The 72089-nt window shown below is 37.8% G+C and overlaps 2 protein-coding genes and 1 non-coding gene across 3 annotated transcripts in view; all 3 read right to left on the reverse strand.

Annotated features, from left to right (window-relative positions):
• Nucleotides 1-33500: 33500 nt before the first annotated feature.
• Nucleotides 33501-36810, reverse strand: LOC118480390. The gene is made up of 2 exons (XM_035975192.1): nt 36561-36810; nt 33501-35119 (listed from the first exon to the last, which is right to left on the reverse strand). The coding sequence occupies exon 2, from the start codon at nt 34949-34951 to the stop codon at nt 34007-34009; it is 945 nt and encodes a 314-aa protein (XP_035831085.1). The 5' UTR covers nt 34952-35119; nt 36561-36810; the 3' UTR covers nt 33501-34006.
• Nucleotides 36811-65629: 28819 nt separating this feature from the next.
• On the reverse strand, nt 65630-65736 carry LOC118480768. The gene has a single exon (XR_004863745.1). It is a non-coding gene; the product is annotated as a small nucleolar RNA R71 (small nucleolar RNA).
• Nucleotides 65737-70904: 5168 nt separating this feature from the next.
• LOC110868304 (E3 ubiquitin-protein ligase WAV3) overlaps nt 70905-72089 on the reverse strand; it is a 3627-nt gene continuing 2442 nt past the window's right edge. The window contains exon 2 of the mRNA XM_022117438.2: nt 70905-72089. This exon is cut by the window's right edge and continues 1022 nt beyond it. Coding sequence (XP_021973130.1) covers nt 71207-72089 — 883 coding nt within the window. The 3' untranslated portion in view covers nt 70905-71206.

The raw sequence follows: 72089 nt of genomic DNA on the forward strand, positions 1-72089 counted from the left end.
GAAATTAGGTCCATTATGTGACTGAAAGTACTTCCAGCATTTTAGCAAATCTCAAGGTCGAGATTTCTTTTAAGGGGGTGAGGATGTAACACCTCGTAAAATCACGTCCAATGATGTATTGACACGTGTAATAAACCCTAATAAAGACAAACATTGAATTTAAGGGACTAATTTTTTCGAAAAATCAAAAACTTTGATAATGAAAGGACTGGAAGTGATAGCATACCTAAAATAAGTTTCTAAATAATCTCTTACGATGTTTATATTCACAAATGAGCCACTTGATGATTAAGTGTAGCTGTTTATAATTAATTGAAAGTTTGCGCGATGAAGGGTTAAAAGCATCAACATGTTAATTCTTACCTCTGAGTGACTTTTTAACAAACCGGGAGCCTCATGATATTTGATTATACTCTCGGAAATGCCAAGTAATGGCCGTCTAAGGTTTTTATGCCTATAAGTAAAGTTACACGCAACTTTACAAGTTAAAGGGGCTAAAAGTGTCAATATGTTTAATTACACCTCTGAATGACCTTTTAGCGAACCCGAAGCATCGTGATGTTTAATAATACTTTCAAGAGTGCCTAATATGTATTAGATGAGGCTTCAATGCTGTTAAATGATGAGATGCGCAAGTTTGCGCAATAGAGGGGCCTAAAGCGTCAACTTTTGAATCTATGCCTTTCGGTGACCATTTAAGTGAACGGGAGCATAGTAATATTTAAACATATGCATGGGAATGCCTAATATGCGCCATGGAAGGCTTGGATGTCATCAAACGACATTCCACGCTACTTTGCGCAATTAAAGGACTAATTGCGTCAAACTGCAAAAGTAGGTCGATTTGTATGGTAACGGACCTTCCGGAATATGACCATAAGTTAAACATACCCTATTTATTTTTTATATAGCTTAGATATAGGCTTAGAGGTGTTTGGTGCGCAAAAATAAACTTTTAAGTCATGCAGGGACTAAAAGTGTCAAAAAGTGCACAAGTTTGCATTATCGCGCATATCTTGCATTCTGAATATCCCCGGACACCCAAAAATTTACGTAAGCACTAAGATATTTTATTTTAGTGTTTGGATTGATAAAATTCCATTCGTCGCGTAGTTTGGATCGTTTTTCGAGTCCGTTTGTGTTTCGTCGTAATTAGACGAACAACGTGACCGTACGGCCAAACGAACCGACATCCGACATGTTTTTGAGCATGTTTCATGTCCCCTATATTTAGGCATCATGTTAGCGCCTTGAAATGAGGTTAACAGGCGTTAGATGTGTCAGAAACACATTATTATGCAAGCAGGGACCAAAACTGCACTTTTGAAAGATTGTTTGAGCTGTGCAGGCCGTAGGCTACGCCCCCTGCAGCGTAGCCTACGCCCAGGTCTGGGCAGATTCATATTTTCAGCATTTTTGTCATTTTTCAAGGGCTTTTAAGTAAAATTCTCAATACCATGAGCTGGTTTTCAACACCCATTGTATTTAGAAACCTTGGGCACACATGGAGGGCCAAGATTGAAGCACGGGTTACGAGAAACGATCCTAACGGTTCTTGAAATCCTATATAAACCCACTTGATCTTGGCTTTCATTCACACCTCATTCCATTTCTGCTTGTTCTTTAATTCTTGGAGGATCTTGAGCTTCTTGAGAACCTCCTTCTGTCTTTTGGACCATTTGTAAGTGTTCCTTCATGCTTAGTTTAATTATTTAGCGTTTTAAGCCGAAAAGTCAAGCGTTTGCAATAAACGCTTTGACTTTTAAACGGTTAAGCCATTGTTCGCATCGAACGTGGCTACGTGACCGTAATTAGGTAGGTGTTTAACCCTCAAAAGGACACCTCCTAATTACCACGTTTACTTAGTTTAATTGTCGGGTCAAATAAAAGTCAAACGTGTTAATTTTAAATAAAATGCATAACTATTAATATAAAAGTCATAAAATCAGTTTTATCACTTTAATAACTTGGTAAATATTAGTTGAACATGCCTAAGCATGATTCAACCCGACAATTCTTAGTATAGGCTCGGTTCGGAACCGAAAGTTGCAAAAGTTGACTTTTGCTTTGACTTTTAGTTCTGCCCGATTTAGCTTAGTTTAGTTATGCCTTAGGATTCCATTAGGACCATATTATAAGTTAGTATAACCCTCCAAGGCTATACAACTTGGTTCCATAGAAATCCTAGTTCATGCATGTTTCCGTTAAATGCCTAAATGTTGACCGTTATGCCTTTTGACCCTAAAACGAGAAATTTGAAAATGTGAGAGGACAATAATCTTTATTACTGATTTATAAACTTATCCCTAAAATGTGACATTAGTTGGAGGTCTAGATTAGAAGTTATGCTCATTAGCGTAAATAAAAAGCTTTTATTAATTAAACGGCATAATTAGCGTATATCTTATCTAAACCCAATTTTTGATACCAAACTTTTTACCTACTGATATAAAATAATATTTTGGGATTTTTAGAGATTTTTATTTATTTTTAGGCTGAGCATAACATAGGGTTCTAAGCTTAAATCGGTAGTTGTCGGTTTTGCCCTTTTGGGCTATAAAATGAGTTTTACAAATCCTTTTGATGCCAAACCTTTTCCTACTGATCTTATATGATAAATAAAATATTTTGAGCCTTTTGGAATAATAAAAACATCAGCTTTCCTTTGAAAACCGGGAAATGGCTCCAAATCGCCTTTTTAAGCGTTTTTAACGCATAATATGTATCAAAACTATTTTAAACATATAAGGGTTAACCTACTGATATATTCAGTAAATTTTTATATTTTAACAGTAAGAAAAAGTTTTAAACTCAGGTTTTCAGTTTTGACCTTTTAAGCCTATGTGAAATCACCAAAATGCCCCTACGGTGCATAGTATGGTTGTAATTAATAAATTTCACATATATATGATACCCTACTGTTATAACTTATTAATTTAAGTATATTTACTGATTACCTTAGACCCGAAACTTAGAATTATATTTAAACCCTTTTTTAACCTTTAAAAAGACCAAAATACCCCTACGAGGCATAAATTGGTCTTAAACTCGTTTTGGGCATAATGGAAGGTATCCTACTGATATCACAACATATTTAAAGCATATTAACTTAAGAAACCTGTTCATGACTCTTTTGGTTACCCGTTACGCACTTTTCGCGTTCGGATCGGCTTATGTAACTAGTTTGCATAAATTAGCCGAAACGGGTCAAACCTTATCATTTTTACCTCAAAATCCAGAATGTGTTTAGTTTACCCTTACTATACAAGTATGCAAGCTTGTCGGGTCTAAACCACATTCTAATCCGGTCTTCGCATAATCATGCGTATTGAACCGTATCCTCCTTTGAAAACTAACCGGTCTATGCTTAGGCTTAATTAAAGACCCGTAAGGAATCTAATAGGTTATTAAAAACCTTCGTTCTAGATTTAGGAGCCCAATAAAAGCTATCTGTACTTGCTTGGTGGTATACGGCTGGGATAAATTGTATAAATTTGCTCAGGTAAATACTTTTAACTTATTTTCCCTTATACGGGCTTGGGGTACGGTATATAAAAATACCGCTTAGTCGGGCATTTGACCTTAATCGATTGGTGGTTAAGTATTATCAAGATGACCCATTTAAAAATTTGTTTTGTTTGTTTTACGCCTTTGGGAGTTTAATGACCATGTCCCGGATATCCTTGGCAACATTCATGAAATGGCCAAAACCTAAGCACGGGGTGTAGGCGTACACCTGACAGCTGCATATGTAAAAACTAGTATCCCACTTAAAGGAATAACCTCGTGGGCATTATACCTGTGGTGTGTCTATTAGTCTTTAACCCGGCATGAACCGGGCAACTGAACGCATAACAAACATGTAATTCTTTTACAAGTATTATATACAAATAATTATCCCAAGTTATAAAATCTTTTGTGCCGTTTGCACTCAAATCAATTTTATTAAACATTTTCAAAATGAGTCAGTTAAATTGTATTTACCAGTGAAAACTGACGTATTTTCCAAAAAGGCTAAGTGCAGGTACTAATCGGAATAGGCTGGCTACTCCTAGCATCAAAAAAGAGTCTCGCAAGCTTAAGATGCCTAAAGTCTGTTGAACAATGTTTCATTTATCTTTGATCCGCCTGTGGATCCTTTACTTTCCGCTGTAATACTTTGATATTACTTTATATCGGTTTGTAATATATTTATCTTTTGCTTCCGCTGTGCATTTAAATTGTGTTGTTTGACTATGATGATATCAACTACGTCACGATACTCCCCACCGGGCCCACCGGTAATACGTGGAAATATCGGGGTGTGACATCCCCTGTCACTCAAAAGTTGAGACTCAGTCCGGAATTCATTCCTATTTTGTACGGTCTCGTTTCTCTCAAGAAATACCGCACTTACACAAAAATCCTATGTTTCTTCGTTTCTTAGAATTATCACTTGAAAAGCCGATTTTTTACCGTTTTAACGCATAGTTTTGTGTTAAATGTTACTATAACCATCCCAACTCGAAACAACTTGATATTTTAACTCAATACATGTTATTTACCGATTAAAATATTGGTTATAATCAGATTAGTGCAGTTTTTGTGTAAGTCACATAAATCATGCGATTTCACGTATTTTACAACTTTTAATACACCAAGTACAACATGCAAAGCTAGCAAACATTATGACAAAGTTATATGCCACTAAATACTTTAAAATAACTTTATTTTAGTGTTTATAATTTGCTCATAACTTATTTTTACTAAATCATACACAAAACACATTATTTCACCTATTTTCCAAGTTTCTAAGCCTTATGTATAACATGCAAAGCTAGTAAACCTTATGACAAAGTTTTATATCATCAAATACTTCAAAATAATCATATTTTAATGTTTATAATCTGATCAAATATCATTTTTATCAAATCATGTTCAACTCATCATCTCATGCTTTCATATCATCATGCATGTTCATATATGTGCATCTAATGTACTCATACAATATTAACATCATTACCTATGACCTAATTTATATTCATCATGCATTTAACTCATATTCAAACATTCAAGAACATTCTAATCTTCTTAAGTTCATTACCAAATCATCACTTTTCATATAAACTCATTTCAAATCAAAAAGCTTTCATATGACACCTTTTAAACATGCATGCATTCATCGTTTTGATTTTTATCAATCAAGGACATCAAGAAAAATAAAAAACTCAAACTCCATACATATACATACATACACATACGGCCACACATATACATACAGTTTATCCTCTTTATTTTTCCTTAAAAACCCATTTGTTTTAGTTTTCAAGTTTATGTTAAATTCCAAGTTCAAGAGAAACTTTACATCATCTCTATCATCACTAAAGATCAAGTATGTATTTTTAACATAAATCTTATACCTTTCAAGTTCTTGAATGATTTTTAGTAAAGTTTGATGATTTGGGGCTTGATTGTTTGCTTGAAACACCTTGAAATCACCTCTAATCCTTCATACAAGTTTGAAAACACTTTGAAATGTCTTCAAATCTTCAAGAAAGATTTAAAAATTTGATTTGTGTGTGTATGTAGAGGTGTTCAGCCATAGCTTTTAGAGAGAGAAGGAGAAGATTGTTTTTGAATTGAGTTATGGGAATATGGAAGATATTGGATGGTTTTGGGGGAACATTGTCATAATCACCTCCCATCAAGGCCAATAAGAGGAAGAGAGAGAGAGAGAAGAAAACCCTTGCATGGCTGCCAACAACTTCCAACACACCTCCCCTCTCATATATTTCGCATATATATATATATATATATATATATATATATATATATATATATATATATATATATATATATATATATATATATATATATATATATATATATATAGGATAAGGATCATGTGAGAAGTGATAGGCTAGTTGAGAAACTTGAGAAGCATTCTGGACCACACATTTTTCTAAGCCTTTCGTAATATACACATATGTATAGTTTAAAATTGACTATATACATATGTGTATAACTCAATATACATATATGTATATAGTCAATTTTAAACTATACATATGTGTATATTACGAAAGGCTTAGAAAAATGTGTGGTCCAGAATGCTTCTCAAGTTTCTCATATAGGGTGGACTTCTCTTAGGATCCCTACCCTATATATATATATATATATATATACACATATATGTGTGTGTGTGTGTATGTATGTATGTATGTATGTATGTAAATTAGCTCAAACACTTGTATTTTACTGGATACCGGGTATTTTATCTAGCGTTTTGATCCCGTTTTAGTGCGTTTTAAATTATTTTTAACACTCTATAAAAATAAACTCACCAAAATATTATTGAACAATATTTTGTTTGTCTGGTCTGGCTAAGATGCCGGTATTTGGCAGTATGCGAGCTGTGTTGCGCGGTATGGACTTAAAATCGCAAAAATAGGGATTTATGCGTTTTTATTTATTTTTATCATTCTAAAATAATAAACTCATTAAATTATTACTAAAATGATTATCAGTTGTCTTGACAGGCCGTGTTGACAGTATTTTGTCGGTATACGCGTGACATCGCGCGGTACGCGCTTAAACTCGAAAAATAGAGTTTCCTAGCGTTTTAAATTATTTTTTCCACACGGATATGATTAAAATAATTATTCTAATCATAACAAACTATTTTTATGATTTTAACACTGATCAGGTGGTCACCGATGTTCGTCTCGCATTTTAACCGTTACGCGATAAGCGTTTATCTTACCGTCGCCAACATAATTTTTATCAAAGTTTAAATTTACCAACTCATTAAATTTCACATATAAACATCATAATCAGTCAAATATGGCCCTATTACCTATTTACAACACGTGCTACAATTGTACGGTACGACCTGAAAAGCCGGGTGTCACAGTCTCCCCCTGTTTAGGAAATTTCGTCCCCGAAATTTTTACTCTACAGGTTTTGTTTTCGCACTAAATAATAATAAAAAGAATCTAATGAATATAGTCTTATAGATTCTGCGAGAAACTTTGATTCTTACAAAGAATCTTCGTAGACCTATATTACATATACTCTCAATTCATATTCTCACATCTCAACGCTCTCCATCCTGATGGTAGCTTGAGCCTATAAGCGACTGGTCCAAATCAAGATGGGCTCTCGAAATGACTAAGTCAATGTGGCTCAACTTTTCTTTCCTCTGCTAAACCTACTAGCATCTCTCTCAAGATAACTCCTTTAACAGAACTAGATCTTCAATCTGGAATTCCAATAGTTCCTTCAATTGTCCATGTAATCCTTCTGTTGATCAATCGACGACTTTTAACCTTCTCTCGATCCAAGAAAATCCTGTCGCTGGTTTTCTAGATAAACTAAGGTCTGGTTAATTGTCCTTTGTCATGTTAGCTCAAAAAAATGGTGATCAACACTTCCATCCATGCAAGGCTTCATACCGAGCAACCTAAATACTAGCGTGTTGATTATTATTGTAAGATAACTCAGCCAAGGGCATCTGAGTATCTTAATTTCCTTCGGAGTCCATCATACATGCTCCCAGTTTTTCTTTTAAAGGTCCTAAAAACTTCCTACTATCTTGCTGTCCAATCAACTTCCCTTTTCCTTTTGGGGTTATTAGTGTCAAAGACTACACTAATTTAGAGAAATTCTTAATAAATCTCCAGTAGCATCTAACTAGTTATATGGATCGTCATACTCCCGACGGGGTCTTTGGCGCTCCTCATCATTCACCAACTCCATAGTTAGCTTCAATGTTTCTCATGAGTTTCCTTGGCTCGCGTGAAAGCAAGTATGTCATCGACGAATATTATCACGAATTCATCCAATTAGGGTTTCCATACCCTGTTCACGAGATCCATGAATATAAATGGCGCATTAATTTAGTCAAAAGGCATGACTAATAACGCGTAATGGCCATATCGTGTTCAAAAAGCAGTCCTCAGTATATCTTCGTCAGCAACCTTCAACTGATAGTATCCCAATCGTAGATCGATCTTCGTGTAGCAGCTGAGTCCCGGTAGCTTGATTGAACAAATTTTCAATCCTCGGTAAAGGGTACCGATTCTTGATAGTCAACTTGTTCAGCTCTCTGAAATCCTCTCACATCCTGTAGGATCCATCCTTCTTTCTCGCAACAAAATAGATGCACTTCAAACCGAAAAGCTCGATCGAATGAAACACTTGTCTAATAGCTCTTGAAGTTGATTTGACATTTCTATCATTCTTAAACGGTGCTTAATCTATCAGGAGATTGTGCAATTGGGTGAAGCACCGGACGCCAGATCGATTCGAAATTCGATCTGTCTCGCAGGGGGCAATCTAGGTAAGTCTTTTTAGGAAAAACTTCTGGATAATTGCGAACAATAGGAATCTCTCCAATATTCCTACATTCAGCTTTTGTATCCACCACGTTAACAAGGAACGCAGGATAGCCCTTTTTTGCAACCACCTGAGCATCCTCACAAAATATTGACGACTCTCAACCATCAACACTCGACACTCGAAACTCGACTCGGTCAATCTTCGTGAACAACTACCACTTTTCTACCGTCATCAGGAAGAGATATCCTTGCTAGCTTCTTCCAGCGATAGTCCCCACTTCGCTCTTGGATAATCAATTCATCCTCTCATCTCCGTCAAGGCTCCCCAGCTCCACTGGAAATAAACCAACACTAGAACTATGATCACCTAACTAAATACTACAATCATGAACAACCCCACTAGTTCGATTTACCAATTGCTAGTTCTATTGGGAAACTTTATACTCAGCTTACTTGTAGGTGATCACAAAAATGGTTCAAAGTTTTTTGAACAAAACTCGAGTCAGCTTTGGTATTAAAAGTATGAACATAGATTGGTTTTTGATTCGAAACGCACTGATAACAACAGCAACATCGTCTCGTGCTTTCCCAGCGTTTGGCTCGAACGCTCCATTCCTGGCATCCTGACCCTTCATTTTCAAACAATCTCTCTCGAAATGTCCTTGCTCACCACACTCGTAGCATCCCTCGAGCGTAACTCCATCCAACGTACTCTTAGCATAGCACTCGCGAGTCAATGTCCAGTCCGACCCCATCTGGCGCACTTTCTCCGCTCATCCTCGTGAGTCTTCTCCTCAAAACTACTCCTGCCATCCCTGGCATTATCCTTTCCCGACTCTCTAGGGTTACCTACACACACTTTCTCCGAACTGCGTTCCTTACCACGCTTCTCATCGGTATCTTTCCTCGAACTCTCAGACTTTCGCTTTTGCGAATCCCCAGATCTAGGCTCGGAATGCGGAATTATTTGAATAGCTGATCCGCTGTGACGGCTCGACATCACGCATATCGTTGTCATGTCATTACATAGGGTACCAGTAAATGATCTTGGGTTACAACCCTGGATTGTTTTGTGTGGAGATCTATGTATTGTTCACAAAGTTAATGAAAAATCAGAATTACGCTCCTCCAATTATATCATAACACAGGAATTACTAAAACTTTCCGATCATTACATCATCTGAAGGGTTTCCAATTCTATGTCCCACCAAAACCATGCCCATGAGCATCACTCCACATTCCTGGCCATTATTTTGGTTAGAATTGCACTGTTCCATGGCAGTATTAACGTGTTGGGCTATGAGTTGTGCCAACTCCTCTGGGGTAATAGGTAGTTCAGAACCCTGTCTTGCTTTTGGCAGCATTTCGTCATTTCTATTATTTACAACAATAATAATCACATAAGAAAATAACTAAAAATAATTCAATCATTAAATGGTAGTGGACCAAACATTACGCATGTATAATATCCACGTATTAATGAGAACAATTTTTAAACCAAAAGGGAACTCATTTGATTTATATCAGAAATTTACAAAACTTGTTTTTAGTACAAAGACTAATCAGAATTCGGCATGTCTACATCAACACCCGCAACAAATTTATCTGAAATTTCCCCATAAATATATGAAAATTTGGCATGCAAGCCATAAATAGGGTTCATCAAATGAGTCATACAAACCAAATAACAGATACAACCAACAACTAATGCTTCAATCCCTGGAAATCCAACATCTTCCTAACAAGCTCTTCTAACTCATCATAGCAGTCCATTTGTCCCTCTAAGTCCTTCATCGTCTCCATGCCTCCGCGTAACGTGGCGAACTAACGATCACAGTGAGAGCGATTGACCTAAACCCCTTTCTGCCTCTTCAAAGTGGACGCTATCTCAACTCTCGAAGTCGATACGATCTCTCTAACGAGTCGAGTCCTCTTCCTACGACGAGTGTAGACTAAAAGAGTTGTAGCAAAACACGTGACTCGAATAGCAGAACAAACGATCCTGTAACGACGGGCGAAAGAAACTCAAGTGTAGGCTCGACAGTGTCAGTGGGCAGGACTACTAATGGCTTTATAGGCCGAGACATAACATATCGTAACCGTACAAAGTAAGTGTGTGATCAACGTGAATAGTAACACATAAGGCCCAAATAAACAGAAAATCACGTATGCACATAAACACATAAGGGTTTTCATACAGGATAAATTTTCCATATTTATTTAAAAATCTTGGCTTCGAGAATTTTGGACATTAAATCTCAAAATTCTTCGGTTGAAGTCTAGTGTTTTCCTCCGAAAACATCTAGTTCGCTAACAACCAATGGCTCTGATACCAACTTCTGTCACACCCCAAAAACGTCGCAGCGGAATATTAAACGTAGTGGAGACGGAAGTTGGTGCCCATTTATCTCTTGTCAAGCGATGCATTTTATTGTTAGACATATTGGTTTATTTTAAACATAAATTATTAAACATTACGTTTTAAGACACGACACAACCATGACATAGTTAAGTTGTCTTTTGATCCTTACAGATCTTATTACATTGTCCCAGAATATTTAAAAGTCAGTCTAACATATTTAAGTGACAAAACATGCATCAACAACCACAAGATACGCCATAATTCCCGAAGCCGAGCTCAAGTACCTGTAGAACACGTTAAAATCAAGTGTCAACACAAAGGAAGGTGAGTTCACTTATTCGTTTACTAACAAATTTTATTCTGAGGAAAACTTTCTGATTAGGTGTTTATTTGAAAACATCTATGTAATTTTAGAAAGTCCATTTTACTTCCTTAATAAAATCCATGGGCCTTCCGTCGGTTCATTACTCCGACAATAGTAGTACTGCCCAGGTTTTGTATATTAAATTATGGTGTCAACTTTCAGACTCGTATGTTAGCTAGACGATACGAACTATATATTAACCATGCAGGGATAATCAATGCTAGACAATAAACAGAATCTTAATTCGTCGTTTGACATTGACACGGGGCGACCGGTCACGACGGGGTTGTCAACCCGATAGATCTACCAACAATTCCTCGCGTACCATACTTAACTGATTAAACGACATCATGGGCGCAGGGTTCTTTCTCGAAGAACAATATGATGTCTGCCTCACGTACAATATATATATCCTACTAATATGACAATTTAATATACTACGACTTACGAATTCCCCTGTCACTCAAATGTTGAGACTCAGTCCGGAATTCATTCCCATTTTGTACGGTCTCGTTTCTCTCAAGAAATACCGCACTTACAATATTCATTCTTCAAAATCGTTTTACTTCGAAACGTATGACTTATCAAATTCATATATTTTCAGCGAAAATATATATTTTATATTAAAATGTATGTTTTATTTCGAAAACATTATTAAACCCTTTTAACAACGTGTTCCACCCCCAAAATATATATAAAACAGTAAAAAGAGGGGTTTAGTGACACACACCTTTGGGTGCGTATTTTAAATAGCGCAATCCCAGAAATTGATTTCTACACGTCCTTATATATATATATATATATATATATATATATATATATATATATATATATATATATATATATATATATATATAAACGATTTTAAATCAATATTCATAACACAAAAATCCTATGTTTCTCTGTTTCTTAGAATTATCACATAATTTTGAGATTTTCTCGAAAAGTTGTCATTTTTTATTATGTTGGCACGTTAATATATATGAGTCCACATATATATATATATATATATATATATATTTATGATTTTGCGACTTGAACGATTTTATTGGTGACCATTATTGTGTAAATCCGTTAACTCTCCCGTTTATACGCATTATATCTACTCTTTGCGCGTCGTAATATATATTCATAAACACTCACATAATTTAACACCGAAACACGCGAAATCTTGCTAACTTATCTATTTTGTCATTTTTAAAGCAAATATACATAAAACATCTTATAAGTATCAAATTTCATGCTCGACAAACAAGTTACACATTTAACGCGATTTTCACCGTTTCTACCGCACAAAATGCATAAATATACATGCATAATCCAACTCTTTAAAATCATGTTAAAACTTCACATCTTTTCACATTCTTATGCTTAAATCATATAACACATTTTAACACATAAGGTTTACCCAAAATTTTACCCATACTAGTGTACTTAGAAAAATGCGTATTTTAGCGATTTGGTAACGTTTTCGGGCGTCGGAAGTCACGTATGACCTACCAAGCACCAAGTAAACTTAATATTAGTTAAAATACTTATTTTTAAACTAAAAATATCTGTTTACTTACTGATCTAAATCAGTTTTATAAAAATCACTTGAAAAGCCGATTTTTGACCGTTTTAACGCATAGTTTTGTGTTAAATGTTACTATAACCATCCCAACTCGAAACGACTTGATATTTTAACACAATACATGTTATTTACTGATAGAAATAGTGGTTATAATCAGATTAGTGCAGTTTTTGTGTAAGTCACATAAATCATGCGATTTCACGTATTTTACAACTTTTAATACACCAAGTACAACATGCAAAGCTAGCAAACATTATGACAAAGTTATATGCCACTAAATACTTTAAAATAACTTTATTTTAGTGTTTATAATCTGCTCATAATTTATTTTTACTAAATCATACACAAAACACATTATTTCCCCTATTTTACAAGTTTCTAAGCCTTATGTATAACATGCAAAGCTAGTAAACCTTATGACAAAGTTTTATATCATCAAATACTTCAAAATAATCATAATAATCATATTTTAATGTTTATAATCTGACCAAATATCATTTTTATCAAATCATGTTCAACTCATCATTTCATGCTTTCATATCATCATGCATGTTCATGTATGTGCATCTAATGTACTCATACAAAATTAACATCATTACTTATGACCTAATTTAAATTCATCATGCATTTAACTCATATTCAAACATTCAAGAACATTCTAATCTTCCTAAGATCATTATCAAATGATCACTTTTCATATAAACTCATTTCAAATCAAAAAGCTTTCATATGACACCTTTTAAACATGCATGCATTCATCTTTTTTATTTTTATCAATCAAGAACATCAAGAAAAACTAAAAACTCAAACTCCATACATATACATACATACACATACGGCCACACATATACATACAAGTTTATCCATTTTATTTTTCCTTAAAAACCCATTTGTTTTAGTTTTCAAGTTTATGTTAAATTCCAAGTTCAAGAGAAACTTTACATCATCTCTATCATCACTAAAGATCAAGAATGTATTTTTAAGATAAATCTTATACCTTTCAAGTTCTTGAATGATTTTTAGTAAAGTTTGATGATTTGGGGCTTGATTGTTTGTTTGAAACACCTTGAAATCACCTCTAATCCTTCATACAAGTTTGAAAGCACTTTGAAATGTCTTCAAATCTTCAAGAAAGATTTAAAAATCTGATTTGTTTGTGTATGTAGAGGTGTTCGGCTGTAGCTTTTAGAGAGAGAAGGAGAAGATTGTTTTTGAATTGAGTTATGGGAATATGGAAGATATTGGATGGTTTTGGGGGAACATTGTGTAGGATCGTTGTACGACCGAAACGAGTCGTTCAGAAGAGATCTCGTCCAATACGAAAGGCGGAAACAGACATATCAGAGTTGAAACAGCTTGATATACACATTAATTGTCTAGTTTATTGATCTGAAAGCTTTTTACAGGCTAGAGACACTTCGGCAGCACCTCGGTACCGGAATCACAAAGTTACAAATGAAATGGCACGACCTAGTATTTATAGGCACTCCTATTCCGCACGAAATGGCTCGAACGAATGGCCAGTTCATTTCGTGCGAAATGACCATGTCATTTCGTGCGAAATGGCTATAAACACAAATTTCTCGTATTTCGTGCCCTGATCTATCTAAACAAATATAAGACTCGATACAAGACGAAGTCGACATACATATGCACCAACAGACTCCCCCTTGGATGTTGACGAAGTCTTCAGTGTCGAGTCTTCAATCTTCATTCTTTATCAGTCTTCTGGCTCTTTTCAAAGTATTTGACAGTGTAAAGTATCCTCAATCTCTTTTTCTTCCATTATTAACTAATCTTCCCCTTGGATGTTGATCTAACAATCTTCAATCTCCTCTTTCTCTTTCTTCAGAATCTCAATCTGGCTCTTCGCATTCTCTTGATCAGATCTCTTGATTCTTTAAAAACTTTAAGCTTTTTCTTTTCTAACAGACTCCCCCTTGAATTGTGCTAGGATCAAGGTCTGACTTTCACATGTTCAGGATCGTAACCAGACTAACCTGCACATCCTCTACCTCAAAATAAAATTTCACAAATTATCATTTGACAAATTTATATACCACATTCAAATATCATTCAAAATGATTTAACATTTTTAATCTCTGATGAACCACTTGTAGACATATTTTTTTGAGTTAATTACATAGTTAGTCCCTGTGGTTTGCACAAAATAACATACTTAGGTACTAATAGTTTAAAATCACCTTCTAGGGTATTAACTTTTCATTTTGTAACGTTTGGAGGTATTAACTTTTAGGGTATTAACATAGTTAGTCCCTGTGGTTTGCACAAAATAACATATTTAGGTACTAATAGAATGTGATTTTAAGCCTACAAATAACGTTAATACCTTCAAACGTTACAAAATGAAAAGTTAATACCCTAGAATGTGATTCTAAACTATTAGTACCTAAGTATGTTATTTTGTGTAAACCACAGGGACTAACTATGTAATTAACTCTATTTTTTTAATCAAATATATCTTTCTCAAACAAACTCTCCCAAACCATTTGTTCATCATGTTTAGCACTTGAAATTTTGAAAATCAGCTTTTCAATATCAGTCATCGAAAAAAAAATGTAATAAAATCTTTTTGAATTTTCAAAATTTTATGTTAAAACACTCCGAAAATCTTTTTGGATTTTTGTTTTTAAACTGAAAAGCAGTAAAGAAATATTTACAGACAATATTTTTGTGAGCTTGTGTAAGAGGATCATATCAGTCTTTGAGACAAATCACTAACACCGTTAAGCTTTCAACATTTTAAGTTCTAAACGATTCACTTAGATTGTCAGTATACTGATCCACTTCAAATTTCATGCAAAGTTCAACTGTTCCGAGATACAAGATTAGTGTTTTAAGCACTTAACCTTATTCGCGTGTACCACCTCAGAATATACTCCCATATCCAGACTTCTATATTCAGTCTTACAGGTGAGTGTACACTAATGATATCTGTAAATGGGTAATGCGAGACCATGAGAGCTCAGGTTAGAACTTCCGTTCAGACAAAGAGATGATGGCTCGCCTTTTGGTGTGTCCCGTTTGGGGATCTTTTCTTTAACAGCACATGATTAGCATTTTTCAATGTTACGTTATTTTTTATGCTGAGGGTGAGCTTAAAGAGTTAAGCAGTGCAAAGCATTATACGAGGACTAGGCTATTGCTTTCGCAAAATCAAAAGTCCAGGTATAATACCCCAGATATCATCACGCACAAAGACCTAGTATGTCAGAAATAGAAAGTCTTTCAAACAAGATTTCGGGGGTTACCCATATATCCGAGAGATGTTCCCCACGAAATAAGTAAGTTATGATATTTAAGTTTATATCTCGAACACAATCTACTAAGCGTGTAAAAACCTACTGGCATATCGTTAGTGAGATCGTTTATCACATTTTGACTATCCAATTCTTTAGCGTGCTGTAATAGTCCACTGATGTACTATCATTTCCTCTTTTTCACAACAAAACTCGTTTTTGAATTTTATCATGATTTTGGCTTTTTCAAATTTTCTAATGTTTTTGGATTTTTGAAATTCTTACTCCCCCTAAAATGCAAAATCATTAAAAGAAGATTTGAAAACAAAACTGTACAAATAAATTGACAACTGTTGTGAATTGCTTCGATTCTCCATCCTCTTGGCTTAAACAATCAGAACTCCTCCTGTCAACAAACTATTTTCCCATTATGATTTCAAAACACTTAAGTTTGTTTTAATCAAAATGGTTTTTTCAGAAAATAAGTTAATTTTTTTGATTTCACAAACCACTTGTAGGTTAGGGGATTAATTCATCACATTGTACTTTCAACCATTTGCATGAAAGTTAAATCAAGTTCAACTTAATGACCTTGATTAACCACTTGTAGGTTCACTTGTCAACTCAACCACTTGTAAATCAAAATATGACAATTTTCAGTTTTACCACTTGTAGGCTTACCAAACAAACCTTATTCAAGAATGATGCCGATTCCTGCTCCACGATTACCAACTTGGGAGCTCCGGTAAGTCCAGAGTTTAATCATGATAGGTTCTATCTCAGTTACTAACCTGGGATGACCCATCTTCATCTGGTTTCTTCGTTTTCTTCTCATAAAATTCCTTTACCCCTTTGACCTTCCCGTGAATCATTTTTTCAAAAATATTTTGAACTGTGGGGTTAAAGACCTTTTCAACATCAAATTCTTTCTTTTCAGAAAAGAATTGATTTGAAATCTCAACTTTTCCAATTTTTGATTTCAAATTTTCAGCCCGCAATGGTGGAAAATTTTCATCATCCAGTGGCGGCACTGATTTTTCACCTTTCATCTCAACTTGTGGCTCCTTTGACTTTGACGAATCAGATTCATCGCCAGAACTATCATCTGCTTTCTTAACAACTCATTTTTGGTTGCTAAGCTTTGTTCTTCTTTTGTAAAAACTTTTTGAACACTCACCAACCTCAAATTTTGAATTCTTGAAAACTTTAAATTGTTCGATTGGTGATTCATTCTCAAACATCTTTTCTTTCAGTTTAAGAGAAACTCCCTGTTTTGTGTTTGCTGCTTTGGGACAATTCAAAGCAATGTGACCAACTGTTTTGCATTAGAAACAGGTTCTCTTTTCCTTTTTCTAAGCAGCTCCATTCTTCATTCCTTCTTGCTTCGTAGCAAGGAATTCTTTGTTTGTTTGCTTCCAGAATGAACTCTTTTCCTCTTCTTCCGAGCTCGCTCCTGAAACAAATACAGTTTTTGGTTTATAGGTTTTCTCATTTTTATGATTTTCTGTTGAAATAAAACCCAATCCTTTCTTTTTGAAATTACCATTATGGTTTAGTTTCTTTTGAAAACCTGAACCAGAACCGTAGCCTTTTTTCTTGTTTAATCTTTGTTGAACTCTTGAGGTGTTTTTTTTAGGTTTTGCAGAAAGATTTACATCTTTTATTTTAGAAATATTAATTTCTATTAATTTGAAAACCTTTTTGGTCATTTCAGTTTTAACACTTCTTATTGGAAATTCCTCATCAGAATATAATTTGTCTGAATCATTCAATGTATATGCCACTTTGATTGATTCGTCATTCAAATTATTTCTTGATAACAGGAATTCTTTATTGTAAACTATTTTTCCATGTTTGACTTTTGGACTTGACATGTCAAACTTTGACTCCGATTTTGACTCCTCCGTTTCGTCTTTATCTAACACATGATCCACCACTTTCTTCATTAATTGAGATTGTTGATCAGTGTCAGATGATGTAAACGTGACATCGATGTTATCTGGCAAGTTATCTGAAGGCTCAGATCCCCACTGTAAGTTGGTTGCCTTATTGACTCTTTCTGAATTTGGATTTCGTGGAGAATATCCATTTTCAAGCGGGGGTGGACACTTGTTATAATTTACACTTTGTTTCTTACCGGAATTTTTCACTTCAGTATCCTCTTTTGTTTCAGAAGTCTTTTCTTTAGATGTGACTTCTTTAAATGCCTTCATGCCTTCAATGGTAGGGTAAATCCTGTCAATCACATAAGAAGCACATGAGTAACTTCTTAATAATCTTTCAACTCTTTCACTTTCTATTCTTTGAATTCCTATTTTTTTCTCAAGTTTAGCACATTTCTCGATGTAAAGATTGATGCCTGACTGCTTTGACATGAATGCTCCTTGAAGTGTCTTCATAGCTATAGCCTGTTCACTGCTTGACTCGTTGTATTGATTCATAGCTTTGTTCAGAACATCATATGATTCTTTTAACCTGTTCATGTTGTGAATCAACTCGCTGTTTTGTTTTTTCACAGTCTCACAATTTTCACAGATTTCAGGTGTCTTTTCTGCAACATTTTTTTCATCAACCTTGAAAGCTGGAACTTCTTTGACTTTTATCACTCGGACTTCTTCTTCATCGTTCTTACCTTTCCTTCTTTCTGCATCCCTCTCAGCTAGAAATTTTAAATGCTCTCTCATTTTTTCTACATAATAATCATCATCACTATTCTCTTGTTGTTTAGCCTCCTTTTCTTTTGCTATTCGAGCATTTTCAGCATCTCTCTCAACATCTCTCTCGGCTAGATACTTTAAATGCTTTTTCATACTTTCTGCCCAATAATCATCTTCATCATCTTCAACTTTAGAAACAAAATCTTTAGCCTTTAAGAGTTCTTTATCTGGACAATAGTTGTCCTAGCTAAAATTTTCCCAGCTAAAACCTTCTGGTAATCTTTCATCATCTTGATCTTTCAGACATGCTTTACTATCAGTTGAAATATATTTGTCCCAACTGAAACCTTTTGACGATCTTTCATCATTTTGATTCACCATACAAGCTCTCTTTGATGACTCTTCTATCGCCTTCTTAGCATGTGCAGTTTGTGATTCTTGTTGTTGATACGGTTGTTGAGCAACTTGATGATAAATTGCTTTTCGATAATAATCATTGTTGTTGAAAGGATTTTGAGCTCCACTTGCTTCGCGGTTTGTGCACTCCCTCTTGAAATGTCACTTTTTCCTGCAACGAAAACAAGTAACTTTAGATTTATCAAATCCTAAAGTAGAAACATTTGCATCACGGAAATCATCTCTTCCCGTAATTTGTTTGCACTTTTCAGCTCTTCTCAACACGCTTGCCAAACACCACTTAATATCCATAAGCTCCATCTCTTCAGCATCAACCTGATCGTAATCCTCCTTTGTCAACATCGGATTTCAAATCCTTCCGGCAACCAAACTCCCATAAGACTCAAGTACAGTCACCAACAAAGACATATGACTTTTTGCAACTTCTTCCGAGTAATTCTGATCATTTTCAAGATTTAGTGCAATATTGCATTGAAGAACTTTGCCACTCTTTGTTGTAGAAAATTGTGGATCAAATGATGGATATGAAGAAAATCCCATTTTGCTACTTGATCCTTGAGATGAACTTTCAGAAGAACTTTTTGCATTGAAAGTCGTTTCAATCTTTGGTGCAATGTTGGTCTTATCACTAACACCACCTTTATAATACAAACCAATGTCTTGTTCACCATCATAATTCTTCATTCTCGCTATCTTTCTTTGTTCCATCTCTTGAGCTTCAAGTTGTTCGATAAAATCACTTAGCGATAGATTGTCAAATTCTGGTTTATTTTTCAACATCATAAGATACGTGCCCCAAACATCATGTGGCAACGCATCGGCCAACTTTTCAATCAATTCTTCTTTATCTTTTTCGATGTTCAATCTTTTCATGTTCTTCACGAAATTGCAATATCTTTCTATGATCTGCTTGGTATTTTCATTTTTTAATCCTCGAAATAGATCATATTCTTTCTTCATAAGCGATGTTTTGTTTTTTATCATCTCTTTACTTCCAACAAACTTTGATTTTAGTTCTTTCCATATTGACTGTGCACTTCCGTTGTGTTGAAGTAAAATCAAGATTTCATCCTTAATAGCTTGCTGCAAGAGACTAACCATCAACTTTTCATTCTTATACTTCTGTTTCTCTTCAACACTTAAATCTTTAATATCAACCTTATTTCCATTCTCCTTAACTGGTCTAATATATGGAAATTCAGTATAATCTCATGCATCTAGGTAATATGCCTGAACCCAGATTTCAAAACGTTTTGCCCATCCACTATACTCCTCAATACTCATGAGCTTAGGCGGTTTTTGCGTTGTACCCGTTTCATGTTCTAGCATTGTACTCTGAGTCACAGTCATCGGACTAGCAAAGGCATTGTAGAACTCATTTTCCATGATTCGACTTCAAAAATTCACAAAATCAGACTGTTCAAACGAAATAGAATTGCTGATACACTTTCAAGCGAAATGACCACTTTCACACGGAATGAATCTCTCAAACGGAATGGTCATTTCGCACGTAATAAGCTTTCCATTTCGCACGAAATCAGCAGACTCTTCGGTAGCACCTCGCTACTGGAATCACAAAGTTACAAATGAAATGGCACGACCTAGTATTTATAGGCACTCCTATTCCGCACGAAATGGTTCGAACGAAATGGCCAGTTCATTTCGTGCGAAATGACCATGTCATTTCGTGCAAAATGACCATGTCATTTCGTGCGAAATGACCATGTCATTTCGTGTGAAATGGCTATAAACACAAATTTCTCGTATTTCGTGCCCTGGTCTATCTAAACAAATATAAGACTCGATACAAGACAAAGTCGACAGACATATGCACCAACACATTGTCATAATCACCTCCTACCAAGGCCAATAAGAGGAAGAAAGAGAGAGAGAAGAAAACCCTTACATGGCTGCCAACAACTTCCAACACCCCTCCCCCTCTCATATATTTTGCATATATATATATATATATATATATATATATATATATATATATATATATATATATATATGTGTGTGTGTGTGTGTGTGTGTGTGTGTGTGTGTGTGTGTGTAAATTAGCTCAAACACTTGTATTTTACTGGATACCGGGTATTTTATCTAGCGTTTTGATCCCGTTTTAGTGCGTTTTAAATTATTTTTAACACTCTATAAAAATAAACTCACCAAAATATTAATGAACAATATTTTGTTTGTCTGGTCTGGCTACGATGCCGGTATTTGGCAATATGCGCGCTGTGCTGCGCGGTATGCACTTAAAATCGCAAAAATAGGGATTTATGCGTTTTTATTTATTTTTATCATTCTAAAATAATAAACTCATTAAATTATTACTAAAATGATTATCAGTTGTCTTGACAGGCTGTGTTGACAGCATTTTGTCGGTATACGCGCGACATCGCGCGGTACGCGCTTAAACTCGCATAATAGAGTTTCCTAGCGTTTTAAATTATTTTTCCCACACGGATATGATTAAAATAATTATTCTAATCATAATAAACTATTTTTATGATTTTAACACTGATTGGGTGATCACCGATGTTCATTTCGCATTTTAACCGTTACGCGATAAGCGTTTATCTTAACGTTGCCAACATAATTTTTATCAAAGTTTAAATTTACCAACTCATTAAATTTCACATATAAACATCATAATCAGTCAAATATGGCCCTATTACCTATTTACAACACGTGCTACAATTGTACGGTACGGCCTGAAAAGCCGGGTGTCACACAAATTAACATTGTGTTATAAATTTTGATAATAACACAATGTATAGAAGTCCTAGTAAAAACGTAATGAACAAAACCCAGTTAAAAGATACAATGATCTGAACCTTTAACACAATGCAAAAAAAACCCAGTAATAGTAAATTTTTTTATTTTATTTTTATATCACAATATCATATTCATATTAAAGATAATAAAACATTTGTTATTATGGTGAACTGTTTTTAAAAAAAATGTCGTATGAAAAAGTTATGGACGTTTTAAATTAAGGGGAGAATTGACATGTGTCTTGCATGTGGAGAGAGAAACTAAATAAGTGTAGGATTTCTTTTATACCCTTCCATTATCTTCTTTTCTTTAAAACTAATCTCAACCCTCCAAATCTTAGATCAATGGACCAAGATGCTTCTTACTCTTCTTATTTATTTTTTCTTTGTATTTGATCATAATCCTTAATACAGAAAGTGCTACAAAGAATCAGAGCATAGTTGTGGAAATCCCGCCTAGGCTACGATTAATCGCTATGTAGTCAACGGTGGTCCTATTACGGCCAAATTTCGACCAAAACTTATAAATTCCCTGCAATTACTTAAAAAATGGGTAACGATGGGTTAAAACATGTCTACTTAAAAAGTACATATAAAATGTGTGTGTATATATAAAACAAAAAATTATATATAAAAATTTACCTATTAATCGCGAGTCAGTACATCACCGACCCACTAGCGTCTACTAATTCTTACAACACTATTTCCTATGTAAAATGAAGTTCTAACTAGTGCATTTTAAACAAACTCACGACTTCTTTTATAGATAGGGAGTCATCACAACATTTTAGTTGAAACGACCAATGTTTTAAAAACCGGTTTTTATGCCACACTGGGTTAGGCTAAGAAACAGTTCAATCGGGTGACTAATCAACCCTATAGTTCCATAAAAATACAACTTCAACTTAAAAAAATCCAAAACTAATTATATCCATAATCAAAAAAGTTTTTTAAACAAAAGTCTACAATAGTTTACGGCGTTAGATTGTTGAATGCATCAAGTTCACAATTGCTTAAAATTCGTTTTCTAGTTTCTGCACTTCGTGGGGAGGGCAGTACTCTTCCTTCATGAGCTCCTTCAGCTCATCCTAGGAGAGAGCGTAAGTTGCATCGTTCCCACGTTTGGTATGCTCGGTTGTCCACCAGTCGAGGGCTTTTGATTGAAATACTACTGTGGCGCATGTAGTACGAAAATGCTCGGGGCACCCACTCTGACACAGGGTCACCTCGATGGCATCAAACCACTGGAGTAGCTAAGATACACCTCCTTCACCTGTGAAGACCATTGGGTCACAGGCTTTGAAGTGTTTGTAAAAGAAGGTAGTCTGCGGCGCGCTGGTCTTAGAGTCTTCCGAGGTTCGACAGTTGCTGAGAGATTGAACCTGTGCAACGATTTGAGGAATGACCCTGGCCACTGCCTTGGCCACAAGTGAGGCGATCCTCTTATCGGCGCTTCGTCTGGCCCTTCTCTTGGTTGTACGTCTCGAGGTGAAATCGTTCGAAGACATCTAAACGAAGAGAGATTTGGAGTGAGATTCGATCATAATGATTTTGGGTATGCGATGTGATTGAGCGCGTTTAAAATTGGTTGCAGGTGGCATAGTAATACGTATTCACATAGGAGCCACATAGAAGACACGAGATTCCTAAGTTCTCACGTATAACACATATAATTGTATAATATATACCTACACATATATATTTATATAGATTGCATGAGGACGCGATGAAGAGAGAGAAAGGGTTATTAGACTTTAGTTTTGTTGCGGACCTTCAGCTCTCATTTTAGATTGCGATGGCTGTGCGAGTTGTGCATACATAAAGCGGGAAGTGAAAAGCGACAAATCGATAAAGCAGTAAAGTCGAAAAGTTGTAGAATCGTAAACTCGTAAAATTCGTTGACGCGTAAAAATCGGCGATTGCGGGATTAAAATAGGTGGAGTGTCTGGGGGGTTAGACATTGATGTGGAAAAAGTAGTTCAACTAAATAAACTAAAATTACCCTAAATTAAGACTCAAGTAATAAAAATCTAGACTCTCTAACCTGACTAAACTACTCACCGGCAAGTGAACCGGTCGACTCTAGCACAGAAAAGTAAGTCCGGATGTCGAACCCACAAGGACTCTAATGAATTACGTAAACGACTTTATTTAGACTAGATACTGACGCGACTAAACAATTGTTGTGTTTTAAGGGGGGGTTTTACTAAATTCCTAAAATTGAAATTAAAATGAAATTAAACTAAGACACGAACAAAGGCTAAGGTTTGATTCAGATGAGATTAACGACTACCTAGACTCGAATCCAGTTTGACTTGGAATGGACTTTTAATGGTGCTATTGTTGTATGGAGCCGGGATCGTAAAATACTAAACCTTAAGGTATTTCAATGCTAAGCCTTCCCGACCCTTCTCAGGAAGAAACCTAGGAAACCCTACAAGGCTGTTATGAATACCGACTGTTAGACTTCCTCTCAGTCCTCTAACGACTCTAAAAGTGCCCTAATACGACTATCTACCTCTCAGCGCAACAATCTAAGGCAATTCTAGGTTCTGACTTGGTTTACTAGACACAAATGCAATTAGGGAACTAAAACCGACTTCTCTCAAAATCTATCTTAGCTATATATTATACCGTGATCTAAAAACTAACTCGAGCCTCTCAGCGACAAGTTAAGCAGAATATTTAGTTCTAATTGTATTTTAATTACTGTTCCTAAGGCTATCGGCCGATTTACCCAAAGATCACCCGAACCCGCAAGGATGCAAATAATCAACACAGATCTATTATGTGAAAGACATTCACCAAAATTTATGTGAAACAGTAAATAATCAACAACCAAAAGTAAATACGCACATGCACCAAATTAGAAATTCTAGAACACTTTACTTTCAGAAATCAATCCATAACAAACAATAAAAACTGTTAAAAGATCCAAACTTTAATCAAACCATCATCTTGTCTAGGTTGTATCTAGGGTTTAGCCAAGAAACATGTTGTCTAAACCAAACAAACAAATCAAGTTCAAAACAAGAATTCATCGGAAAAGATCGAAAACACGAAATTAAAGAAAACCGAGAGATAAAACCCGAACAATCTTCACGTCCACGCTCCAAGCTTCAACCGAATGATTCCCGCAAGCTAAAACTCTTCGAAATACTCAAAATCTCCTCCAAAAGGTCGCCTAGGGTTTCTCAATTCGTAAGATCCCTTTAATGATCATTAACTCATGATTAAATAGTAAACCCTAGCCAACAAACAACAAATTCTAGCCAGCCTACCCGTCACGTAGCGCGACGGGTCACCCCTTTTATGGTGGCGCAACGCCAGCACCTCACATGTTAGAATTTTCCTCACTTGTTGGTGGTGTAGCGCTAGCATGTAGCCTTCTACCCGTGGCGCTACGCCACGGGCATATTTTCACAGAATCATGCTTAAAACCTCCAGCTCCAACTTCCAAATTCTCTAAAATAATTCTAACACTTATTCCAACTGGTTCCGGGACGTGATGTTTAGCGTTTTAGCTCGTTTCCACTCAATTTTCAGCCAATGAACGTATCAAGACCTGGAAAACCAAACTTTTATCAATAGCACGTAATTCTAAATAAAACTAAACTATAAATAACGATAAAATGTACAAAATATACACGAATAAAGGATGTATTTTGCAATACATCAAATATCCCCACACTTGCTCTTTTTTTCGTCCTCGAAAAAGAATTGTGCAACGGAATCAGAGACAAATAATCACTTGGGTCAAAAAGTATTTATATCTTATTAAAAACCAAGACTTGCGTTAGCCGCGATTGCGAATATACTTATCCTTTTAAACCCGAATCTAATCCTAAACCCTTATCATGTAAATTTAATTTAAGTGCGGTCAATCCACCTAGGGTCTCACACTAGAATTTACGGTCTACCTACTCCCACCTCAAGCTTATAGGACTAAGAGAACGATCACTGGACCAATTCCCAACCGTCTTATATCAAAATCAAGAGAGTTTACAATCAAATTTTTTTCTTTTTCCATTTTTTTCCGCTTTTCTTTTCTTTTTTTCAATCGTGAGTCCAGACGATGCTTTCCCTAACCAAGAGGCAATCCGGCTGTAGAGTCGCTATCCCCAACCACAGATTACTTAGGTTTCGGTACTTTGTTTTTTGCACGGTCGATTTCACACACCCTAGCGGTAATCCGGTTGTAAAGTCACTATCCCCAACCCAGACTACTTAGGAATGCATTACTTTCATTTAGTTTCTAGCTCACTTTTTACTCTATTTTTTTTGCACATGATCACAAACTCTAACAGTTTTAACTTATAACGGTGCCCCTTATACTATTATCGGCGGTTTTAATTTCCCAAATCTCCCAGGCGAAAACCCACTAGCAGACCGACAATTAAGGTATATTAGCTCAAAGGGATTTAAAACCAAACCCGGGCCTATCCACATATCCCTAACTAGACGCAAGCTCGATTTATTATAATCTCATATTATTATTATTAAACCCAAGCAAAAATTAACCTTTTCTATCATTTTCCGTTTTATATTGCAAACTTCTCATATCAAAGGACATTTTCTGATTTTTCAATTTTTTTTTTTTTGGATTTTCAAATTTTTTAATTTTTTTTTTGTATTTTTCAATATAAGACTCAACTATTTACATGTATCCCATCCCCACACTTGAAGATTGCATTGTCCCTAATGCAAGAATGGAAAAACGACTCAACTATGTAGGATCGGATTTCGACCTAAACGAGTCGTTCGGAAGAGCTCAAATCCGTTTCAGAGGCGGAAACAAGGAAACGGACGTGTACACAGCTTGTATCACACTTTAATCCTCTTGTATATTGATTTTACAACGTTTTCGTTTACAAGGAAAACCGGCAATACCTCGGTATCAATTCTGAACAAAGTTACAAATGAAATGAACATCAAGCCTATTTATACTAAACTAGGATCGCTCATGTGACATTACCATAAAGGCGATCCATGTTAAATCCGTAAAAGCGATCCATCAAGTTTCCTTATAAGCGATCCCACATGATTTCTTAAAAGCGGTTCCACAAGTTGACAAATACGCGATCCATCATGACTGTCAAATAAGCGATTCATCATGCTTTGACTTTAAGTAAACCTTATCATCCTTTTGTCTTCTTTGAACTCTTGATTGAACCTTCATGTCATTGGCCCTTTGAAAGGAAGCACATCATTGGACCCTTATTAGGTCCAATCACAATCAATCGGCTACTATACATATTCAATATGAAACATGACTTTGTCGTTTGTTGTTGTTTTGATAATATCCATATTATGATGATGTCACATGATGTCATCATTAAACATGATGACATCATGCTTGACCAGATCCGCATCGCAACCCGGACTCGACATTAGACGAAGGCGACAGATGACTGCACCAACAGACTCCCCCTCAGATGTTGACGAGTCTAAAGTGTCGAGTCTTCAACGACTTCAGTCTTCCTCACGGTGTAAGCATCCTCAAATCTATCTCTTCTCTTTACATCATCACCAATAAACTCTCCACGAACAACCTTTACTTGGATGTCTTCAGACTCCCCCTTTCGATATGCTGGAATCGTAGTCTGGCTTGTTGTAATCACAAAGACTTCAGGTATCGGAACCTGGTCTTCAAAACCTGCACATCCTCTACCCAAATATAAATTTTCTGATGATAATATGAAAATATCTAATGAATCATTCGCAGAAATTATACAATCACAGAATGATTTTACAATTTGAAGAACCACTTGGAGATATATATCATTTTTGTTTTCAAAAACCAACACACTCTCCCAAACCATTTGTTCATCATGTTTAGCACTTGGAATTTTGAACATCAACTTTTCAATACCAGTTGTCGAAAATCTTTTTGACTTTTTCAAAAATTTATGCTAAAACACACTGAAAATCTTTTTGGATTTTTGACACAAGAGAAATAAAATGCAGTAAAGAAATATTTACAAACATTATTTTTGTGAGTTTGTGTAAGAGGATCATATCAGCTTATGAGACAAATCACCAACACCGTTAAGCTTGATTTCATTATAAGTTTTAAACAATTTACCTAGATTGTCAGTATATTTGTCCACTTAAAATTCCACACAAAGTTCAACTGATCCGAGATACGATATTAATATTTTAAGCACTTAAACTTATTCGTGTGTCCCACTACTTGAATATACTCCCGTATCCAGATCCCAATATTCAGTCTTACAGGTGAGTATACCACAGCTGATATCTGTAAGGGGTTAGGTGCGAAACCGTGAGAGCTCAGGTCAGAACTTCCGTTCAGCAGAGAGATGACGGCTCGACTTTTGGTGGGTCCCCTTTAGAGGATCTTTTTTACAACAGCAATGACTATCAATTTTATTGTTTCATCGATTTGCTGAGGGCGGCGCTTTTTCAAGCATTTGCAGAAAGTATTATCCGGGGACTAGGTCAGTACTTCCATACAGCAGAAGTCCCGGGATAATATCCCAGATATCACTGAGCATAAAGACCTAGTATCTCAGAATAAGGGACCTATCAAACAAGATTTCAAGGGTTACCTATATATCCAAGTTGTGTTAACCCACAGAACAAGCAAGTTTGAAATTTAGGTTTATATCTCGTCACAGTTTATTAAATGTGCAAAAATCTACTGACATATCCACAGTAAGATTGTTTAACACTTTTAATCTTTCCAATTCTTTAGCATGTTGTGATAATCCACTGATGTACTATCATTTCCTCTTTTTCACAACAAACTCATTTTTGTATTTTATCATGTTTTTGTCTTTTTCAAATTTTCTAATGTTTTTGGATTTTCTGAAAATTTCTACTCCCCCTAAAATGCAAACACATTAAAGAAAATTGAAAACAAACTGTACAGAAACATGACAACCGATATCAAATCGCATCAATTCGCCATTCGCTTGGCATAAACAATCAGAACTCCCCCTATCAACAAACTATTTTCTCATTTAGATTTCAAAACACTTAAGTTTGTTTTAATCAAAATGATTGTTCCGGAAAATAAGTTTGGTTGATTTTACCACTTGTAAGTATATCAATACTAAGTTCGGGGATGTGGTTCATCATCTTGTCTCTCAATCACTTGTAGGAAAATGCAAGTACAAATTAATGTCCTTGATTTACCATATGCACAAGTTATGCACAATCAAATCTACTAACCACTTGTAAACAAACACAAACAAACCTTTTTTACCATTTGCATGATTGACATTACCGTAGTAAATTCCTCAAGAAAGATGCCGATACCTGCTCCTCGCTTACCTACTTGGAAGCTCCGGCATAGTCCTTCACCCTGTAAAATTTTGACAATTTCAAACATTTTCAAATCATCCTAATTAACATGAAAGATGCTGATTCCTGATCCACGATTACCAACTTGGGATCTCCGGCAAAGTCCTTTAACCTGTAAAATTTTAACAATTTTAAACACTTTCAAATCATTCTAATTAAACATGAAAGATGCCGATTCCTGATCCACGATTACCAACTTGGGATCTCCGGCAAGTCCGGTTTTTCATTTAAACAGATTCACCCAAGCCTGACGGTCCTTGGGTGATTTCGAATTCTTGTTCAACAATGGTGGAAAATTTGCATCATCCATTGTTAAACCTGAATTCTTCTTTTTTACCTCAACCAATGGCTCCTCTGGTTTTAACGAACCAGAATCATTGCCTGCAGGTGGCTTGTCTGACTTTGACCTGTCAGATTCATCGCCGACCATTTTCTTCTTTTTCTTTTCCTCTTTCGTCCTCAGATTTGTATATGATGAATCTGTCTTGCTAGACTTTGCAATTGAAGGAGTTGATTCATCAGAACTTTTATTCTTTCTGTCCGGTGAACCCGAGGACAATATCTTCTCGAGATATTCTCTTGCTTTCTTTCTTTTCTTCCTCAGTCTGTCTTTCTGCCCCTGTGAAAGCTTGACTTTCTTTTCTTGAATTTTCTGTTCTTGAACTTTAGGTTTTAGAACCTTCTGTTCCTAGGGCTTGACTTTGACTGGAATCTTTGCCAATTTCTGAGAATTAACCCTCAATTTGTCATTCGATTTCCTTGGGCATTCTCTGGCAATGTGACCTTTGATGTTGCAATTAAAGCACCGTCTGGTCTCATAACTCCAATTCCGGCAGTTAACAGCAATGTGTCCTTGATAACCGCATCGGTAACACACTCTGTTATCGTACCGTATACCACTTTCACACCAAATGCTCAGATCATAGCATTGTCTGGCTTGGTGATATTCTTTCCTCAAGTTTGCTGATTTTGTCTTTTGAGCACTGTGGTCCGACCTGCACCACTTATTACCAACAATTTTTGAATTTTCATTTTTTACTTTTTGTAATTTTTTCGTTTGATTGGATGATCGATCTGATGAACTTTTATTATCTTTTTGTTTCTGTTCCACTTTCTTCTTCAAAGGTTTCTGTTTAGAACATTCACCTTTTTCAGTTGATTGTAGAACAGTTTTCTGAAATTTTTCTTTTAAATTTAAAAACAATTTTTGTTTTTCAATTTTAACATGTTCATCATCAGATTTTACATCACAATCTTCAACTTTGACAGAGTCAAAGTTTGTGACATCGTCACTTATTGGAACAGAATTGATTGGTTTTGGACAGGGAAAATTCAAACTGTCTGATTTAGTCACAAAACCTATCAATTTCTTCTCAAGTTCATCAATTTTGTTCCTCGAATTCTCAGCTTCACTTTCAAGCTGAGATATTCTCCCAAAATGAGACTTGATTGTTTTCTCATTATCATTCTTCAAATTTTCAAGAACAGATTTTTCATTCATCAAAACTTTTATCTGTTCCTGAAATTTTGATTCATTCGCTTTCAGATTCTTGTTTTCCAGCTTAATCCAGAAATCCTCATCTTCTGAAGATTTCTTTTTGCTTTCAAACTCTTTTTCCAACACTTCAATTTTCTTTCTAGCACATTCACATTCTTTCTCCAAATTTATAATTTTCTGAAGATGTGAATTGATCAATTTTTGCTTTTCAATGTTGTTTTGGCTAAAAACCTTTCTCCCATCTTCAAGAATTTTCAGTTGATTTTGAAATTCTTTTTCACTTTTTGATTTTTCAATTTCAAAATCCTTAATTTTCTCTTCAAAAACCTTTTCTTTTTCTTTCAACTTCTTGTTTTCAAATGTCAAACAGTTCAAATTACTTAACAGTTTGTCATTTTCAGCTTTCAACTTCTCACAATTTTCCTTCAAAATAAGAATCTGCTTATCATCAGCATGCTTCACATCTTCTAACTTCTTGACTTTCGATGTCAAACTTTCCGCATCCATCAAGAGTTTGTCATTTTCAGTCTTGAAGCTGTCACATTTTGAGCACACTGATGCAGAATTTGAAGAGTCATTCTTCACAGATTCTTTTTTAGTTTTCTGTCCTTCAGTTTCCTTTGTTGAACTTTCTTCAACTTTTGCTTTTTTCTGGATATCCAACTCATGCTCTTCAATTTTCTGAATAAACTGTGCCAGATTCATAACTTGAGACTTCCTCATGTGTTTTACAATCAACAGATAAGTTCCCCACTTCTGTTGGGGTAAAGCCTCAGCTAGCTTATCGATCCACTCATCATCCTCTTTCTTAATGTCCAATCTACCCATTTCCAATACCAGATGACAATATCTATCAATTGTCTGCTTTGTTGTTTCATCTTCAAAAGCCACAAACGTATCAAATGATTTCTTCAATAACTCAGCTGAAACTGTATCAACCGGTGTAGCAAGAGCATTGTAAAACTTTTCAGCCATGTTTCAAAACTCAGATGATGCTTCGGGAAATACTTGAATTGGTGAAAATTCTGTGCGGACTGAAAGTTGACACACTGAGCGGACAGACGATTGACACACTGTGCGGACTGCTTTGACCTTTTCAATGACCTTGTGAACTGTCTTGGCAAAACTGTCTTGATAAGGTGGCAAAATTTTGATTGGCCCAAACACTCAATTGGGCGGCAACTATTATTATATGATAAGACTTGGGCGGCTACTACTTGGGCGGTAAAAAAATTCAATTGGGCGAAGATTTGGTCAGTTTTTCAAGGGGCGGTGCAATTATGGTTGCAATAATTTGGTCATGAAATGGCGGCTGAATATAGGGCGGCAATCAGGGCGGTGCTTTTACTTTTTGAACCTTATCTTCCACTAAAATGAAACATGATTGGGTCGACAAAATCTCTTGAACTAACACAATTAATTGTACAGATTTATTTGAACTTTTAACCGACAATTTCACTGCCAAACTGAATGATAAGTCTCGTTATCACATGCAGCCATTTATTAACCTCGTTCAAAGTATAACACCAAACGATTAAATTTTAAACAGTGTTGTGATAATTTTTCAATTGTCTTTGAAAAGCGAGCCTACTAGTCTTATAAGCGGTTCACAGCATGTCATTACGAGCGAGCCACGACTGTCTAAAAAGCGGTCCACATTATTGCCTTAAGAGCGAACCAAAGTTGTCTCAAAGAGCGACCCACAAGTTAATTTTTGGAGCGGACCTGACGTGACGTCAGCAACGGACGAACAACTTTCGAGCAAAAGTTCAATTTTAATCAATTTTAAGCCGAATTAAGTTCTGAAAACTTCCAGGTTTTGTTAAATCATGATTCCGCACACAATGTGTAAATTTGAAGCGATTTTGACCGTAAAATGTTTAGTTTTTTCGAAAAAGAAAGGTGTAGAAGCAGAAAAAGTGATGAAAACGAGCTGTATATGCGAGATCTCCTCCTCCTTGGCTCTGATACCAATTGTAGGATCGGATTTCGACCTAAACGAGTCGTTCGGAAGAGCTCAAATCCGTTTCAGAGGCGGAAACAAGGAAACGGACGTGTACACAGCTTGTATCACACTTTAATCCTCTTGTATATTGATTTTACAACGTTTTCGTTTACAAGGAAAACCGACAATACCTCGGTATCAATTCTGAACAAAGTTACAAATGAAATGAACATCAAGCCTATTTATACTAAACTAGGATCGCTCATGTGACATTACCATAAAGGCGATCCATGTTAAATCCGTAAAAGCGATCCATCAAGTTTCCTTATAAGCGATCCCACATGATTTCTTAAAAGCGGTTCCACAAGTTGACAAATACGCGATCCATCATGACTGTCAAATAAGCGATTCATCATGCTTTGACTTTAAGTAAACCTTATCATCCTTTTGTCTTCTTTGAACTCTTGATTGAACCTTCATGTCATTGGCCCTTTGAAGGGAAGCACATCATTGGACCCTTATTAGGTCCAATCACAATCAATCGGCTACTATACATATTCAATATGAAACATGACTTTGTCGTTTGTTGTTGTTTTGATAATATCCATATTATGATGATGTCACATGATGTCATCATTAAACATGATGACATCATGCTTGACCAGATCCGCATCGCAACCCGGACTCGACATTAGACGAAGGCGACAGATGACTGCACCAACAAACTACCTAGCAACTAAAATCAAACTCTTAAACTACGAACGAACTACTAAATAACTAGACGACGAAATAAATAAATAAATATATACAACAACAACAAGGGAAACGACTTAGCTGATATGTGAGACTGTCAAAGTGCCAATCATTTCCACATAAGCCCTCCAATTCGAAACGCGCTCAGCAAACAACTCTAAACTCGGACATGCGAATGAAAGCGGCTAACACAATCAACCTATCTGAATCAAACAACTACCAAAACATATCATCATATATATATAAAAAGCATCAGTAGTTTATCTGTTTCATCACATCAAGCAACCCAAACATCCCTAACCAACCTGTTTAGAGTATACGAATATCAATACAGACCAAAAGTGAGGATCAAAACAGCATAAAATAAAAATGATAATCAAAAGATATAATAGTCAGCTGCTGCTCTACATCCTCGTGTAATCCCCACACTACTCCTCACTGTCCACTATCGGACTCATGACTGCTCTCCTCAAATACCTGAAATGGAGGCTCCGGATCAGCCTGTGCACCAACACCAGCCTGGCCCTCCTGCCCTGGCCTGAAGTAATCCGGAATCCTCATGCTCTGAACGGTCATCATATAACGAAGAATATCATCCTGCCTCGACTGACCCCTCTGAAGTGCCTCAATCAACTGCTCCAGCCTATTAAATCTCTGCTCCACATAGCCAGAGAATGACTCCAAAGTAAGAGGCTCAGGTAGAGGTTGTCTCCTCAAATACTGACGTACTGGCCGCTCTTGTACCTGCGGTGGCTGCTACGTATGTGAGGGCTCAGTCTGAATACTGACATCCTCAGCTGGTCGTACCTGTGGTGGCTGCACGTGTGAACCCTCTCTGGTCGGCTCCCAGCCGTAGGGTTCCTGCCACGACACTATGCCTGCCTTCTGCAGCTCTTGCAATCCAAACATCGCTGTCGTGGGCCCCTTATGTAGAAATTCGGGAAGATATTTGTCAAACACCCCCAAATTTGTTGCAATCCTGGTAATGTAGGGACCCATATCCAAACCAGCCTGATGACCACCTCGACGATCCCTACTAAACGAATCTGCTAAGATAGTAGCCAGATTTATCTCCTTTCCCTGCACTCTACACATCAAGATAAAAAGCTCGATCCAATTCGCCTTGTTCTCCCCCGACTTCCTACCTACAAGTGTAGTAGACAAGATCTTCAGCACATATCTATATACCGGATTACGAACCGATGTGATCAGATTCGTAGACCCAAACGGACGATTAGAAATCGTCTTCCAGAACTCTTTCAACTCAGTCCCACCAACACTACAATCCCTTGGTTTATTATACGCACCCCTCAAGTAAGTAGCAAACTCTGGCCTCTTCACCTCCTCTTCTGTATACAACCCCGAAACTATAGCAAACCGCAGCACATTCATCTCATACACTTGCCTTCCAAAGCTAAACAAGACAGTTGTGCCCAGATCGAACTTACCCTCCTTATGCACCCAAGTGCTATGGAACTCTAGCACTAGCTCCTCATACTGAGGCTCTACACAATTCAACGCATCAATCAATCTTTCACCCAAAAGGTCCCTCACTTCCTGCTCTGAACCTATTTCATTTAACCACTTCCAATTGATAACCCGGTGTTGAAGTAGCTCAATATCTTTCAGTTTTTCAAACTTCTCATATTCGGGTGAATCTAGCTCAAACTTCAAAATCGGGTGATTTGCTACTACATTCATTTTCTCATCCGGAATGAAGTTATAATTTGTTCGATATTTGATTTTCCTCAAATTCGGATCATCGGCCGCTAATTATCGGCGTTTCTTGAGGAACCGGATCCTACTGCGGTGCTGACTGACCCGCTCCGGTTTTCCTACCCTTTCCTCAGCGAGAACTACTAGCCATGCCTGCAAAACAGATAAATTTCAAGACAAAACAAGCAGACAGTCAGTAAATAACAACTATTTTAGGTATTTTTAAATTTTATATTTTTTTTTTTTGAAATTTTTTTATGTATATATTTTTTTTAATTTTTTTTTAGAAAAAGAAAAGCCGTATAGCATTTCATTCGCGGCTAATTCTAACACAAGCGGGTTACTTTTTACAATTGCTAAGTGATGGTTAAACTCGCCCGAATGGAAATTGAGTACGGGCGAGCTTAAACCACTTGTACGTGCAAGTAAACCCAAACAAAACTAAAAACTACTAAAACTATGCTAAAACGACACCAAGACGACGCGAAACATTAAACTAGACTCAATGTACACTACCCCCCCCCCCCCATCGGCACTTTTAATTGTCCTAATTAAGAGCCAAAGTGCCGAAATATGACATTGAAGTCGAAGTCGCGCTTTAAATGGAATTACCTTATAGTTGTTATGAAAAGAAATTTGAGTGTCGAAAGATTCCGCCTAGTGAAAGGAGGTTTCTTTCGAATGCAAAAATTTAGTTCCAAAGCGCAAACTCGAAGCTTTAAGTCAATGTATCAAACCAACCCACAATCAAACATTTAGCAATCAATTTCAAGTGTAACACCAACCCGACTACCCAATCCAATCCCAATAGTTAAGTGTAAACGAAGAAATCCCTACACTTAACTTTTGTCAAATATACCCATTATGTCCCAACCTGAGCCAACTGCAATCCCATGACCAAACAGCTACATGACGCAACTCGACATACAAGGAGATCAACTCAAACTCGAATTATTCTCTACCACCTAAAAGATACGGACTTGACAAACTTGACTCACACCAACAAGCGACACTAAACATGATATTGTTGACTCGAAAAATGACTCAAAGTTTTTTTACTAGACAACTACTCGAATATGGGCCAACAATGACCCGACCAAACTGACTCAGACCTGCAGACGTACCAAAGCAACTGACTCAACACATCATGCGAGTAAACTGCCCAAACCCGACTGGACACCACTTACTCGACTATCATGGACTTGACTCGACTAACTCTATGATGAACAAACTAACCTGAAACTGCCTCACAGTTGACCCGATACTAACCTGAACCGAACCAAATGATCAACATACGATAATTAGATTCAAGCAATTATCTTAACAAGACACTGGACTGACCACATTTACTCGACAGCTGAGGCCCATGGCCGTCCCTTCAAAGACTGACTCGATACAACCGACCCGACACAACATATACCTCGACACATGAAGCTAACTCGACTAAACTCAAGATCAACTCAACACGAACTGACTCGAGCCAAGTCTCGACTGACTGACCATATAAATAACAAGTGCGGATGAAACCCTAAACCAAACCGGCTTAAACATGACTCGATTCAACAAATACATAAGAGAAACAGCAATGACATACCTGATTTGTCAAAAATAGCAAGAAAGATTGGAACTTTTTGGTGGTGGTGTGTCTCGATTCGAGGTGTGTACGCGAATAGATGATGATGATTTGTATGGGGGTTTCTTGTTCGGCGAAGGAAAGCAGTCACAGGGGTAGTGAAATCATCATAAATGGTGGGATTTGCTTGAAGAGATTGGAAGTGTAATGGAGGAGTTGTGTTGGGGAAAGGTATCGGTGGTGGGGTGAACGGCGATGAGGAGGGAGAAGATAAAAGGGTGTGGGTTGTTTGAGAGTTATTTTAATTATTTGGGATAAATGTCAAGTAAAAAGGGGTAAATCTCGGTCAAAGGGTGCTGGCGCCGTGCCAGCATAAATGAGGGGGGCCTTGGCGCTACACCAGCGGTGGGGATCAGATGAGAAGGTTCAAATGGTTGAGGGTTCAAAACATTTGAGAGGGTTCAAAACGTGTATAAAGGGTTCAAAAGGGGTTTTGTGACCCTAGATGGTAGCGTAGCGCGAGCACGGGGTGTGTGTGTTGGTGGCGCTACGCGACGGAGCTTTTTCAACAGAAAGTTACGTAAATTTTGATGTTTTTGCCTTAGAAAATTTTCTAACATTCCCCAAACCATTCCAAAATTTTTCTAAGTATGGGACTTACCTGGAATGACTTTTTCTTCGCATTTTCAGCTCCTCAAAGGTATGTTTCCTACAAATTCACTCACAACCACAAAACACAAAACACGAAACACTACGAAAATACGAAAAATAACGAAATTTACAAACTTTACATACTCTACAAACGAAGCTTTTCACACTCACTGCTCAGTGAAGGTGGGTGGGTCCTCGAGAGGAATTTCTTCCTCTTCGGTAGTATCAATGAGACCTCCCAAGTAATGTTTCAAGCGATGACCGTTTACCTTCCACACACCTTTGTCAATTTCATCATATAACTCAACGGTGCCGTATGGAAATACCTCCTTTACCACATACGGTCCATTCCATCTTGATTTTAACTTTCCTTCTATCAATTTCAACCTCGAATTGAATAGAAGCACTTTATCACCTACCTTGAATTCTTTCAAACCTCACAACCTCCTATCATGCAACGCCTTAGTTCTTTCCTTGATACTCCAAGATCGTTCATAGGAGGCATCCCTCAAAGCTTCCAACTCATGAATTTGGAAGAATCTCCTTCTAGCGGCTTCGGTAAGATCAAGGTTAACGGTTTTCAAGGCCCACAAAGCTCTATGCTCTAATTCTACCGGAAGATGGCAAGCTTTGCCATAAACAATCATAAAGGGTGTCGTTCCTAACGGTGTCTTATAGGCGGTAAGGAATGCCCACAAAGCGTCGTCGAGCTTTTCCGACCAATCCTTCCTCCTTTTTCCTACCGTTTTCTCTAAAATTCTCTTCACCCCTCGGTTAGCATTCTCTACTTGGCCACTAGTTTGCGGGTGGTACGCGGTGGAAAGACGATGAGAGACACCGTAGCGTGCAAGTGCCTTTTCCATGGCGGAATTGCAAAAATGCGTGCCACGGTCACTTATGATAGCTTTAGGGACTCCGAAACGCGTGAATAGCTTTTTAAGGAATCTCACCACCACTCGGGCATCATTAGTGGGTAAAGCTTGAGCTTCCACCCACTTTGAGACATAGTCTATGGCCACGAGGATGTACCTATTCCCACTTGAAGATGGGAAAGGTCCCATGAAGTCAATGCCCCAAACGTTAAAGATTTCAAGAACTTGGGTGGGATTTTGAGGCATTTCATCCTTGGATGAGATGTTGCCAGTACGTTGGCAACGGTCACATGTCCTAACAAACTCGACGGCATCCTTAACTACCGTTGGCCAATAAAAACCACTATCGAAAACTTTTTGTGCCGTCACATTTGCTCCATGATGACCTCCCGTTAAACCCTCGTGCACATGTCTAAGGATGTCTAAACCATCCTCCTTGGAAACACATCTCCTAAGCACTCTATCTCCACCTATCCTAAATAGGTACGGGTCATCCCAAATGTACTTCCTAGCTTCCCTAAGAAGCTTTTTCTTTTGTTGGTAGGACATACCTCTCACAAGATCTCTGGTCGCTAAATAATTTGCCAAATCCGAGAACCATGGCAAACCTTCTACCTCAGCACTAACAAAATCTATGGTTTCGTGAGGAAAAGTGTCTCCTATGGAATCCTCACGCACCTCTTCTCTCTTTGGATCCTCTAAACGTGACAAATGATCGGCGGCCACGTTTTCCGCTCCCTTTTTATCCTTAATTTCTATATCGAACTCGGAGAGCAAAAGAATCCATCTAATGAGACGCGGCTTAGCGTCTTTCTTTTGGAATAGAAATCGCAAAGCGGCATGGTCGGTGAACACGGTGGTTTTGGAAAGCATGAGATATGAGCGAAACTTATCAAACGCAAACACTACGGCTAAGAGTTCTTTTTCCGTGGTGGTATAGTTCTCTTGAGCATCATTTAGAGTTTTGCTCGCGTAGTAGATTGGATGAAAGTGTTTATCGACTCTTTGACCTAAGACCGCACCTATGGCATAATCGCTTGCATCGCACATGAGCTCGAAAGGCAAGCTCCAATCGGGCGAAACAAGGATAGGGGCACTAACAAGTTTCTCTTTCAAAAAGTCAAACGCCTTGATGCACTCCTCATCGAAGACGAAAGGTACATCCTTCTCTAAAAGTCGGGTCATGGGGCGTGTGATCTTGGAAAAATCCTTTATGAAACGCCTATAAAAGCCCGCATGACCTAGGAAGCTCCTAACGGACTTGACACTAGTAGGTGGCGGCAATCTACTTATGGTATCAATCTTGGCCCTATCCACCTCTATACCGTCTCTCGACACCTTGTGTCCTAAAACTATCCCCTCCGTCACCATAAAGTGACACTTCTCCCAATTCAACATAAGATTTGTCTCGATGCACCTCTTAAGCATCCTATCAAGATTTAGGAGACATTGCTCGAAAGTGGTGCCATAAACCGAGAAGTCATCCATGAAAACCTCCATGGAAGTCTCAAGCATGTCTTAGAATATAGCAACCATGCATCTTTGGAAAGTAGCCGGAGCGTTGCATAACCCGAAAGGCATGCGGCGATACGCATAAGTGTCGTACGGGCATGTGAACGTCGTTTTATCTTGATCCTCCGGGGAGATTGGGATCTGAAAATAACCCGAAAATCCATCGAGAAAACAATAAAATTGTTGACCCGCTAGACGCTCCAACATTTGGTCAACGAATGGTAAGGGGAAATGGTCTTTCCGGGTGGCGTCGTTTAACTTTTGATAGTCTATGCATACACGCCAACCGGTAACGGTACGGGAAGGGATCAACTCGTTCTTTTCATTCATGATCACCGTCATACCACCCTTCTTTGGGACGACTTGGGTCGGGCTAACCCATGGTGAATCAGAAATAGGGTAAATCACCCCGGCATCTAACAACTTAAGCACTTCTTTCTTAACGACCTCTTGCATGTTCGGATTTAAGCACCGTTGAGGTTTCACCACCGGCTCATAGTCATCTTCCAAGAGTATCCGGTGGGTACAATAGGTGGGGCTTATGCCCTTGATATCCGAAAGACGCCATGCAATGGCTTCCCTATTCACTCTCAACACCTCTAACAACCTACCCTTCTCTCCCTCCTCTAACTTAGATGAAATAATGACGGGAAACTCAGAACCCTCACCTAAGAAAGCGTATTCTAAGTGGGACGGGAGAACTTTGAGTTCTAATGGTGCGGGCTTCTCTATAGGTGTACTCTCACTCTCACTTTTTATCTCACTCAATTCTAACACTTCGGGGACCCAATCGTTCTCTTCTACTCCCTCACTCTCACTCACAACATCCTCTACATTCTCAACTACCTCATCTATCCTACTCTCAACTAGGTCGGCTCCTCTAATATAGTCAAAGCAATGGTCGACACAAGATAAGAAAGATTCTATGAAATAGACCGAATGACAAGGACTACTAAGATCATCGGAACCACTAGGATGTTCCATGGAGCGTGCTATCTCGAAAGTGACTCTCTCCTCACCGACTTGAAGTGTGATTTTCCCGTCAAAGACATCAATGATAGCCTTGGCGGTACATAAGAACGGGCGTCCTAGAATGATAGGAACCTTCTCATCGGCTTCCATATCAAGAACGACAAAGTCTACGGGAAAGACGAATTTATCCACTTTGACTAGAAGGTTTTTTATAATGCCACGTGGATACTTAACGGATCTATCGGCTAGAGATAAAGACATGCGTGTAAGGGACAACTCTCCTAGACCTAACCTCTCATACATGGAATATGGCTTTAAGTTTATACTCGCTCCTAGATCGGCTAGGGCCCTACACTTGGTATCACTCCCAAACAAGCACGGGATGGTAAAAAGGCCCGGATCCATCAATTTTTTCGGGACCTTGTTCAACACTACGGTGGAACATCCCCCACTAAGGGGAATGTTAGAAACCTCTCCTAACCTATCCTTGCGTTTTAGAAGGTCCTTTAGAAATTTTGCATATTTGGGCATTGATTGAAGGGCTTCTATGAAAGGGAGGTTGATTCTTAGCTGCTTAAAGATCTCTAAAAATTTCCCATACTCTTTGGAGTAAGTTTGATTTTTAAGGCGGGAAGGAAACAGAGCATGGGAAATATCAACATTGGGTGATGGAACAACTTGAATGGGCTTTTTACCTACGCTTTTCTCACTTGAAGGCCCCCCTGTGTGTGCGGTACTTACTGGGATGAACCTAGATTGCACTTTACCGGGCCCCTCCATTTCAATCTCTTCATCTACGGGGTCCTCATCTTCTATCTCAACGCTCTCGGGTCTAACTACCTCTCCTAAGGTCCTACTGCTACGGGTCGAAATTGCCTTCAAAGTGCCTGAAGGGTTGGGCTTTGTGTTGCCCGAGAATTGACCTGGAAGTCGTTCTTGCAACTGGCGTGCAATATCCCCAACTTGCCTTTGAAGGTCTAAGAAACTTGAATGGTTATTCTTTAGGAGCGTAGCGTGGTCCTCTAAAGTACGTTGGGTAGCCTGATCCTTAACCAATAGTTGGGTAAGAAGGTCCTCTATCCTAGACAAACTACCATTTGACCCCTCATTCTTAGGTTGAACCTCTTGGTTTGGCCCCTCACCTCTAAACTACCCACCTGAACCTGAACTAGCAAATTGACCCGTTTGACCCGACCCCCCACTAGAATAGAAACCTGGCCCCCTGCTTTGATATTGACCTGATGGAAAACAAGGGGGGTTACCTGATGAGCGATAATTGTTAGCACGCCAATTAGAGTTACTATTGTTGAACGGGTTAGTTGGACCCCTATTTTGACCTGCTATGTACTCGACCTGTTCTAGGGTAAGGGTTGGGCAATCTACTGTGTCATGACCACCTCTACAAACTTCGCACCTATCTACCTTCTTCTTAATTTCTAGCAACTCTTTGGTGATATAGTCAAGTTGAGATACTACCTTTGAGTCTTAAACGACTTGGTTCACTCCTCGAGAAGATGAGGAAGTAATCACAAAGCTCTCAAAGAGATCATTGCAGTCAGCCACAGTTTTCTTTCCCATAAGGTGGCCTCCTGCAGATGTGTTGAATCGGGCCTTGCACTCAGGGGTAAGACCATTATAAATTTTTTCTACTAAAGCCCAATCTGATAGACCATGTTGGGAACAACGTGAGAGCAAAGTTTGAAACCTCTCCCATGCTAAGTGATATGGTTCGTCAGGCTCCATTCTGAAGGAATGGATCTGATCTCGAAGGCGAGAGACCTTCGCAGGTGGGAAATACTTAGCAAGGAAGGCATCCCTAAGTCCAGCCCAAGTAGTGTAAGTACCTGCTGGCTGCGAATCGAGCCATGTGGCTGCGCGGCCAGCAAGTTAAAAGGGAAAGACTTGGAGAAAACGGGCATCAAGATTAACACCTTCGATGCCGAAGGTGCTACACAGACGGGTGAGGCGATTGATATGTGCTGGCGCGTCCTCATCATCACGACCATGAAACTGACAAGAGTTGTTAATGGCAGTCATGATGTATGAAGGAATTTGCCAAGACTTATCATTGGTGATTTCAGGAAGGGTGATGGGTGAGTTTGCGGTAAAACCCGCGGTGGAGCGTTGGTGGACGGTTTGGTTATCGGCCATTTGGTGAACTGGTGGTGGACTAGGGTGACGGGGGGGTGGTGGGGAATTGTGGGGTGATGACTTCGGGGTGAAGTCGTAGTTCAGTGGTTTAGATTGGAGTGTAGAGTCAGAAGGGGCTGAAGATGAAGTTGAAGATTTTTTTTACCTGAAAACTGGGTGTGGAGAAGGAAGACTTGTCAATTGGCGGCTTCACTGGTCCCTGCGAACGCGTGTGGGGCATGAACTGCAAAACCAAGAACAAACAAGTAAGACAACTCCAACAAAAGACTCGAAGAATACGAAAAAGACACTAAAATTACTTGGACTCCTACGACTCACAAACACATAAAAAGCACGTAACGATATCAGTTGAAATCCAAACAAAGCAGTTAACGCAATTGCCAAGAGTCCCCAGCAACGGCGCCAAAAACTTGATGTGGAAAAAGTAGTTCAACTAAATAAACTAAAATTACCCTAAATTAAGACTAAAGTAATAAAAATCTAGACTCTCTAACCTGACTAAACTACTCGCCGGCAAGTGAACCGGTCGACTCTAGCACAAAAAAGTAAGTCCGGATGTCGAACCCACAAGGACTCTAATGAATTACGTAAACGACTTTATTTAGACTAGATACTGACGCGACTAAACAATTGTTGTGTTTTAAGGGGGGTTTTTACTAAATTCCTAAAATTGAAATTAAAATGAAATTAAACTAAGACACGAACAAAGGCTAAGGTTTGATTCAGATGAGATTAACGACTACCTAGACTCGAATCCAGTTTGACTGGGAATGGACTTTTAACGGTGCTATTGTTGTATGGAGCCGGGATCGTAAAATACTAAACCTTAAGGTATTTCAATGCTAAGCCTTCCCGACCCTTCTCAGGAAGAAACCTAGGAAACCCTACAAGGCTGTTATGAATACCGACTGTTAGACTTCCTCTCAGTCCTCTAACGACTCTAAAAGTGCCCTAATACGACTATCTACCTCTCAGCGCGACAATCTAAGGCAATTCTAGGTTCTGACTTGGTTTACTAGACACAAATGCAATTAGGGAACTAAAACCGACTTCTCTCAAAATCTATCTTAGCTATATATTACACCGCGATCTAAAAACTAACTCGAGCCTCTCAGCGACAAGTTAAGCAGAATATTTAATTCTAATTGTATTTTAATTACTGTTCCTAAGGCTATTGGCCGATTTACCCAAAGATCACCCGAACCCGCAAGGATGCAAATAATCAACACAGATCTATTATGTGAAAGACATTCACCAAAATCTATGTGAAACAGTAAATAATCAACAACCAAAAGTAAATACGCACATGCACCAAATCAGAAATTCTAGAACACTTTACTTTCAGAAATCAATCCATAACAAACAATAAAAACCGTTAAAAGATCCAAACTTTAATCAAACCATCATCTTGTCTAGGTAGTATCTAGGGTTTAGTGATGCGTGTTAGTGTATATATGTTTTTAGATATATATTTAAGCCCTTTTTACACTTTTAGCCAAGTTTTAAATTTATAAAACACAATATTTACTAACACTAAGCACACATATGGGCAAGTGCACCCATCGTGGACGTAGTATAGTGTTGGTAAGATACCGAGGTCGTCCAAGGACACAAGAGCTTTTAATACCGGTTTATCCTCAACGTCTAATCAAATCAAAAAGTTAGAAAAATGTTTTAAACTAAGAAAAATAAAAACTAACTAAATGCTGAAAAAGAAAATAAAAATAAAAACAGATAGACAAGATGAATCACTTGGATCCGACTCGTGTATTAGTATAACCTTTGATTATTTTCGCACTTTTGCACTTGTTTAAGAGATTATCTTAGTTATTGTAGTAGGCCCCTCTTTTGAAGGCGACGTTACCCTCAACCCAGTAGTTTGAGTCAGCAAGGATACAATCCTAAAGGGTCGGATTATTGAAAGATAATGAATTAAGTTATTAATGCAAATTATGGTAGGCCCCGCTTTTGGCGGTGACGTTACCCTCGGCTAAGTAGTCTGAGTCAGCAGGGATACAGTCCTAAATAGCCGGGCTATAGTATTAATAGTAGTTAGCTTATGAGGGGGTCAAAGAGTTTGGATCCCCGCCATCCAATACCTATGGGCATTGAAGGAGATCCTACTAAATTTGACCCAGGTCCCAAGCAGGACCTCTAAACGCTGAACAAGGGCAAGACCTTTACCAAACCGTTCCCTTAACCCCCGACCAGGTAGCCAACATACCTCCATATAGACCGTGGAGATATGAATGGTGAAAATCTTTTATTTTATATAGACAGTAAAATAATGCCAAGACACCACGGACAAACGATAAGGAAAGATCACCTTCAACATAAGTAACTAGTTATTAAAGTCATTAATACAAAACCAAATAAAAAGTGCAAAAGATTAAAAATAAAAAGTATTATACTAAACACTTGTCTTCACCAAGTGATGTAAGAGACTTAGGCAAACATGGCCTTGATTGTCAAGAACTCTTACGATCAATCTTGGATCCCGAGACGACTCACACACTCTACGATGGACAATGGATGATGGTGGTGGATGATGGTGTTATGGTGGTGATGGGTGGTGGATGAAGTGTGAGAGAGGTGGTGTGCCAAGGGATGAGAGAGAATGAAGCCAAGCTCCTCTATTTATAGGCTGAACAGAACGCTGGACACGGCCCCGTGTCCGCTGGACACGGCCCCGTGCCCGTCTGACACTCTCTCTCTTCATTAATTGTAATTGCGAATTACAATTAATGCGCCTGCTGTACTTTCAACACGCCCCCGTGCCCGCTGGGCACGGCCCCGTGGTGAGCAATGGAAGCTTCTACTGGTTTGTCTTTTCTGCTGCTTCCTGGGCACGCCCCCGTGTTCGCTGGACACGGGGCGTGTTCAGACTCTGTTCTCTTCTCTTTGTCTTGGGAGGTGCCGTTGAGGGTCCGGACAGTTTACTTTTGTTCCTTTTCTTGTATTTATGGTAGAATTAGTGGTCTTTTTGCTTCTTTTGTGATTTTGAGCTCATTTCATCCTGAAAATACAAAAGGAAGACAAAAACACTCTTTTTCCAACATTAGTACTTAAAAAGGGTTAGTTTTATGCCTTAATTGATGTGTTTTATATGTTGCATTTTACACACATCAAATACCCCCACACTTGAACTTTTGCTTGTCCTCAAGCAAAACTCTTTTAATGTGGCTTACACTCCCAAATGGAATAGGTAGAAGAGAAGTTTTTTTAGCTTGTCCTAGAGTGTCGGGAATCCAAGGTTTGTATAAGTTTTATTTTTATTTTACTTACAATCTTATTCGTCATGATTTATTTTGAACTTTTCATAAGATAAACTACTTATTTGGGCATAACATGCCTTTTTAAAATTCCATTTATATACAAGTTCACATACCTCACGGGAGATCACTCAATCACTCGGCCGAAGGTGTATATTTAAGTGAATCGCTCGAGAGCGGCACGGATTTACGTTTTCCATAGGCTTGCCAAGCGATCAATCCTCCTCCTTTTTAACTTTCTACCTTTGTAAATATCAAGAGGACTTTTGGGGTGAAGGCTTGGGTTTAAAGGTGGGTGGTTGGTTAGTGGTTAGTAAAAAGGGCGAAAATCGTAACAAGTGTCGGTTTTCCTAAAATACCTTATTTTTAGTGACATTTATTTTTGAAGTATTTCTCCAAACAAGCTTTTTTGTAGCTTATGTTTGTTTTTGACTTCATATATATTTTTTTTTTTTGTCACGTAAAGGGTATGTTTATGAAAAACCGAGTTTGTTACTAAAATAAAGGTGAAAAAATGAAAAAGGTTTTTGGTGGGTAAAAAAAAATTGTTTTGGGGGTAATGAAATGAAAGGTTTAGGCTCAAAGGGGTTTTCTAGGGGGATTTTGGGTAGGTAAAAAAAATGAAAAATAATGGTTTTGAAAGAAAAATAGTTAGTCCTAATGCCTCCATCATTTACTTACTTGGGTTTAAGTTGGTAAGGACCGGGAATGTATCGTCGTGGCAAGTTCTAGATTTGTAAAGACCGAGCGGCTATTCACACAAGAAACGAAAAATGAGCATTTAATCTAAATATGTGTATTTTTATGCTCAATAAAGGCTCAAAACTCACTTTTTGTGGGAATGGGTTTTTAATGTGACCAAGCATATATAATCGAATTTTAGCTAGACTTGTTATACCGTTTCATAATTTTCTTATGTTAGTTCTTTTTATCACGACGCTATCGGTTGTAAGTTTGTAAAAATATAACCCTTTTATAACTTGTTATTCCCAACTTAAACTAAGACAAGTAAATAAAATAAAAAATGAAAAAGTTTTTGAAAAAAAATTTGGGGTGTTTAGCGGTTCCAATAGAGTTTTGTGTAAGGCTTGTTTTAGGATTTTGCAAAATTCCAAGGTTTTAGCATCCCCCCCACACTTAAATTACACATTGTCCTCAATGTGTCCAAAAATAAAGTTTTTGGTTGATTAGAATATGTAAAAGTGTGTTTGAAAACAAAGATTTGTGTTACTGGCACTCTGGACACGGCCCCGTGTTGACCGGGCACGGCCCCGTGGTCAAGTGCCAGTAACAAAAATTATAGAATTGAAACAGAAGCCTGGACACTGGGGCGTGTTCGCTGAACACGGCCCGTGTCCAGTTACCTGAACTGGGTGATTTCCTGCAAGGGGCTCAGCACGGGGCCGTGTTGGTTGGGCACGGCCCGTGTGGAGCCTTCTGTTGTGGAGATTCTTGTCGGTTTGTTCTGTTCTTCTGCATGGTTCCATTTTTTCTCGTTCCCTTTTTCATCTATTACCACCATGAGTGTGTTTTATTCTCAAAACAACCATCAATCGTAATAACCATCATAACATTGCAAATCATAGAGAGATATTACACTAAGATAAAAACTACATAGATATTAGACTTATGGAGTTCTAGCCCTATGTTTTTATTTTAATTTAGCAAAATTTCCAAGAAGATATTAGTCTTGGTTAGATAAGGCTTTGTAGAGCTCCACTTTTTGGATGCGTTTCTCCTCATATGTCGGCGAGCCACTCCTCTACCTCCCTTGGAAGGAGGAAGGAAGGCTCGTTTGCATTTGTTTGAGGAGTTTCAACTTCCGCCGGGACTTCTTGTGGGCTTTCCATAGGAGGTTCCGCGGGGATGTCTCCCCACCCGGTAGGGTTGTTAATACCGAGTGCTAAGTTCCAGTCTTGTTGTGGAAGGACTGGTTCCATAGGAGGTGCCACCAAAATGTTTAACCTTTGGTGCAAAAGGTTAATCTCTTGGAAGCTGCTTTCCAATCCCATCGTAAGATCGTTGATACGGTCAATGAGGACCTCCTCCACGGATGTCATTTCGTCGAGAGCTTCCCTTAGCGCTATCACGTAGTGCACAAGTGTAGCTTCAACGGAGGGTCTCCTTCCCCTTCGGCTGTTTGAGGAATGCACGGATGATGTTTCGCTGTTTTCACTCGCCATTCTACGAAAGATAAACCAAAAATAGTTTATAAGACGAAACAGCTTCTGGACACAGCCCCGTGCTCACTGAGCACGGCCCCGTGTTCATCTTTCTGCAGAATTTTGGAGCAAGGAATCTTGGGTTTTTAAGTTATTTTCTGAGTTTATGCAAGCTTTTTGTCAGCAAATAACTTTAAACAATGTTACATAACATGTTTTTACCAAGATTCTATGATCAAAACTCATTGTTCCCTACCATAAAGATTGAAAATTCAAACTTTTCATGGTGGCTTTTGAAGAAAGATGAAGAAGAAGGAAATGTCTAGAAGAGGAAAGGACAAGATGAGTTGTTGGAAACTTCTTTTAGACTTACCTAGGATTGTTTGAGAGAAGATTCCTTCAAATCTCTGTCCCCAAGTTGGTCCAAATGTGCAGGATTTTTGGCTGCATTTATAGAAAATGACAGCCTGCTGGACACGGCCCCGTGTCCGCTGGACACGGCCCCGTGTGCAGAGAAAATTCTGACACAGTTTGTCCGTATTCTGACGTCATGATCAGAGGGGAATCTTTTGATGGACACGGGGGCGTGTTGGCCGGGCACGGCCCCGTGTCGGAAAGCTGATTTATGAAGTTTTGTCTTTTCTAAGGAGCTAACTTGTATCGGGTGGCTCCTGACTTGTTGGAACAACCCCAAAGTGCCTAAGATACCTTAATTGTCCTATACTAAGGCGAGAACGCAAGAGGTTGTTGGTGAGGGTAATTCCTATTTTCATTCTAGGTGGACAAGTCCAACCCTTTCCCGGGCTCTCGTTAAAGAAGGTGTATGCCGAATCGCTCAGGTCTATGTATGCACCGAACGAGGTCGATGGGGAGTCCTTCACGGCACAATCAGCACAGGGACGACTATCGTCCACGTCTTGTCTAGGAAGAAAGGTATTTTTGGGAGCAACGAGGTTGTCAGAATGCGGTTCCAACATTTCCTCATGGTCATCATCTTGGGATGGATCTAAGAAATCCTTCCTAAGTTCTTTTGACCAATTTAGAAGTAGTTCTTCTAGTTGAAATAGCTCGTCAAGGAGCATATCTCCTAGAATATCCGGTTGGGCGCATTCGAGGGAGAAATAGTGTTTATTTTTACTTTCGCCCCTCTTAAGGCTACAAGGAATTGGTGGGTCTATATAGTGTGGCCTATAAGTGAGGAAGAAACATTTTAATTCCTCGTGTTCGCCTCCACATATTTGACACCACAAACCATAAGAGTGCCGAAAGTAAAAAGAATCACTATTACTCATGTTTGTATCAGAAGTTACCAACCGCCGGGATCAAACGGTTCTGTTTTCAGCAACTGAATCTTGGGCACGGGGGCGTGTTGAGTGGACACGGCCCCGTGTTCAGCCTACTGTCTGATATAAAACAGGATTGCCAGTTCCAATGATTGGGCACGGGGCGTGTTCAGCGGGCACGGCCCCGTGCTGAGCTCTGCAGAAGCTGAAAAATCTAAAAAAAAAAAAATCCTAAAAATTAAAGAAAAATAAAAAGATGATTAGGCCGTTGATTCCTAACTTTCTTAAAATCCTTGTGTCCCCGGCAGCGGCGCCAAAAACTTGATGCGTGTTAGTGTATATATGTTTTTAGATATATATTTAAGCCCTTTTTACACTTTTAGCCAAGTTTTAAATTTATAAAACACGATATTTACTAACACTAAGCACACATATGGGCAAGTGCACCCATCGTGGACGTAGTATAGTGTTGGTAAGATACCGAGGTCGTCCAAGGACACAAGAGCTTTTAATACCGGTTTATCCTCAACGTCTAATCAAATCAAAAAGTTAGAAAAATGTTTTAAACTAAGAAAAATAAAAACTAACTAAATGCTGAAAAAGAAAATAAAAATAAAAACAGATAGACAAGATGAATCACTTGGATCCGACTCGTGTATTAGTATAACCTTTGATTATTTTCGCACTTTTGCACTTGTTTAAGAGATTATCTTAGTTATTGTAGTAGGCCCCTCTTTTGAAGGCGACGTTACCCTCAACCCAGTAGTTTGAGTCAGCAAGGATACAATCCTAAAGGGTCGGATTATTGAAAGATAATGAATTAAGTTATTAATGCAAATTATGGTAGGCCCCGCTTTTGGCGGTGACGTTACCCTCGGCTAAGTAGTCTGAGTCAGCAGGGATACAGTCCTAAATAGCCGGGTTATAGTATTAATAGTAGTTAGCTTATGAGGGGGTCAAAGAGTTTGGATCCCCGCCATCCAATACCTATGGGCATTGAAGGAGATCCTACTAAATTTGACCCAGGTCCCAAGCAGGACCTCTAAACGCTGAACAAGGGCAAGACCTTTACCAAACCGTTCCCTTAACCCCCGACCAGGTAGCCAACATACCTCCATATAGACCGTGGAGATATGAATGGTGAAAATCTTTTATTTTATATAGACAGTAAAATAATGCCAAGACACCACGGACAAACGATAAGGAAAGATCACCTTCAACATAAGTAACTAGTTATTAAAGTCATTAATACAAAACCAAATAAAAAGTGCAAAAGATTAAAAATAAAAAGTATTATACTAAACACTTGTCTTCACCAAGTGATGTAAGAGACTTAGGCAAACATGGCCTTGATTGTCAAGAACTCTTACGATCAATCTTGGATCCCGAGACGACTCACACACTCTACGATGGACAATGGATGATGGTGGTGGATGATGGTGTTATGGTGGTGATGGGTGGTGGATGAAGTGTGAGAGAGGTGGTGTGCCAAGGGATGAGAGAGAATGAAGCCAAGCTCCTCTATTTATAGGCTGAACAGAACGCTGGACACGGCCCCGTGTCCGCTGGACACGGCCCCGTGCCCGTCTGACACTCTCTCTCTTCATTAATTGTAATTGCGAATTACAATTAATGCGCCTGCTGTACTTTCAACACGCCCCCGTGCCCGCTGGGCACGGCCCCGTGGTGAGCAATGGAAGCTTCTACTGGTTTGTCTTTTCTGCTGCTTCCTGGGCACGCCCCCGTGTTCGCTGGACACGGGGCGTGTTCAGACTCTGTTCTCTTCTCTTTGTCTTGGGAGGTGCCGTTGAGGGTCCGGACAGTTTACTTTTGTTCCTTTTCTTGTATTTATGGTAGAATTAGTGGTCTTTTTGCTTCTTTTGTGATTTTGAGCTCATTTCATCCTGAAAATACAAAAGGAAGACAAAAACACTCTTTTTCCAACATTAGTACTTAAAAAGGGTTAGTTTTATGCCTTAATTGATGTGTTTTATATGTTGCATTTTACACACATCATTTAGCCAAGAAACATATTGTCTAAAACAAACAAACAAATCAAGTTCAAAACAAGAATTCATCGGAAAAGATCGAAAACATGAAATTAAAGAAAACCAGGAGATAAAACCCGAACAATCTTCACTTCCACGCTCCAAGCTTCAACCGAATGATTCCCGCAAGCTAAAACTCTTCGAAATTCTCAAAATCTCCTCTAAAAGGTCGCCTAGGGTTTCTCAATTCGTAAGATCCCTTTAATGATCATTAACTCATGATTAAATAGTAAACCCTAGCCAACAAACAACAAATTCTCGCCAGCCTACCCGTCGCGTAGCGCGACGGGTCACCCCTTTTATGGCGGCGCTACGCCAGCACCTCACATGTTAGAATTTTCCTCACTTGTTGGTGGTGTAGCGCTAGCATGTAGCCTTCTACCCGTGGCGCTACGCCACGGGCATATTTTCACAGAATCATGCTTAAAACCTCCAGCTCCAACTTCCAAATTCTCTAAAATAATTCTAACACTTATCCCAACTGGTTTCGGGACTTGATGTTTAGCGTTTTAGCTCGTTTCCACTCAATTTTCAGCCAATGAACGTATCAAGACCTGGAAAACCAAACTTTTATCAATAGCACGTAATTCTAAATAAAACTAAACTATAAATAACGATAAAATGTACAAAATATACACGAATAAAGGATGTATTTTGCAATACATCAGACATCGACTACCCAAAGTGGTTCAACTTTTCCTAACAAGTTCGAGAACACGCGTTGGCCTAATGGACTATTCCCTCACCGGGATGTGGCTACGGCACTCATCCTTCCAGCTATTACGCGGCTCGAGTCATTGGTATAGTCGAGACTTTGGTGAGAGCTTTTGAAAACCATTTTAGGGAGTGGAACGGGTTATTAAGATGCGGGTTTCACCCCTAACTTAACAACTTCGCTCCTAGCTGTGGTTATGCTCACCGAATAAATTCGGGAGTTCAACTAGATAGAGATGGAGATTTCTGTTGAGATGTGGATATCACTCCTAACTCAACGAAAGGTTCTCGTGCTAAGAATAATGCGCTGAATGAGCGATCTTATCAAGAGTTCTTGGTTATCACACCTATTCTCGACTCAATCACTCGGTTGGTGTTATGCGAGCCTTTTTTAAAACGTGTGTATTGTGTTAGCCTTAGGAAAGGCTCCTTTGTACAAAGCTGTATGTGCGGGAGTTCGCACGAAGGTGTAGTTTTCGCGAGTTCGAATGAGAGCATCAAAGGTAGGCTTATACCAAACCCCTACTGGGTTCGCACGAAGCCAGTCTGTTGGTACTTAGACTATAGACTAGGGCAATTCTAAGACATCAAAACCCGGACTAGGTCGTGTCTTTCCTAATTACCTATAGTTATGGCTCTGATACCAATCTGTCACACCCTAACCGATGGCAGAATCATCGGGGCGCGACACTAGGCGAATCAGATTGCTCAAGAGAATCCATAACAACTATTTAGTGACAATATTTAATGCGTTCATCATCCCATACTAATAAACAATATATCGGTAAACAGTCATACAGATTTCATATTCTCTCAAACAATACAAATCCGACAACCTAGATTTATTGTGAGTTTCTAGACTTCCTAGCTTGATTTTGAGATAGTCTGCGATTAACCTGCAACATACGTTAAAATAATGTCAATACAAAAAGTACTATACATGTTTGAAATAGTAATAAAGTAGATAAGAGTGCTACGAATTTCCACATACATAAACGAGACACACAACATACACACTACAAGACAAATACTACCAGCTAAGTCACTTGATGACTGCGATGGGGATCCCAAAAAGGGCGTGATTTCCTTAACTAGACCCCGTCGGGCGTGAGTCTAACTATAGTACCATACTAGCTAAGGTGGGACATCGGGAGTAAGAGTCCTAGCACATATGTATCAAGCATCACGTGTAAATATGTACGTCAGGTATTCGCATGTGATAATAGTTTAGAGTATAGATTGCGTTTTGATAAGTGCGTTTTAGATAGGAACGTATGTTACTCCCCAAAGTGAGTTTAAAGCGTTAAAAAGGGGTCAAGTATACTCACAGTGTGTTTTTAGCAAGTAAACACAATCTGGTTTGGATTGATGAGAGTGCGTCTGAGTTAGCCTGTGAACAGTAGCATAAGTCATTGAACAGCGTGTAACAGGGTGTCGGAGAGTTAAGTGTCGAATGGTGAGTAGAACAGATGGCCATTCGAATGAGATGTGAGTGTTTGTAAATCGTTTCAAAACTTTTGAAGTTTTCGTCGTAGTATTTAAACAAGTCATCCGGTCGGATGGTCATCCGGACGGATGGACATTCGATTGGAAGGGTATTCGATCGAGAGTTTGGTAGTTTGAAGTTTGACCAAATCGTTTTGAACAAGGAATAGTATAAAGGTCAGTTCACCTGGTCGAATGGTCATTCGATCGGATGGTCATTCGATCGGATGGTTATCCGATAGGATGATCATTCGAGTGGGCAATTATATTGTTTTGTAAGCTTTGCAAAATTTCTAAGTAAAGGTTTTCGATTTTAAAAGAGACGGCGTGATGACGTGTCATACAACGGAAACACACCAAGATTCAGCTCCTTCGATCGGATGGGAATCACCCCATTCGATCGGTTCCACTGTTCTTGACGAAGCTTCGGGTCTGACCCGTTAGTCGGTCATCTCTCTGGTGGAAATTTGTTTTCAAGTCGGCTCTTAACTGTAAAATGAGTAGAGAGTCTGAATGAGTCTAGATTCCATCGGGTTTTGTATGAAAATTGAAGAATGTCGAGGAAAAGTTTGAAAACTGTTGAAAATGTTGAGATCTCGTTGAGATTCGTGTTGAATAGTGTGGAAATCCTTTAGATCTGGACAAATCTTGATGAGATGATGTCACACTACAGTTTGCATAAGAAACCGAGTGAGAACCACCATCAAGATATCCAAATCAGACAATTTCAAGAAGAAAACCAGTGATTTTGATGGAGATGGTGATGTAGAAGAGTGTAGTGATGATGATTGTACAAGATTTAGGGAGAATTACTTACGAAATAGCCTTGAATCTTGATAAAAAGTGACTGAAAGTGACTTGAGCGTGAGTGATCGGATGAGAGAAGCAAAGTGTTGAAAGGAGAGACAATGGCTCTATTTATAGGCGAGGGCGAAGGTTAAGGCGATCGAATGGATCGGATGGCTTCCGGTCGAATGGTCATTCGATCGGATGGCCATCCGAGTGGATGGTCATCCGGACGGAAGTCCATTCGATCGGATGTCCATTCGGACGGCCCGATTTCGTTTATTAGTTTTCCAACTTTCGTTTCGTTCGACGTGTTGGGTTGCGTTAAGCATTGTGGGTACTTTAAGCGTTAAAGCGAGATAAGTAGCGTCGTGTTAGGTTGCGTTTCCGTGCGATAAATTGAGTTGTGCGTGCTAGCGAGTGCGCGTTTAGACATGACTAATACCCAGATATTATTATTATGTATAATAGGTCATAACATAAGTAACTGCGTTTCGAGTTGCGTTGCGTTTGCGTCGCATCACGACGAGCGAGGGGAGTTGCTTAAGTACTCACGCGATGTCATCGTTAGCATTAGTGTTAGTGTAATATGTGTTGTGATGTGCGATATAGCGTGTCGAAAGTATGTGATATAATGCGAAATAGCGTTTTAAGCGATATAGTTACATTATGATCCGAGTCTCTGATGCTAGGCATAACGAGTGTAACGAGAGTAACAAGCACGAAAGTGCGGGTTGTTACATTACTCTATCCAAAAAAACAAACTTTAAAAGGGTCTCAACTATATAATTCACTTGGAGCCTCCAAAAATATTGAACCGGCACTACAGATTCTTCAAATAACTTAAGTCGCTTGCCAATGATGACCTAGTGGAGATGGTTACAACAATGAAACTAGTCCGGAGGTCAGAGATAGGTACCAGGTTCGAGTCTCGCAAGAGACAAGAATTATTTGAAACTTCTTGTGGCGGCACCTAAGATTGAACCGAGGTTGATAGAATGGTGATGGGTTATACCCAGTTTTGGAGACTTCTCTCCCAGCTATTCAAAAAAATTAGTCTCTTATATATTGTAGCTAACTGCTTCATGCCCACCATAATTTATTTAGACCAATGCTGAACCCAGTTTAGTATAGAAGTCTAACTCGGATCATAGATGACTAGAGGTAATTAAGAAGATTGTATAAAGATATTCCTATTGGTTAATAATGATATGGTGGCAAATTAAGAGGGTGATTAAATAAAAATAAAATATAAATTCTATAAATTAAAAGTGTTATGACACGAAAATTTGTAGTGATAATACACTATGATCTTATATTTTATGTTTTGGATTAAAAAAGTTTGATAAATTGGATTTAAATAATCTCAATTTTCTCAGTTTGACCAATAACAATCCTAACTAAGTTATTTGTCGATAATAACTCGAACTGGTCCACTTTTGACCGATAATAGTATGCGTTAAAAATAGCTTAACGGAGTTAAGTTTTTTTCTGAATTACAAACCGATGTTTTAGGGCTTTGGTTTAGACGACGATACGAGTTGATTGATGTAAAATTTACCTCGAAATAGTGACCAAACGACGAAAACGGTGCTTCAATTCGGGTGTTTAAACTTCCAATTAACAAAAATCAAGCCGTTTGCAGCACCTTTTATAGGTAAGTTTTACATAAATTGACTCGTATCCTCGTTCGTTCTGATCAAAATCCCTAAAACATCGGTTTGTAATTCGGAAAAAAAAAACTTAATTACGCTAACCTATTTTTAACGGCGGACTATTATTGGCCAAAAATGGACCAGTTCGTATTATTATCGGCAAATAACTGTGTTGAGATTATTATCGGACAAATTGAGAAAGATGAGATTATTTAAATCCAATTTGCCAAAAAATTATTGATCAAGATTATATATGCTTGTTCCACAATCATGAGTCAATGATGTTTAGGTTTCGTAATTTCAATAGATTTGGAAAACTTTCTAAATCCTGATTAATCTCACTATTGAATTAAAGTATTTTATGGGTACGAAATCTTAATTAATCCATTAATACAGAGGATTGAGTTCTACAAAGGAGTATAAAATAAGAAGTGTAAGAAGTTAATATAGAGTGACAAGTGTTTCAAAAAAAATTAAGTAGAAATGATAGTTTTGTCAAAGAGAATAAAAAGATTATCCACATGCAAGTCACATGCTATTTCCTCCCTTTTTTTAAACGTCCATAACTTTTTTATACGTCATTTTTTTTTTAAAAAATTATACTATAAAATCGAGCGACTTTTTATCTTTAATATGAGTATCATATTTTTATATTTAGAAAAAAAATCGAAAATCTAGTTGCGTATTACACAATGGACATAACATAAAACACAATGAGTATCAAACAAAAAAACAATAGAAAGTAGACTAAAAACACAATCGATGACAACAAATAAAAGACACAATGAGTATTAAACTAAAAACACAATGGAAAGTAGACCAAAAACACAATCGATAACAACAGATAAAAGACACAATGGACATAACGTAAAACACAATAAGTATCAAACTAAAAACACAATGGAACGTATACTAAAAACACAATTGATGACGACAAATAAATGACACAATTAATGAGAGCAAATAAAAGACACAATGGACAACACAGTAAAACACAATGGACAACACACTAAAACACAATAGACAACAGACTAATACACAATGAACAATAGATTTAAACACAATGACCAGAACCTATAACACAATATATAGAATACCCAAATATAACACCATCTTTATTCTGTCATAAATTGTGTTATAAGGTTCGATAAAAACGCAGTGGCTTGAACCCAAATTAACATTGTGTTATAAATTTTGATAATAACACAACGTATAGAAGTCCTAGTAAAAACTATGGTTGTAAAAATCCCGACTATGCGCCGACTAATCCTCGATTAATCGCCGATTAATCTTGATTAATTTCTGATTAATTACAATTAATCATGATTATATCAAATTAATCCTCGGTTAATCCCAATTAATCGCTAATCTCCACCCCATCGGCCGACTAGTGACTAGCGATTTTTACAACCATTGTAAAAACATAATGAACAAAACCTAGTTAAAATACACAATGATCAGAACCTTTAACACAATGCAAAAAAACCCAGTAAATGAAATTTTTTATTTTTTTTATATAACAATATCATACTCATATTAAAGATAATAAAACATTTGTTATTATGGTGAACTTTTTTTTTAAAAAAAAATGTCGTATGAAAAAGTTATGGACGTTTTAAATTAAGGGGAGAATTGACATGTGTCTTGCATGTGGAGAGAGAAAGTAAATAAATGTAGGATTTCTTTTATACCCTTCCATTATCTTCTTTTCTTTAAAACTAATCTCAATCCTCCAAATCTTAGATCAATGGACCAAAATCCTTCTTACTCTTCTTTTTTATTTTTTCTTTATATTTGATCCTAATCCTTAATACAGAAAGTGCTACAAAGAATCAGAGCATAGTTGTGAAAATCCCGCCTAGGCTACGATTAATCGCTATGCAGTCAACGGTGGTCCTATTACGGCCAAATATCGACCAAAACTTATAAATTCCCTGCAATTACTTAAAAAATGGGTAACGATGGGTTAAAACATGTCTACTTAAAAAGTACATATAAAATGTGTGTGTATATATAAAACAAAAAATTACAATAGTTAATTGCCAAAATCGTCCCTGAGGTTTGGGCACGTTTGCCATTTTCATCCAAAATGACATTTTTGTACCAAATTGCCCCCAACGTTTGTAACTTTTTGCCATTTTCATCCAAACCACTAACTTAGTTTATTTTTTCTGTTAAGTTCAGGATATTTGGATGAAACTGGCAAATATAAAACCACATGGACGATTTTGGCAATTTACTCAATCCCTTTTTAATTTCTTTTATTTAATAATTATTTTTGTTACATATATGATAAAAAAGAATATACATGGAGTTTTTAGAAAAATAAATTAATAGTTTAGTCCCATAATTTTTATAAATTTTCATCTAAATCACTAACTCAGTTTATTTTTTCTGTTAAGGTGAAAGATGTTTTAAATTTTATAAATTAAGACAGAAATTAATTTACAGTTTCTTTATATAAATCAGTTTTATAAAGAGAAAACGTCATTGGTGTGCAACACATAACAATCAATTACAACTTTTAGTATTTTTCGGTTGTAGAGATAAAAAGAAATTGTAAAACGTTACATATTTTTTAAATGTGTTGAGCACCTAGAAAATATGTTGGTAGAAATAAAATATTTATTTAATTAAGATTATGAGGGTAACTAACTGATACTTATTATGAGTGGCTTGAGTAAAGAAATTTTTGGTTCATAGCATTATAATTACATTTTGGTGGGTAATTTTAAGGTTTGGTAAAGATACATTGTTTGATAGTAGGGGGGGGGGGGGGGACTGGATTCTTATTTCCTTAGGAGCGAATTTAAAAGAGTAGAAGATGAATTACAAACTTGGTACATATGATAAGATTTTTTTTATTTGTCATTTTTCAATAAGGTTACCAGCATTTTAGTTTTATAAAATTTAGAGGTTTAAGTAGATTTTATTTTTATAAAACTAGTCTATATAAAAAATTATAAATTAATTTCTGTCTTAATTTATAAACATCCTTCGCCTTAATAGAAAAATTAATTTAGTTAGTGGTCGGATGAAAATTTATAAAAATTAGTGACAAAGCTATTTTTTTTTCATATAAAAACTGCATGTATATTCTTTTTTATTATATATGTAAAAAATTAATTAAATAAAAGAAATTTATAAGAGTTTGAGTAATTGCCAAAATCGTCCCTGTGGTTTTATATTTGTCAGTTTCATCAAAATATCCTCAACTTAACAGGAAAAATAAACTAAGTTAGTGGTTTGGATGAAAATGACAAAAAGTTACAAACGCTGGGGCAATTTGGTACAAAAGTGTCATTTTGGACGAAAATGGCAAACCTGCTCAGGGACGATTTTGGCAATTAACTCTATAAAAATTCTAATCCTATAAATCGCTAGTCAGTACCTCACCGACCCACTAGCATCTACTGATTCTTACAACACTATTTCCTATGTAAAATGAAGTTCTAACTAGTGCGTTCTAAACAAACTCACGACTTCTTTTATAGATAGGGAGTCATCACAACATTTTAGTTGAAATGACCAATGTTTTAAAAACCGGTTTTTATGTCACACTGGGCTAGGCCAAGAAACAGTTCAATCGGGTGACTAATCAACCCTATAATTCCATAAAAATACAACTTCAACTAAAAAAAATCCAAAACTAATTATTTCCATAATCAAAAATCAATTCTTTAACGAAGTTTTTTAAACGAAAGTCTACAATAGTTTATAGCATTAGAGTGTTGAATGCATCAAGTTAACAATTGCTTAAAAGAAGGAATTCGCTATCATCGCTTAAAATAAAACTCAAAATTGAGCATTGGTACAAACCTGTTCATCAGTATGCACCGGCAATACCAGAATATTTGGCAATTCGAAAACTAAACCGATACCCTAATACAACCGTGCGTTGTCATGGCGGTGATGTCTTCGGTAGTCAGTTCAACCGATGATACCGGCCTGTTTGAATCGGTTTTTAAAACACTGAAAACAACGCAGCTCTTCATGAAAGAGTACATCAGTTGGTGGTTATAACCCCGACAGTTTTTCGGTTACATCAGTAGTAGAACTGTTAGCAAGAAATCCATCAGTAGTAACTAAGATATTGTTAACAACCAATCATTAACAACAGCTCATTTATTGACGGCAACTTTCATTCAAAACACACGACTAGCAAGGCGCTAAATCGCCAAACAAACCACAAAACTTACAACATAAAATTACGCTTGTTGGCTCTTATGGAAGGCTAGAAACAACCTTCGTTTCAACGGGAAGCAGTGCAACGTGGAAGACATTTTCAGCGAAGTTCGGGCCCTTAGTTATCTTTGGTTAAAACATAGAGCTAAAAATGGTTTGTTAGTTTGGGCTAATTGGTGTAAATTTGTTAATATGTAGTTGTTTGTGTTTGTTGTCCGTCCCAGTTTTTGGGTTCGACGTTTTCTAATGAAGTTCTCCTTTAAAAAAAAATAAATAAATAAATAATTCTTATACGCCGATCTATTCTTAATCCAAATAAGATTTAATGTCTTCCACTCATTTATTGCTAATCTCCAAAGTTACAATTAATGGGACAAGTTGGAATTGATATCGACACTTTTTTTACTTTTTCATTACAACACTACACATAACACATATTCATTCTTAACCTCTTAAATATGGTTAAGTGAATCGTTTGATATGAATCTTAGAACAATCTCCCATGAAACCACATTTTTTTAATATATAAACATCAAGTTATTCTATATGACTTCTACCATGAGTAGAATCAACGTTGATTGAAAAATATTTAGGTTTCTTAATATTTTTAAAAATTAATATTCTAAAAAGATTGTATTCCATTTCACCTGGTAATGAGTTTATATATTCATTTTTATTATAGTTATGATTTTCAATTTATTGTGTTTTAATTTATAGCCAAAGTAATGATTGTGAATATTATTGTTTGAAGCCTATTTTTAAAGCGTTTGATCTCCTAAATCAATTTTCTTTGAATAGTGCAGATACTAAAGATTATAGTAATATCATTTTCATAATCATGATTAACAGTTAGTTATTACTTTTAGGAAAACAATATTATTAAAGAAACAATTTTTTGAGTCGATACTTCCATTTTACCAATAGTTATTTTAGACTTACCGTTATGGATTCACGACCCCTGTTAACGACGCCATGTCATTGGTTAACGGCCAGAACATCATGCTAGACCGTTAACCTTGGTCGTTAACAAGGTGGTGGGTTAATAGGTTAATGATGGCTGGCTCAAAAAAGGGGTGTTGAGGCGCGCTTTTCGGGGAAAATAAGAGCCGTTGCACATGGGGTGGGTTGAGTTTTTGTTGTAGGTTGAGTTTTAAAGAAGAAGAAGTGATGAAGACGGAGATGATTTGTTTGAATTGTGTTTTAAAAAATATGTGCATTTAGTGTGTTTATTTAAAAATAGCTTAAACTTTAAAACCTTTAATATTTCAAGTTTCAAAAGAATAACTAGTATGCTTCCTGTAATTTATGATGTTTGTGAAATTAGTTCAAAACTGTAGAATTTTATAAAATCTAAATATCTAATTTGAATCTTTTATAAAACCTAAATTTTGTAATATTGTAGTTTTAGTGTTTTTCAAAATTTATTATTAATCTTTTATTAAATTAAAATAAATAATTGAATAATGATTGTTGGATAATTGCAGTGTAGTTAACCTACAACACCTAGTTAACAGACAATTTAATTAATGACATTGTGCTCAGTTGGCACTAATGTGACAACATTTTTTGTTAGTTGATAGAAAACTTAGGTATTGTTTGTTTTTAAGAGGTAAAATGTCTGCAGTCTGTGGACCACATCTAAAGACATCTGTAGAAGAAAAGGTGGATCAAACCTCTACAGTCTGCAAGAAGACTGTTTGTTTTTTAATGTATGTACACATCTAAAATAAACTGGATGTGGTCTACGAACGGTGGTGGTGGACGGTGTTGCTATGGTAGTGGGTGGTGGACGGTGGTGATGGGTGGTAGACGTGGACGGTGGGGGTGGTGGTGGTGGACGGTAGTGGTGGGTGGTGGTGTTTAACCCTCTGTAGACCTTAGAAGATCTTAGAAGTGGTTGGGCCAAGTCTGCACCAAGAAGAGTTCGTACATACGTTTTTTAATAAAACGTCTTGAGAAAAACAAACAGTCTGCAGATGACAATGTTTGCGTGTTGTCTGCGTAGCGCAGACAGAAGAGTCTACGCAGATCTTTTTTAGAAAAATAAAAACCACAGTTAACTCACAACACATGGTCTTAACCCAACCTGTTTTTACAAGTTAAGTAAGGGGTTGACTTTTGATGCCCAGTCAAATGGGTCTTGTCGAGTCTAATTGACTCTGTCACAGTATTTTGTTTTTATTATTTAGCTTTACCAATTATTGCTATACAAACAAAAATGTAGCATCTAGGTCACGGACAGCCCAAAAAAAAACACAAAGGCCTTAATCGTGGGCCTCGTGGCAAAACAAACCTAAGTGATTGTGTTTTCTCGTCCCGGTTTTGTTCTCTTTTTAGATTTTTGTATCCATGATTCCATGTTAGTCAAAATTCTTTCTAAGACCTAACGGTGTGGGGATCGTCCCCACACCGTCGTTGGGTCGTCGGCCTCGTCCCACACCGCCCCCTCCGGGGTCGTCGCGTCGCAAGAGGCGGTATTTGGACGTTGGGGACGAGCTTGGTGGTTGGCTGATTATATTTTGGTGGGCCCTTCAAGTTTCTTCTCTCTCTCTCTCTTTGTAGGGTATAACTGAATCAGCACAAGGTACAAATCTTGGGTAGTCCATTGCTTCCCCCTCCACACCCTTAGGTAGTCCCCAAGGGGATGGTCCTCTGATGGATGGATTTATGAATGTGATTTATATGTGTTTAATGTCTAATCTTATGCATATTTGGTTGTTTATATGTGTGGAATTGGATAACTATGAGAAAATGATGTTTTGTAGGTTAAATACGAAGATTGGATGAGTTTTGGGGAATGTTCATGGATTGAAAATGAAGATATTATAAGATGGCATGATAGAGGGTTGAATTACGAAGACGTGGGCGAAAACGGTGCGTAAAACGGAGCTAAAAAGAAGAAATTATGAAGAAAATAATTTTGGAAGAATCTGCCGACTGTAAGCTACGGTTTACCAACCGTAGGCTACGGTTGGGTGCTGATGTTTGGTCAGAATTTCAAAACTGTAAGCTACGGTTCCCAAACCGTAGCCTACGGTTTGGGTTACGGAAAAACGTGAATTTGAGGGTTTTTATGATATATTAGGGTTGGCTAATGTGGGCAATCATAATCTATGTCGATCCAAGGCACTAAGACACTAAAAATTGAAGGTTTCTTTCACTCCAATCCATCAAGATTCTCCATTCAATCACCGAATCAACCATGATTTCTTCATCAAATCAAGCTTTTGAAGATTCTTCGTGCGAGATGAGCGGCTAAACTTTTTGTGGTTTCCTCCGGATAGAGGGTTTTTGTAAGTTGATTGATATTATGTGTTGACACAATCGTTTTACCTGGTGATCTAAGCATTCGATGCTTTTCACCATTGATTTGATTTCTTGATTGTAAACAGTTACGTTTATTTAAACCTTAATTTCTAAGCATTCAGTTCCCGAGAGTTCTAGTAATTGGGATATATTTGACATGGGGTTAGGGTTTGTAAATTGTAATTGATAATCATTCGATAACCTCCCGTTATGTATTGACCGGAGTACTTAGTCGTTAGTTATCACAATTGATGAATTAAATTAAACACTTATGTCTATGTGAGTGTTTCGATTAAACACATAATTTAATCTAGTTGCAAAACCTGAAATCTGGAGGAACCATCTTTTCTCTCATTGATTTAAAACACAAATTTTTATTCGTTAATTTAGCTATTTCTCACAATCAAACAAACCGATTTTCTCATTCAGTAATATTTAATCAGTCCTTTTCATTAAGACATTTTCCACAGTCCTCCCTTGGTTCGATACCCTGCTTATTCTATACTAATAGTTTAAATAGGTTTTCGCATGTCACTAACGACAGACATCAAAATGGTGTCGTTGCCGGGGAGGCGTGCGCAAAGTGTTTAGTGTTAAGTTCTAGTTTAGTAATAAAAAAAAATATACAAAAAATCCAAAAATAGTTTCAGTTTATTTTGTTTTGTTTTGTTCAGAACTACACGAGGTTTTGTTTGTTTGTGTTGCGCAGGTGATCTCATATTTGTATACATCATACGAGAAATTCCGGAAAAGCTTCACCACTAGTTTTTGATCCGGAAATCGAGAGAACCGTTAGGCACACCCGAGTTGTGCAACGAGAAAATAAAGTAGTGCAAGCATTAACATCGAATCTCAAAGCAATGGAGAATTCAAGCAACCTCGAGAAGCAACCCGAAACTTCAACTGAACAAACTCAATTCACCCCGACTCCTACACAGCCATAACCCAACACCTTTATATCGTCTGAACAACAACCACAAACCACCCAAGCTGCTTCTCCACTTCCATCTATGCCACCACCACCATTCCCGGATTTAGACAACATGCCACCCCTCACAACTCAACCAATATCCTTCCAATACCCAACATACACCCAAACTTCTAGCATTCAACATTCTTCACCATACGTGAGGATCGTTGACGATCAGAGCACCGCCCTACCTAATCAAGCACAACCCGTTAACTCATCCACTTCAATTTATTTACCGACACAACCATCCCATTACCAACCAGCTAAGCATCAACGGTTCTCTTTCAGACCTTCAATACTTGAGCTAGAGAATAGTTCAAGGGATTTTGGGGATGATTACGATGAATATGATAATTACGGTAATCAAGGTGAGTGGCAAGGAATGCAATTGGGTAATTACGAAGGGAATATGGGTTCGAGAGTATTAGAACAGGGGAATCAGAATGTTTTGGGTTATCAAACGGTTTTGCAGCAACAACAAGTTCCATATCAACAACCGCAGGTGCAACCGATACCGATACAGCATCAATATAATCAACCTGACCCAGTCAATCAGCAGCCTGTTCCGAGAAGGCCGGTGGTGGATATTCCATTACCACCACCGGTACCTCAGATGCAGGGTCAGGCAAGACCGCTGCCACGAAACCTACACCGACCGGTGATTTTACCGGAAGGAATTCCACGACGAAATAATCAAGGTCCAGTTCGAGGTATAGAGAGCCACTTCAGACCTGCTATAGTTAACAACCCATCACCGGTTGTGATCCCGCAATTACAATGAGGGCGGTCATTCGAAGTACGAACACAATCAATATCCAGTCTGCCTAAGTTTCATGGTCACGCACATGAAGAACCATATCTACACATTGCTGCATATGATGCACGTTGCAACACAATCAGCAGCCAAGGTTTCTCAGTTGATGATGTGAAATTGGTACTTTTCCAATTCACACTTGAAGACAAAGCACAGCAATGGTTTCATTCGCTACCGTCAGCTTCGATCTTCACATGGGGCGAAATGCAGCAACAATTTTTAGATGAGTTCTATACTCATTTGCGTACTAACAACGCCAGGAAGGATATTCGAGGGTTTCGACAACAGCCCGGTGAGTTATTTCACGAAGCGTTCAATCGTTTCAAAATGATGCTCAAGAACTGTCCACATCATGAGATATATTTGTGGGAGCTTATTAATACATTCCACGAAGGCCTAACAGATGAAGATGCCAGGGATGGAAATTCAATATCCAATGGAACTTTTGGAATGAATTACGAAGAAGATGATTGGGAATATTTGGAAAGAACCGCAAGGGCGTCAAAACGCAAGGCTCAATCTTCTAGAAGTGCACGACAGTCAACAGTGAGAGCAGTAGAGAATCCACCGGAGGTAAGTGGTCAGTTTCCGTTGTGTGGTCATTGTGGGGATATAGGGCACATTGCTGATCAGTGCCCTAACATTATCGGTAATCTGGATGAGGTGAATATGATGCAAGGAAGTGGGAACAGGTATTCGGGTTTCCAAGGAAACAACCAATATTACCAGCCCCGGAACCAAAATAATTATCAAGGGGGTAATAATTTGGGTTTCTAACGAATTTACCAACATAGTAATGGTCAGGTGAATAATGATATGATGGAGATGTTGAAAGTAATTCAACTTGATTTACAAAACCAAAGGCTTGAGCTGCAAAATCGTGCTCAAAAGGATGAAATGGGAGATAAAGCCGTTCAGTCATTAACCACACAAATGGCCCAACTTGCAACCGATGTGAAGGAGTAGAAACAGCAAAACGGGAAGCTTCCCAATGACACTCAAACGAACCCCAAGCACGGGAAGAATATACCAGTCAGCGGGGTAAGCTTCGTTCCTAAAAACAATTTGAATGATAAATTTTTAACTTCTTCTGTTTCCCATGTGATTGCAGGTTTAAGTGGCGCAAATGAGGATGGAGATGGGTGTGACTCAGGAGAGCCGGTCGTCCCGATTCGAGTGGGAAAGTTCAAAATCCACAAGGCATTGTTGGATTATGGAGCTGGGATGAGTGTTCTTCCCGGTAGCCTTTATGACCAGTAGGACTTTGGTCCGTTACACGCAATTGATCAAATGGCCATGTTTGCGGATGCGAGTTTAAAGCAATCTCGAGGGGTTGTAAAGGATGTGGTAATTCAGCTCGGCGAGTTCTACTACTCGGTCAATTTTACGGTGGTTGATTATGCAACCGCACCAACCTACGCACAACCGAAGGTAATTTTGGGTCGCCCGTTCCTGTATACAGCAAATGCACAAATCGACTGCAGGAATGGGATGGTAATTTTAAGTTACAAGAATCGTAAGCTGTATTTCAATGTATTTTTAAAATCTATTGCTTATGATCTTCTGAATGATGTGAGTCCCACAGGTGCTACTAATGAGATTGGTTCGAGTGGAGGTAATTTTTGCAGGTCTGAGTTAACGAATGATGGAAGGCAGGTGAACAAGACAGCTATGAGAGGAAGAGCAATTGCAGGAAAACCACCCGATGGTGGGAGTGAGTGGGGCAACAAGGCTGAGGTTGAACTCAACTGGCGTGGAGCTGCGAACCTTCCACAAGATTGGACAATGATGTATGGAGAGAAATGGGGAGGCAAGCGTTCAGATGAACCTCCCTGAGTACATCAGGTACGGTCTGGCTGAAGACCTAAAACTTAGCGCTCTCGGGAGGCAGCCCGAGGATGTAGAGCAGTGTACCTTGTTTTGTGTTGGTGTTGTGTTTGTGTTTTGACAGGTTCTTGATTCAATCATCACGGATGCAACAATTCAAGTGTGGGGATGTTCTGCAACATCCCCAGTGAGATATCAAAGAATCGATGGAATACGTCTATTCTGGTTAAAGCACAACAACAGCATCACAACAGAGACATGATCAGGTGCATGTGTTTATCTATCTTACCTTATTTTTGGTGTGTTTTGTTGTTCTTGGTGGTGTTTAAACTCTATGTGTCGTTTAGGGGATGTGTTTTGTTTGTTTGTGTTGTGATGAGTTAGCCGCTCATTTAGGTTTGTTGGTTGGATTCCCGGGCTATATTTTAAAAGCACCATACATTGGGGACAATGTATCCCAAGTGTGGGGATGGGGGGAGCCCGGGAAGGGATTGTGGATAAAGCTTGAAGAGATTGAGATGAGATTGAAATCGATGAAAATTGGTAAAAATTGAAAATTTTTAAAATTTTAAAATTTTTCATCGCCTTAAAAAAGCTAATTGGATACGAAAACCTGAAGTTTCAATCACTAATAGGCTTCTTACCTGTAGTAGGCTAGATTAGTCCCTTGTCATGGTTGTCCCTTTAAGTTTCATGAGAGTAGGTTTGACAAGTGTTTTATAGGAAATGAGTTGAAAAGAGATGTCTATCTAGGGGTAACATGTTTTAATTGCATATGCTACATGTCGTCAACCCTTGTTACCTTTTCTTGGTGAGATCTTGAGCCTGTAGACGGATAGGATACATTATATGATGAATTCGTTTGTTGAGTGCAGGCTACGTGTTATTCTGTGTTAGAACTTGTATGATTCGATGCATGCTAAGAATGTGGGTTTGACATGTGCACATATATGATGAAGGCATTAGGATTTCCTGTTATACCCTTTTGTGTTTGTGTTTCTTTCGTGTTATTCACCAATTTCCCTTAGTAGCCCTGTTGAGCCTAACTACCTTTCGTTTGTTCGCCCATTGTCTATTGCGAAAAACCGACCGTGATGATATTGCTATGAAAAAGAAAAAAAAATTGAAAAAAAAGAAAAAGAAAAGAAAAAGAAAAAAATAGAAAAATATGTGAAGGAAAATGAAAAAGAAAAGAACAAAAACAGAAGTGTTGAGAATATCGTCCATGTTCTTGGGTAGAAACCAACACAAAAGTATAAGCTGTGGTTGAATAAAGTTATCACGGTTTGGTTATTGTTTGTTAGCCAATTAGAAAAGAAAAAGAATTAAAAAAATTCCTACCTTTACCCTAAGCCCAAAACCCGAAGGCCCTTTTGGCTTTTGATGTGTGCCATGTTAGACGATACAGTGGAGGTGTGATTGTCATACAAGCCTATGATTGCAGGATTCATGTTTGCTTATTGAGTTTTTATATACTAGCACATTACACGCTAGTCCATATATTAAACCGAGAGGAGAGTACATTGTGAGGGGTGTGTAGCATGTGTCTAATTGTAAACATGTTAGTTTTAGATAGACAAGTCTTAAGTTTTTGAAATTGCATTATTTACTTGTCAGACTGTCAATCTCGATTATGTCAGTCTATGGGATGGGTATGACTTGGGACTGAACAGGTTGAACCGGTTAAGGGGTTTAGCGGTGTTGTTGCTATGGTGATTAGTTCTAGTTGGTTTGCTTGAGGACAATCAAAGGTAAGTGTGTGGATGTGATGGATGGATTTATGAATGTGATTTATATGTGTTTAATGTCTAATCTTATGCATATTTGGTTGTTTATATCTGTGGAATTGGATAACTATGAGAAAATGATGTTTTGTAGGTTAAATACGAAGATTGGATGAGTTTTGGGGAATGTTAATGGATTGAAAATAAAGATATTATAAGATGGCATGATAGAGGGTTGAATTACGAAGACGTGGGCGAAAACGGTGCGTAAAACGGAGCTAAAACGAAGAAATTATGAAGAAAATAATTTTGGAAGAATCTGCCGACTGTAAGCTACGGTTTACCAACCGTAGGCTACGGTTGGGTGCTGATGTTTGGTCAGAATTTCAAAACTGTAAGCTACGGTTCCCAAACCGTAGCCTACGGTTTGGGTTACGGAAAAACGTGAATTTGAGGGTTTTTATGATATATTAGGGTTGGCTAATGTGGGCAATCATAATCTATCACTCAAGGTCGATCCAAGGCACTAAGACACTAAATATTGAAGGTTTCTTTCACTCCAATCCATCAAGATTCTCCATTCAATCACCGAATCAACCATGATTTCTTCATCAAATCAAGCTTTTGAAGATTCTTCGTGCGAGATGAGCGGCTAAACTTTTTATGGTTTCCTCCGGATGGAGGGTTTTTGTAAGTTGATTGATATTATGTGTTGACACAATCGTTTTACCTGGTGATCTAAGCATTCGATGCTTTTCACCATTGATTTGATTTCTTGATTGTAAACAGTTACGTTTATTTAAACCTTAATTTCTAAGCATTCAGTTCCCGAGAGTTCTAGTAATTGGGATATATTTGACATGGGGTTAGGGTTTGTAAATTGTAATTGATAATCATTCGATAACCTCCTGTTATGTATTGACCGGAGTACTTAGTCGTTGGTTATCACAATTGATAAATTAAATTAAACACTTATGTCTATGTGAGTGTTTCGATTAAACACATAATTTAATCTAGTTGCAAAACCTGAAATCTGGAGGAACCATCTTTTCTCTCATTGATTTAAAACACAAATTTTTATTCGTTAATTTAGCTATTTCTCACAATCAAACAAACCGATTTTCTCATTAAGTAATATTTAATCAGTCCTTTTCATTAAGACATTTTCCACAGTCCTCCCTTGGTTCGATACCCTGCTTATTCTGTACTAATAGTTTAAATAGGTTTTCGCATGTCACTAACGACAGACATCATCCTCCACCCATGGTGAGGTGGCGCCTACATGGTGGTTAGTCTCCAAAAGGACTAAGCAAACCACACCCCATGGTCTAACCTGCACCTGTTTCTGTCAAAGCTAGTTCACCCCCACCTTACCCGCCCCACCTGTTTTTCTAGGCATAGCTAAAAGGGTCCTAGTTTTCACTCCAATTACTTTTGATGGCTTGTTTTGTATGTTTTCTAGATCAATGTACACTTGTAAATGCCTAATGTACAAGCCTCCATTCAGGGATGGACCTAAATAACGGGTTGGTTGGGTGGGCGGACGCACCCCTTGAAAAAAAATTAGTGTATTTTATAGGTAAAAATACCTATCGCACCCCTTAAAAGTTTGGTTAAATCGCTCGTTCGCACCTCAGACAATAATTCCTAGTCCGCCACTGCTTCCATTCCATATAGTACAAGGCTACAAGCCTCCCCAAACTGTAGTCCATATAGTACAAGGCTACAAGCCTCCCCAAACTGTAAAACTGATGTTCCATACTTTTATTTTTATAGAAGTGAAATGTAAATGTAAAGTACTCTTATAATGTGCAAATCTGAGTGTAAACACACAATCCACCATCAAAAGGTGGTCATGATTATGATGGTACACCATTGTGGCATGGCATGGGCCACCATGTGTGACCAAAGGTCAAAAAGACCCCTTTTTCATCACACCCATATCCTCATCTTCAAACCAATCAAGCAAATCAAAATTACTTTAATGCAAGGTAAACCCTTTATTGAAAGCTAGAAATACCAACCATACACTTGTACCTTATGCATTACATGTTGTACTTTTCATTAAAACCCCACCAAACCAATTATACCCCCATAAAAAATAAAAAAATAACAAGAACCTAACCCCCTTATCTTTTCCCCCTTCCCCATTTTTATACCATCTCCCCCTCAATGTTACATTCTTACCCCCTTTATTTATTGCTTTAAACATCTAAAGCACAAAACTATCAACACCCAAAATTGCTCTTCTTCCTAACCCCCCAAAAAACTTTGAACTTCACCTTGGTTTTGGTGATGCAAATGACCAAATAGGACGAACCGATCGTTGAACCAAAGGACTGCCTAAAAGAGAAGCTTGAGATCGGCTCAGCAGCTCAACCATCGACGGGGTTTGGTAGGCTTGCACCAGGCTAGAACTATCGGTTGAGTCTCCACGAGCCGTGGCTCGTTGCCACGAGTGTGAGCTTAGCCCGGATAATATGTAAGCCCTTCCGGATTCTTCATACATTTTTCTGCTAGTCATTCTTTCTTGCATTTCCTTGAGCTCGGCGTCTAGTGCCACGCATAACCGGTCACCGGACTTAGCCGAGATTGTTTCGGAGAGAACCCGTCTGCAGTTCTCGAGGGTACGAATGGCTTGCGCCAGATCACCTTCTTCTGCTGCGGTTCTCGCTTGTACCATGGCTTCCGCAGCTTGTAACCTGTTCTTTTGTCGATCGACTTCAACAGAAACAAGTTCTTGAACAAGACTTTCGGGTCTTTTAATCGTGACGTTCACGCTCTTTAAGTTGACCGTCTCTTTGGTCAACAGATCGGTGTAACAACATCTCACTTGCAACAAACAAGTCTCGTTAAAAGTCAACTCTTTCGGGACGTTGACCGAAACAAGAAAATCCCTCTCTTCATCAGCATACAAATCTCCCACATCAACACATCCCGATTTTCCACCCGACATCACGTGACTTTTGTAGCTACCCGCCTTTAAAGATCCGATAACAACATCAGGGTTTACACTCTCGACGATCACTCGAGCATCTTTGACCACAACGCTCAAAAGCCCACCGATACATTGCGCAAACGCATCTTGAATCACACTTTCCGTTTCAATAAACGAAAACGTTCCACCCGAAATCTCCGAAATCGAGTGCATTGACGAAGCG

The sequence above is a fragment of the Helianthus annuus genome, chromosome 7 (genome assembly GCF_002127325.2).
Source record: "Helianthus annuus cultivar XRQ/B chromosome 7, HanXRQr2.0-SUNRISE, whole genome shotgun sequence".
In the NCBI taxonomy this organism is placed as follows: domain Eukaryota; kingdom Viridiplantae; phylum Streptophyta; class Magnoliopsida; order Asterales; family Asteraceae; genus Helianthus; species Helianthus annuus.

Excerpts from the sequence above, each read along its gene's own strand:
- LOC118480390 (XM_035975192.1), bottom strand. The coding sequence starts at position 34,951 with ATGAATGTAGTAGCAAATCACCCGATTTTGAAGTTTGAGCTAGATTCA.